Raw genomic sequence first — 72,089 nt, 5'->3', positions numbered from 1 at the left:
AGGGAAAATAAAAAAAATTTAGGGCTTTATGAGTTTTTTGCTTATTATGATTATTATTTTGATCCGATTTGCATTTTGTATATGCATTTTATTTTATTAAATAAGGGAGAGTTATAAGTGTTCGGAACTTATGAGTTGTTTGCTGGTTATGATTGTTATTTTGATCTTATTTGCATTGTGTTTTTCTAAATAAGCGAAAATATTACATGTTTAGGGCTTTGTGAGTTGTATCATTGTTATGTATTATTTTTATCTTAAGTGCATTTCGTCTATGCATTTTATTTTTTTAATAAGGGGAAGTTATAAATGTTGGGGACTTTATGAGTTGTTTGCTTGTTATGATTGTTATTTTAATCTTATTTACATTTTTTTTTTCTAAATAAGGGAAAACAAGAAATGTTAAGGGCTTTATGAGTTGTTTCCTTATTATTATTATTTCGATTTTATTTATTTCGTCTGTGTATTTTATTTTTTTAATAAGGGGAAGTTACAAATACTGGGGACTTCATGAGTTGTTTCTTGTTATTTTTGTTATTTTAATCTTATTTACATTTTATATTTCTAAATAAGGGAAAATAAGAAATGTTAAGAGCTTTATGAGTTGTATCCTTGTTATTATTATTCTTTTGATCTTAATTGTTTTTCGTTTATGCATTTTATTTTTTTAATTAGGGGAAGTTACAAATGTTGGGAACATTATGAGTTGTTTGCTTGTTATTATTGTTATTTGATCTTATTTGCATTTGGTTTTTTCTAAATAAGGAAAAACAAGAAATGTTAAGGGCTTTATAAATTGTTTCCTTGTTATGATTATTATGTTGATCTTATTTGCCTTTCGTCTATGTATTTTATTTTTTTAATAAGGGGAAGTTACAACTGTTGGGGACTTCATGAGTTGTCTGCTGGTTATGATTGTTATTTAATCTTATTTACATTTTATGTTTCTAAATAAGGGAAAATAAGAAATATTATAAGCTTTATGAGTTGTATCCTTGTTATGATTATTATTTTGATCTTAATTGCATTTCGTTTATGCATTTTATTATTTTAATTAGGGGAAGTTACAAATGTTGGGGACTTTATGAGTTATTTGCTTGTTATTATTGTTATTTTGATCATATTTGCATTTGGTTTTTCTAAATAAGGAAAAACAAGAAATGTTAAGGGCTTTATGAATTACTTCCTTGTTATGATTATTATTTTGATCTTTTTTGCATTTCGTCTATGCATTTTATTTTTCTTAATGAGGGGAAATTACATATGTTGAGGACTTTATGAGTTGTCTGCTGGTTATGATTGTTATTTGATCTTATTTGCATTGTGTTTTTCTTAATAAGGGAAAATAAGAAATCTTAAGAGCGTTATGAGTTGTATCCTTGATATGATTATTATTTTGATCTTAATTGCATTTCGTCTATGCATTTTATTTTTATATAAGGGGAAGTTACAAATGTTGGGGATTTTATGAGTTCTTTGTTTGTTGTGATTCTTTTTTTTATCTTATTTGCATTTTGATTTTCTAAATAAGGGAAAATAAGAAATGTTTTGGGCTTTATGGGTTTGTTGCTTGTTATGATTATTATCGTGATCCGGTTAGGATGTTGTCGATGCATTTTCTTTTAATAATGGAAAGTTATATGTGTTGGGGACTTCATGAGTTATTTGCTTGTTTCTATTGTTATTTTGTTCTTATTTGGATTGTGTTTTTCGAAATAAGAGAAAATAAGAAATTTTTAGGGCTTTATGAGTTTTTTGCTTATTATGATTATTATTTTGATCTTTTTTGCATTCCTCTATGCATTTTGTTTTTTTTAATAAGGGGAATTTACAAATGTTGGGGATTTTATGAGTTGTTTGCTTGTTATGATTGTTATTTTTATCTTTTTTGCATAAGAGAAAATAAGAAATGTTAAGGGCTTAATAAGTTGTTTCCTTATTAGGATTATTATTTTGATCTTACTTGCATTTCTTCAATGCATTTTTTTAATAACAGGAAGTTACAAATGTTGGGGACTTTATGAGTTGTTTGCTTGTTAAGACTGGAGATTTTGTTCTTATTTGGATTTCATTTTTCTAAATAAGAGAAAATAAGAAAATTTAAGGGCTTTATGAGTTGTTTCCTCGTTATGATTATTATTTTGATCTTATTTGCATTCCGTCTATGTATTTTGTTTTTTTAATAAGGGGAAGTTAGAAATGTTGTTGACTTTATGAGTCGTTTGCTTTTTGTTGTCAGCAGATGTCCACCTTTCTCTTTTCTTTATGTCCTTAAAGCCATGTATTTCTGTTATTAGATATCTACCCTTATAATTTGGATCCCTCATATCAGGTCCACGAGACCCGATAGGTTATGATGTAAAACCTAATGAATCATTATGGCTGGTTGAATCTCGTTTTTCCTCCTGCGGCTCGGTTTGGACTAGTGGGTACGAAGCTTTTCCATTGCTTCTCTCCAAGATCAGCTGAAAGTTGACATGGTATCAGAGCGTCTTCATGTAAAGGAACACTAGAAGCCCTGTGCAGTCTAATCCTGATCCGGATCACCGTTCTCTTCTCTTCTCCTACCCTGTCTGAGGTGTGACAGAGTAGGGTTTCCAAGGAAGGAACAGGGTGATCTATGGCTGACCATGAAGATCAAGCTAGTTATGGGATGACACAAGGAGTAGGCAAAATCTATAATTGGTTCAAGTGTATGACCGTTCAACCCAGATCATATTTCATGGAGTTTCAGAGCAGCTAAGATATGATGGCCTCAACACATTGCATTGGGGTCAATATATTGAGCTTATTCTAGAAGGTATGGATCTCTCAAAACATCTATTTGTTTCCCTGAATCATACAGATACGTGATACAAAGTTTGGAAACGAGAAGATGCCTTAATCCATGCATGGATCCTGCGAAGTATGGCTGGACAAGAGTACAAGAATTTTCTACATCTGAAGACAGCTAAAGATATATGGGATTATGCACATAAGGGAAGCTCAAAGGGCATAGACTGGAGAATTTATCGCTTGGTGACTAGGGCAGCTAACCTGGTCCAAGGCGAGAGGAATGTGACATTATATGTGAATGAATTGCAAACTATATGGAGAGAGATAGACCATCATCACCCTATAAGGAATCCAAAATCTGAAGAGTGGGCATAGGTATTGAAGGACAGACTATATAAATTTCTTATGGTATGAATGTCGAGTATGAGGCTGTAAGAAGCCAGATTCTGAACCGCGAGAAGGTTCTAGATGTGGAGGAAGCTATTCGACTAGTTCAAGAAGAAAAAGAGAGGTTTGGAGTGGCTTCAGAGCCACTTGCAGGAGATAGTGGCACAAGTCTTATGTCCAAGACAATACTACATAAGCTTTTGTCAACTCAGAATAATCAGAAGAATCAAAAGTTCCCATCAAAGGATGGACTATTCTGCAAGAACTGTAAAAGGAGGAATCACAATATTGATCAATGTTGGAAACTCCATGGACGCCCATCTTGCACAAGTCAAGCAAATACTACTGCTGCCCAACAAGAAATCAAGGATTCTTTTGAAGAACCACACCTTGAAGAAAGAAAGCCTTCTCAAGCTACTCCAGGAGGCGAAATAAGTATTCTGAGAGAAGAAATGGAAAAGTTGAAGAATATGTTCGGCTCTACTTCTATGGTGAAATCAGGTGAACATTTAATTTCAACTGCATTCTACTCGGCTCCCTTGAAGTTGGACTTGGCGGTCAACTCAGGGGAAACATACCATATGATCCCAATTTGACCTATCTTCACCACATATTCTCCATGCCGAACTCCAAGGATGGTGATCACCGCTGGTGAAGAGATACTTCCAATGACTGGAATGGGAACTATCTTCATTAATCACAAGGGGCTGTTTAAAGAGGTATTGCATGTATCGGGCCTGAGAGCACAACTTATTTCTCCACAACGACTAGTGATAGATATTAAGTGTGTTCTGGTCTTAAACTCCGATGAGTGTTTTTTATTTGACAAGGTACTCAACCGAAGCATTGGATCTATTAAAATGAAGAACGGCCTTATTCAAGTGGAGGAGAAACCTGGAGATGCTTTGATGGTGGGGAGCCCCAAGCCTACGCCAAGAGGGGACCAGGGTGTAGAACCAGATAAGTTGAAAGAGCTAAAGATTTTGCATTCCAGAACTGGACACCCATTTTTGATGTTTTGGGAAAAATGTTCTCTTTTTATGTTAAAAACAGTGCTCTATTAAACTTATTTTGTGATGCATGTCAATTTGGAAAACACAATCAAGCCTCATTCTTAGGCAATAGTGAAAGAATATATCTTCCATTTGATATGATTCACATTGATATTTGGGGACCATGCAAAACCCCATCTATTACTGGGAAAAGCTGGTTCATTGTGCTTGTTGATGATTGCACTAGAATGACATGGGTACATTTGTTCAAATATAAATCTGAAGTATCAAAAATCATTCCAGACTTCTGTACGATGATTAAAAATCAGTTCTTTGTCACCATCAAAAAGTTTTGATCTGACAATGTAAAGATTAATTCAACAACTCCTTGACAATTTTCTTTGGTGATCATGGTATTATCCATGAGTCCTCTTGTGTTAATACTCCCCAGATAAATGGAGTTGCAGAAAGAAAAATTGGACATCTGATTGCTACCACCAGGACATTACTCTTCCAAGGCCAGGTTCCCAGCCAATTCTGGGGAGATGCTCTTTAACTGATGTATATTTGATTAACAGGATTCCATCCAAGTAGCTACATTATCATAGTCCACTAGAGTTGATGTCAAGGCACTTTCCAAAGGCAACAATACACTCTCCTATTCCCCTAAGAGTATTTGGTCGTATGGTTTTTGCTCATGCTCACAATCCTGGTAGCAAGCTCATGCCTAAATCAATCAAGTATCTCCACAACGACTAGTGATAATAAAGATATACCGAGAAGTGTAGAAGAAGCTATGAGGATATCAAAATGGAGAGAGGCAATGGAATCAGAAATGGAAGTGTTACTCTCCTACTCAAAAGGGTTACAAATGTTACAGCCCAACCTTGAGGAAGTTTTTTATCTCAGCAGATGTGAGGTTTAATGAAGATGAAATGTATTACAGCTCATCAAGCAACACTAATGCATAGAGGCCTATCCTAGATTCCACTAAGGCAAGAGGTGGGGAAGAACAAGATAATGGTACTACACTTGTATTAATCAAGGAGAGTCACCATCCTTCAGGAGAAGGATCTAGTCCTATTATTCTTGAAGACAATGATGCAAGGCGTCCGTTCACATATGTTCCAGAACTAGAAGCAGAAAACTCTGCCATCGATGAAGAGAGACCAATTGAAGAAGATCTAATTGATGACGACCTGCAATGGCCGATTGCCTTTAGAAAAGGGAAGTGAACATGTACTCAACCTGAAAGGTATCCACTATCACATGTGGTTAATTATGAAAAAATCTCTCCACATTCCGTGCACTCCTTACCAATATTGATAATAAAGATATACCGAGAAGTGTAGAAGAAGCTATGAGGATATCAAAATGGAGAGAGGCAGTGGAATCAGAAATGGAAGTGTTACTTAAAAACAACACATAGGAGGTGGTACTAGTGCAAGGAAATTGGAAAGTAGTCAGCTGCAGGTGGGTACATACAATCAAGTATAAGTCAGACGGTTCAATTGAACATTATAAGGCCAGACTTGTGGCCAAAGGATATACCCAATCCTATGGAATAGATTATAAAGAGACATTTGCTCTGGTGTCAAAGATGAACACTGTGTGAATCCTGATAGCAATAGCTGCGAAGTTGGGATGGCAGATGCATTAGTACGATGTTAAAAATACCTTTCTTCATGGTGACTTGGATGAAGAGGTATATATGGACTTACCCCATGGGTATAATACTGAACATAGGGGGAAAAAGGTGTCAATTTAAGAAAGCCCTTTATGGGTTGAAAAAGTCACCCAGGACATGGTTTGGATGATTTTTCCTATCTATGAAAGAAATATGATATAGACAAAGTAATTGGGATCATACTTTGTTCATCAAACATTCCCCTCATAGAGGGGTTGTAGTTCTCTTGGTATATGTTGATTATATTATAATCTCAGGATACAACTATGAAGAAATTCAACATCTAAGGAATCAATTGGACAAGCTGTTTGATATTAAGTCCCTGGATTTTCTACGGTATTTCCTGGGAATTGAAATTGCTTATTCTGACAAAGGGGTCTTCATTTCTTAGAGGAAGTATACAATTGATCTTCTTCATGAGGTACGGATGACTGATTGTAAACCAGCGTCCACCCCATTGACCCTAATAGCAAGCTTGGTGTATGTGAAGATGATACACATGTCAACAAAGATCAGTACCAACAATTGGTTGGTAAGTTGATATACTTGAGCCACACAGGACCAGATATAGCATTTGTAGTAGGGACTCTAAGTCAATTTATGCACAATCCAAAAGAACCTCATCTGAATGCAACACACAGAGTTTTGTCATATTTGAAAGGTACAGCTGGACAAGGCCTCCTTTATCAAAGAGAGGGAGATACTTTACTAGAGATGTACACATATGCAGATTATGGAGGATCAATTCTCGATAGGAAGTCGACATTGGGTTATTGTTCACTCATTGGAGGAAGCTTGACTACATGGTGAAGTAAGAAGCAAGATGTAGTTTCAGGATCGAGCTCTGAAGCTGAAATCAGATCATTAGCTCAAGGAATCTGTGAAGCACTGTGGAACTTACTCAAGTGTATATCATGAGTCAGGTCGTCTCCATAGGGACTGGCCTTTAAGTGTATATTCAACAAATAAGTTATTATTTATTAAGATATAGTAGTAATACTAAAGATAAGAAGAAGAATTAAGAAATTAGTAAGCAGAGAAAAATACTAGTTTAATAAGATAATTAGAGAAGAGAAAATATCTAAGATTACATATATGTACTAAAGATACTAATAATAATAAAGAATTGAAGAGTTTAGATATTATATTTAAGAATGATTATAAGATAGATAAGAGTTTAATAAGAATGAGTAGTTTAATATGAGTAAAGACTAAGAATAAGTAGAAGAAACTAGATAAATAAAGTAAGAGAGAATGAAAGGGTTAGAGTAGTATTTATATATACTAAGAAGATATGTGAAGAGAGAGTATAAAGTAATTATTTAACTATAATATACTAAGTATAAGTATAGAGACATGTTAAGATGGAATAAAAGGATTACTAGAGGCAATGAGGGAGTATACATGTATATAATCACCTATAGTTGAGCAGAATACCTTATATAGTCATAATATTTACTATATAGATAGTATATCTAACATAATAAGTCTTTAAATTATTCTTATAGTCGAAAATAGGGAGTAAAGGGACAGTTCTGCTGAACGTCCTTAAGGTGTTCGACAGAATGCCCAATAGAATATTGAAATAGGATAGATTTATCTTTTCATATGTTTTATATTTTTTATAGAGTTTATATAGTCGATTTTGATATTCAATGGGTCGATTTAGTCGAACACCAGAGAGTTGTTCGACCCAATGCCCGATAAAAGATCGAGATGTAAGAGATGTATAATATACTTAGTTATATAATATTTTATAGTGTTGTAGAGGAAATCGAAGATGAGGGGGTATTTTGTCGAATGCCCGCGAGGTGTTCGACAAAATGCCCAATAGAAGTCAAACAAGAGGTATGTATTTATATTTTCAAATTTTTTAAAGTTTAGATAGTGGAACGGGTAAATCAAGCAAATAATCGTCGAACACGTGAAGTGTTCGATGAAATTCCACAAAGAGTTCACGGTGAGATTTTTTATCAAAAACTCGAATCTAACTAGATATAACTAAACCTAATACATCCAAAGTGTGAATTCAAACGTAGAGCTTCATCAACGTACCTGAATTGCCCTGATTCAAAAAGAAGGGGTGGCGGCACCGATCGCCACCTTTGAGCTTCAGTTTAGGGGTCCCCTTTCTCTTCTCCTCCGTCCGGGTGCGCATCCAGGTGTGTTGTGACTGCTCCTAGTGCCTCCCAGAGCTTCTCGAACTGGTAGGAGGCTGTCACAATCCTCCTGTCGCTCTCCCCGCCACTGGACGGGTCTCTCGCTGCTATCAGATATCAGTCGAAAGATGGATGAATTGGGGCCTTCGGGGCCCCTTTAACGGCTTGGAAGGGATCCCTTACGTCGTACGATGGAGGGGGATGCCCCTGGGAATCCTCCCGGGCCGTTGGATCACGGCTTGTCCCCCCTCGCCAGCCGAAACATCCTCTGGCCGGCGGCGTCGATGGCTGGGGGTGAAGATGGATGGGATTGCCCCCCCCCCCCATCAATTTTCAACGGTTGAGATTAAAATATTTTAAAATCATTCTAACTGGAGATCTAACCATCAGATTGGGCCCAAATTTTGAGGGCAGGTTAGTCTTTTCACCCTCTTCAATTTATACGGTTGGATCATAAAACAAACATCTAGAAGGAAGGAAACAATCACCAAGGAAGTTCTCCCCAACCTTGTCGGCCAGGAAGGATACAACAGCTTCTTCTGGGGTCAAATTTTCTTGATTCTTGAATTTATATTTTAAGTTTCTTCTTCGCCTTTGAATTCTTTCTTGAATGTTTTCCAAATATAGATGCCCTTGGAGGTTTGTGAATGATGACGAGCATAGAAATTTGATTCTAGTTCAAGATCAAAATACAAAAACATCATCCTATTCTATTTTGCATCTCATATGTTCTCTTAGATTCGTACATCCAAGTCAAATTCCACCTAAAACTCATTTTCCCCTACTTTTCTCTACTTTATCTCTATATTTGGAAATTAATTGTGTTAAAATTCAATTTCATATCTACTCTATCTACCCTTAAAATTTCACAGGAAAATTCATCCATCTTGATCTTGAATTTTAATTTCTATTATTTCTCTCAAAATTTCTCAAACAAATACCATAAAAAATTCATACAATCTTATTGTTGCAGCAGTTTGGTTTTGGTTTTAACCCAGTCGATAGGTTAAGTTTCTAGCACATGGGGTGCCAAGCTATAACTCGTGTTCTAGAAGATATTGAACACTCTTTTAACTCTCTTATGGAACCCTTTCGGTCATCGGTTACCATGGATGTATAATCCTTCATCTGTGTGAGATTCCCATATGACTTAAGGTATGGCTAATCATCGAACCCTAGTCTTTCATTTGGTTATTATTGATGCATAACAATGATTTGGGTGTATCATCTTTCTTGAGTCAATATCCTCTAATACCAAAGGCAGATGATCTTGTCTTGACTACACAATCATCTTTGTAGACTTCTTTGTATATCCGAGGTAAAAACTTGTTTGAATCTCATGATTAGAGACTTTTAAGTCATACTCAAAACCTATTTGTCTATCCATGTGATGTCCTTGTTGTCTCATGTCAACGGATCATTTATACAAATATGACATGAATCATTATGATTAACGTTTAGGTATAATACCATTCAGGGATTCACACGTATCAATTTAGTGAAATCTTTCTCCAAAGAGCACCCACCATCTGTCCTTAGTGTCTCCACACTAATGGCCATTGGATCAACCATATTTAATGTATAAGTATGACCAGATAGTGTTATTCTATCAAGATAATTTGATGCCCATCTCGATAATATGTTGAATAGAAATGTTTAGAATAGATGTTTTAATTCTAGTGATCACTATATTATGATCTCATCATAATCCGCTAAGTCACTGCATGTATTCATGGACTTAATGATAAACTTCACACTCAAATAATAATGAACTAATATTTTATTCAATGAACTTAATTAAGACATGGTGGTATGATTTGGCTTGACGGCCGCATTTTATCCCTCACCCCTTATATGATGAATATGGTCAATTGTGTAGCCATTATTGTAGAGGGACTAAGCACAAATAGTGACTTATCTTTAGGGAACAAGCTCGTAAAGTTGATCTGCATGAATCCCTGAGTGATATTATACCTAACATTGATCACGTTGATTCATGTCACAATTGTGTAACTAGTCACTAGACTTGATATACCACAAACATCTCGTTGATGAATGATTGTGTCTTGACTATGACCTAGGAGTTTCAAGCCATGAAATTACAAATTTTCCAAGAATAAATGTAGCAAAAATTACATAAAGGTGATTGTGTAGTCAAGATGACATCTGCTCCCAATCAATTTTATACATGTATTCTAAATATTCCTATTCACTGGATATTTGGAAATAATAGCACAATTTTATCATAATATATAACAAGTACGACTGATATTGTGCCCATTAGCATAGAGACACTAAGGAAAGAGGGTGGGTGCTCTTTAGAGATCTGAATTGGTCAATATGAAATGAAGATTATCATATAAGTGGCCTATTTACTTAAGACACCATGGACATCTTGTGGATGGACAACTATGTTTTGGCTCAAAATTACAAGTCATAAATCATGGGATTCAAATAAGTATTAGCTTTGATATAGAAAGAAGTATACAAAAGCGATTGAGTGGTTAAGATAGGACAGTTCGTGCTTTATATATAAGGAGATTGACTCAAGTAAGAAGATCAATTAAATCCCAAGCCAAGGTAGTGGTGATATTAGAGAAGACAATCTCCAAGATCCCTATTACCCATTAGTAATAATTGAATGATGGATTAAGATTTGAAGGTTAAACACACCATAAATCATTGGGAGTATCACGCAGATGACGGATCTTAAAAGCGATTGAGTGGTTAAGAAAACAAATATGCTACTCAATGATGTTAAATTTTCATGAGAGAGTTCAATCACTACTTTGTATCAAGGTGTCGCTTGGTACCCCTAGGACTATAAAATAAACCTATTGATTGGTTTACATCAATCTTTGATTAATTAATATATATTTATCTACATAATAAATAAGATTGGCAAATAAATCTTATTGGGCCACTAAATTGGTACATGGACCTAGATGGCCACACACATAAGATCTATGGACATTAGTGGATACACTTAAGTATTAAGGATTTTTTTAAAAAGTTCAAAAATAAGTATAAATAGGGGGGCCACAAATTTTAGGTGCCCATGCCAGCTAAACCAGCCCCCCCTTTATTTTCTTCATTTATTCTCAACCCACTACGTCAACTTGTGAGACTTAATGTTCAGGAGATATATAGTATCTTCAAGGAGAGTTGGAGAACCTAAAGAGGAAACCCAATGTTGTATTGATTATGTAATTTATCTGGAGTTCAGACACATGAACGAATTGAAGAGACTCTTCCTATGAAAAAATGTACCCATGGTGCTTTCTGGTAAAAACCAATACCCATACAAGCCCTATACATGTCATGTGTTAGAAATGGAAATTTATGGCGACCTTGATCCATCTACCAAGGATAAAATGTGGGACACAACACATTTGGAATGTAGGCCATAGGTGTCTCAAGTAACATCCTGATGGGTTCTCTGATAGATATCATGTATAAACTTACTATAGATGTTTTCCCTAAGTGAGAGGTGCCTTTTCTTGTAATGAAGGGCCTAGGATAAATTATTTTTGTCTACTGCTCTATGCTCTCCTAGAATCTTCTAACTGTGTGAGAATGTATACCTACATTCATAGTAATCATCACTCCAGATATTTGCTTCAACTTCATATTTTTTTCTACCTTCATTCTCTCCTTATCTGGTACTTGATCTGTGCTTGCTTGTTCCTTCCTTAGCTCATCTCATTCCCGCAGTCTTCCCTATTGCCTCATCGTGATAGTGTATCAACCCTTCCTTTATGTAGGAAGGTCTTTGAATTATTAAGAGCATCTTTCAGACCTTGTGACTTCTGAGTACCTTGCCATAGATCACCCGAATTCATTCATACTCATCTTTACTCTTGTGTTCTGACCTCTCAGGCGTGGTTTGATTACTTAATAATTCAACTTTTTCCTTAAGATTGATTTTTTCATTTCCTAATCTTGTGTTCTCTACTACTACTTCTTGGTTTTTTCATCATTGAGTATTATTCCACCTTTGGATACTAATCATTTTCTCCATTTCCTCATCCAAGATTTTGGAGCTCAGTTACTTCTCACTATCTTGGGGGCTCTGATTGTTCCATGTCTTCAATTCTTTCTCGGTACTCTTATATTTTGATACCATATCAATTAAAAACTCATTTACCCCTCTTTGATTCAAATATCATCAATATATATCTCACATTTTCTTAATTTTCTATTAGACAAAGATTGACCACTTCATTGATTTTGTCTTCCTCTATTATTTCTTCATTGAAGACTATCTTCATCTTCTTGGTCCTTCTAGATGGTTTTCTTCCTCATTCTCTCTTTTTCCTTTTCATCTTTATTCTTTAGCCTTGGACATCCATCTTTGAATTTACCTGGTTTCATGCGCTTGTAATAAACTTAGGACAAGTTCCAAAAGTTTATTCGGCCCCTTAGAATATTCCCACCTTCTTAGATAACATGGATATTCCATCATCATCTTCAGATGATGATTCGTTAACGCATTGGGTGATGGACTTGTCCTTCTTGACTGTTCCTTTGTTTCTTCTCGCCTCATTCCTCTCGTGTGAGGCAAGATTGCACAATTTATTCTAATTGATTGATAGTTAGGTTCTTAGGCTCAATGGCTATTACCTTGATCTCCCAATCACATGAAAATGAGTTATAGGTTTTCTATTCATTTTTAGGTTTGAATATTTTTCTTCCCAATATAATTCAATGCTTTTATTAATGACATTGATGGTTTGCTGAAAAAATCATGTGACCTTGGTTGGTATACTCTTATATAGTGTGTGAATAACTCAAAGTTGTTCACTAGGATACCCAAAAATTTATCATCCACTGCTAAGTACCCTCTTGGGTAGTCTCTAGAGTGCCTCATAGTTTTTAGGTTGTCATGAAATTGGACAGCTGGTGAAAACTGTTGTCACTAATGGATGCGCATAGAATGCACTTTGAGCTTGCATTGATTTCCATTTCCTCCTCATTGAATTTGTCATAGGCTTTGTCTCCATCTTTGGTCATCACACTCCAAACATTGTATTTATTTCCCACATTGCATGCTTATATCCTTGCCTTCCAGACGACATAGTTAGTGTCATTGAGAGTAGGAGGAAACAGCTAAAATTCACCACAAATCCTAGATCAACTTGGAGATGGGTTAGAATTCATGTTGAAAGTCTAGCTCTTATACCAATTAATGTAATTAAGGGGAGGCTTAATTAGTTTTGCTCTTTTATTATGTTTCCTAAATTACATTTATAATTTTTTAAAATTATTTCTCACCGTTCAATCTCACAGTACACATGTATTTTTATCATATTTCAAGGATCTTAATCTCCCTTAGTACAGACCTCACTATGGCTGTCTCTGCTCCTCTAATCCTCACCAGAGAATCCTGATTTATACACCCTCACTTGGGTTCTAAGATTACATTTATACAACACACAGATAATGTACCCACAACCGCCTCTATCACTCACTGTTGTCCTATATCACTATCAATCTGGTCTTGACCTATGTTGCTAATGAACACCCAAACTCCATTGGGCTGACCTCCTCAATGAAACCTTACAACTTCACTCCACTTGGACCTTCTGGCTCACAAAGAGAAAACACCTGATATAGTATGTATCTAACTTCTAGGTTATACATAGTAGCAATTTCAAAAAAAACTGAAACTTAAGTAAAACATAAATAACTTCTTGCTCGACTAAGGTTTGTGTCCTCACATCCTAGAGTGAATGTTCAGCTTGATTTTGGTTGACTTCAACTTGATTTTGACCTAGGTTGAACCTTAAATGGGTTGGCCTTTGAATGGGCTCAACTTAGGGTTAACATTGACTTTTCTTGAATTTTTTCAAATTAGTACCAATAAAGTAAGTATGGTACCTAACATTGAATAAAACTAATATTTAAGAATGAGGAAGATCTTTTAAACAGCTATCAAGGATGAAAATATTGCTTAGATCAAGATATGTCTACAGATAAACAGATAAGTAGAACATATTGATTGAAATATGAAAAGATGAGAGAAAATAATAGAAACGTGGAAGGACAAATATATGACTGATGTGACAAAGAAAGAAATAAATAAATTGAGAAACTATGTGATCAAGGGATGTTGACTTAATTTCAAAACATTGTGCAAACAATAAAATCATTGTGAAATCAATGATGAAATAAAAATGAATGAATGGAACGACCAGACACCCTTCTTTGAAATTACAGTGAAATCAATAACTAGATAGTAATGAACAAATGAGCAACCAAAAAATCTTATTTAAAATCACTGTCAAATTGATAATGAGCTGGAAATAAACAAATGGACGACCAGATACTCTTCTTTAAAATTACTGTGAAATCAATGATGAAATAGAAATGAAAGAATGAATGGCCAAAAATTATTCTTTAAAATCACTTTGCATTAGATAATGAGATAGAAGTTAATGAATGATCAAATATTTTTCTTAAAAATCATTGTGCACTCAAGAGATATCAAAGAGAAAATAGAGAAAGCGTGTGATCAAGAGACCAATGAGAGAAAACATGAAACCTGTCACTCAATTTTGAGCAATCTAAAGAAATTATAGAAATCAACAAAATTATGGTTTCAGAACATGGATGAAAAAATAGATAGATAAATAAATGGAAGACTTAATGAACCTTTTTCAAACAACGAGTGATCAACACAGGGGGGTAAAATGAACTAAAAAATATCTTTAAAACAATGAGCGTTCAATATATATATATATATATATATATATATATATATATATATATATATATATGAATGAACAAACCACATTCAAGACACCTATAAAAATATGAAAAAACTAAACAAATGAAGGAACATGAAACCAGTTTGAAGATTTTGGAGAGGCCTCTTTGGAGCTCAACGCCTTGGGCAACGGCTAGTGAAACCTTCTGGTGTAAGTTTTGGAAGATTGTCGAGAGCTGAAACACAACAGAGAAGAGTGCAGGCAAAGAGTAATATGTTGTCCTTTCTAAGTATTGATGTTTTATACTTCTCCTTTTTCATTCGTGTATTTATAAATTATTAAAAGTGAATGTAATTGATCCACATATAGAAAACTCTCTAACGAATCAACGTTAATTAACAAATATTGGTTATAAAACATAATCATATATAGAATATATGAATCCATGATATTCTCACATCCACCTCCCTCAGAAGGTCAAGAACATAAAATAGGTACCAATTCATAGTTAGTCATTACATTTTATAAACATTTATCAAGGAAAAAATGAAACTCTTAATTAAACATCAATTCAAACACTATTTCATCAAATAAGACTTGTTTCAACAATAGCATCATGAGATATTCCAAAAGTTCTATTTCATTGTTGTCCAAATTTTTTTTCAGATCTTGAATCCTTATGGAACTAACAAAAACCTTACAACAAATAGGAGCAAAAAAATCCTTAATTGTAGATCACTTTGACACGCAAGGAAGGGAGTGTGACTATGAGATTGTGCAAACTTTTTGGTGAATTCTTGGGATGCAAACTCCACCTACTAAAGGGAAAACTATTTTGGTATTTGAGGACTTCGACCGACTTGATCCAAAATCGATTACACAACATAAAACCACATTAAAAAATGGATCATAAAACTAAAAGCATAAATGATCATGTATTTTAGTACAGAACAACTTCCATGATTTCTTAGTCCCTTGAGTGAGCATAAGAGGGACTAGATAGTGTTATTATTTCTTCATATTTTGATTTCCTTCTTTGGTATCCTTTGAATATGAATATTAAGAACTTGTTTAAAGTCTAGTGGCCTATATAGTATCATCTCTTCATAATTCACCTATTCATTGCATGTATTCATGGACTTGATATATTATGACCATTTCATGTGCATTATAGTGAATATAATGAATCAATGGATATTATCCAAGTTGACGAAAGTGTGATTAGCTTGCAGACCACATATTTTCAACATATACGTTATAATAATATTCAATGAATTTTAATTTGTATTAGTTTATATTAATTTGCACTTTCTTCATATGCCATGCCATTCCTTGAAAGGAGAACTTTATTTTTTTCATACTATGCATTAGAGCCTATTTTATAATATATTATTTTTATCTTGAAGTTTTTAATATTTAAATTTATAACCAATTTTTTCTTCAATTTATATTCCAAAATCCATAACCAAAATAGTAGGTTTGTCTTCAACTTTGACTTCGATTATGATTAGTGTTTCTTATTTGTCTTTGACTTTGGCTTTGCCTATTACAGAAATATAAGAGTTTTAATTGAACCTAACCAACCGTTGACCAAAACAAACCATAGGCATAGGTTTGGTAATGTTATTTGCTGAAAATAGAGACATAGACTAAGATAGTATTTCCTTATACATGAGTGTTGAGGGAATTATTTGAATGGTAAAATTAATTGAGATGATGCTGAATTGTGTCCCCTACTTATTGACAATTGGCCTCATGATTTTGCAAAAAAAAGGTCAAATCTGCTTTTTTGTCTCTGAACCATGTTGTCAAATTCAACATACCTTCATTAAGATGAAGATACTAGATAGCAACTCCATTTTTTAACTTCAATGGGACTTCTTCGATCAATAGATGATGTGCTAATGTAATCACAATATTATTTCTAGGGATGACCTAAGTTGAATTGCATTGAGTAGTATTTGATCTGTCATACAGAAAGAGAATCAAGCATAACATTGAACACTCATCAAAATTATCATTATCTGCTGAAAAGCACTACCAATTATTACCATTAATTTTTTGCTTGCTTCTTCATATTTATATTTATCTGCTTTGATCGAAGAGATTTATTAGTAGTATTTTCTCCTATCTGGTTACTTCGCCACATTCCAGCAAAAAGACTGGCATTACAGTCTAACTCTCAAGACATTTTTGGTAATCACTCAGATAATGATTTAAGCAATCTCTCTAATGATATTTCCATTAAATTCTAGATACAAAAGGTAAAAGCTCTATCCAGCAAAACAATCAGTAATATTTATCCTGATACTTTCTCAAATTTCTAGAGAAAACAAGTAAAAAAGCCGTCTTAAACCAAATAATCTTTCGACAATAATTCTCATGCAAGTTCTCCACTAAATTCCCAAGAAAACAAGAAAGGAAAAGCCCTCAACAATTAATTTCTCCGTTGATTAGGGTCTACTAATTTTATTAGCCAAAAACAAAACAAAACACAAAAAAAGAAAAAAAATCTCCGTTGAAACCTCAGACTCTAAACCTGGCGGGAAATTCAAACAAGTGCTTCTCTGATTGGTCCACGTGGACAGCGGGGCCCACGCAGTCAAACCCGGCCCAAATTCAGTTACCGGGTCCCCTGTGATCACAAGGAAACCCTAATTAGGGCAACAGACGGAGGAAGAAGACGATCGAAATCTAGGGTTTCGAGCTCTGAAGAACACCCCAACCCTGCGGCGATCTCAATCTTGGAACGATCAATCGTTCCAATCGCCATCAAGTATTCGAGGATTCGAGCTCGATCCAATTTCTCCGGTTTGTGAAGATCTTTTTTTCTGGTTTTCTCGGATTTGTAGATGTAGCGGCAACCATGGCGCAATCCCACGGCGTTTGCAATGGAGAAGGATGCGTATCTCGAAATCCATGGCCTATTCATCACGTCAGACACCGCAACAATCTATGCCGTCTCTGCACTTCCTGCGTGCTTCGGATTCATCCCGGATCATTCTGCCCGAAATGCTTCGATCTCATCGAGCCCTCTCATAGCCAGCCCTTGGTGCACTGCGTCAGCTGCACCTCCGTCTGCCACGTGGCATGCCTCTCCGCGGAGGAGAAGAATTCCGGGTTCATCTGCCCTTGCTGCGCCAGTCCCAACTTCTCATACTTCCCTTTGGAGCCGCGGGTGATCGATTTGAAGTCGGCGAAGGTTTTTACTCGCTACCCTTTGATTTTGTCTCCTCGTCAATTTCAATTTGGATTATTGTTTCAGCGGAATTGCTATCTAGATTGAGATGATGTTGATTTAAGAAAACGAGTAGAACGTATATGAACAGACCAATTGCCATGCTGAATCTCTTTGATGGGAATGAAACATAGTTTAAGATAAATTTTTAACGACCTTGTAGATCACATGAAAACAATTTAGAGTTAAAAAAGCATGTATCAATTCTTAATTTACTTGCAGGGTGGACTATTTTCCCTTGGAATTGGTGTCTACATTGCAACAATTAACTAGGATTGGAGAAACACGCTTGCTTTAGTAGTGTTAAATTATAGCCATCTGATCACCCATTGCCCCAATGCTTAATTTGGCAATACATGTACTATATAAAATTAAGCCTCATATCATACTTTTCTTCTTGAAGCTTCATCTAGACATAAGGGTAGAAAGATGATCTGTAGAGATGGTCGGATGATTTGTTTTTTTTTTTTTTGAACTATAACAAGGGATGAACACCTGACGAATCGGTGAACCACAGGTTCTGCTCGCGGCGGCGCGGCTGGCGTCATTGTCAATGCAACGTGCGGTGGCAGCGGCAAGAGCAGAGGCAGAGAGGAAGGCAAAAGAATCCGTGATGGCGAGGAAGAAGGCCCAGGAGATACTCGAGAAGGTGTATATTGGACCGATGAACGGGCCGGCGGAGGTGGTAACGCCATTGGCGATGGTGGAGAGCCGTTGGATGGATGTGAAGGAAGCAGTGCCTCTAGCGCAGAGGTCGCCGGCAGGGCCGATCTCCGTGGTTGAACCAGGGAAGCTCACGCTACCCAATAATGAGAGCAAGGACAACGGCATGATCGTTCCAGCTCCCACTGCCATTGTGCCGGCGAGAAATCAAGGTGATTGATCTTGCCACTCAAACTCTTTTCTTGTTCAGAATTTCTGGATCATACCCGCCATTTCTTTTATCTAGGTAGCTAGTGATCGATCCTTCTGCTTAGCCCTTCACTCTTAATCATTTCTGAATCAAAACCAATATTTCTCTAGGGTTACAATGATCCGATTACTGATTGATGTGATCAGTTTGGATCAACGGGGATTGTTCCCTGATTTGTTCTGGAAAATTGCGAGCATGTGATGATCAGATCACCAATCATCAATGCATGATTAATCTCCCTGAGCATCCAATCCAATCCAATCGTTTGGGTCTGAAGTTGTTCAGATTTGCAATAAATCGTGATGGGTAGTGCCACAGCAGCGCAGGGGTAGTGATTGGTGACTAATGACTTTTTATTAATGACCAACTGATGACGAATTGGCTGACTGATCAGTCATGGCATTATCAATTTAGCTATCAGGCCAGTGATCTGATCAGATCGTCCATCCTCATCCAGTTCGATATTGTAATCGTCAAGGTGATCCATTTGGCTGTGCTTTGGTCAAGATCATGTGAATCTGATCAATCAGGTTTCTCGATTGTGGAATATGCGACCAAAATATGATTCACTAGATCAATCTACAAACCCTACGTTTCTTTAAATTGGTTTGCGTACAATCAATCTTGCTGCAACAAACCCTCTCGATCTTTGCCGTCTCCGAATCAAAACCACCATTTCTTTTAACTGGGCAGCATTTAATCGACTTTGCTTCTAAAAGCTTTCTCGATCTTCATCTTTCTTGATCAAACCATCCATTCCTTTTAACTGGGTACCATGCGCTTGATCTTACTGTTAAAAGCCCCCTCAACCTTTATATTTTCTAAATCAATCTTCTTCTTTAAAAAATATATTTTCTAAATCAAAACCCACCGTCTTTTTTTATATAATTTGGTAGCTTTCCATGGATTTTCCACGTTCAAGCTTTTTCAATCTTCGTCATTTCTGAATCAATCTCACATTTCTTTAAATCGGGTAGTTTGCAATCGGTCTTGTGACTCAGGCACTCTCCACCTTCACCTTTTCTGATAAAACCTATAATTTCTTGATATTGGGTAGCATGCCATGGATCTTCCAGTATGGAGCTTTCTCTATCTGTGTCATTGCTGACTCAATCCGAACACTTGCTTTAAATGATGGCTTGCAATCGGTCTTGTTCATCATGCCCTCTCGATCCTCATGTTTTCTGGATCAAACCCATCATTTCCTTTGATTGGATGGATTGTATGGATATTCCAATTTAAAGCTATCTTGATCTTCATCATACTTTGTCATGATCCCTGTTCGAGCTTAAGGGATAAGATTAAACAGAAATTCTTATTTTATCATTTTGATGATGTGATATAAATGTGCAGATACATAGGAAAAGTCATATGACCATTTAAACCTTAAGATAGGAAGCAGTATGATAGAACGACCTGTTTAGTCCATAACGAGGGCAACTATCTACTGTTGTCTCATGTAATGTGTAGCATGTATTAGTCATGTGTGACATGTCAACATATCTGAACCAAACTTGCCATTTGATTGGGTAGTTTGCAACCAATTTTGCCCCAAAAATCCCTCTCGACCTGCATCATTCCTGAATTAAGCCCATTCTTTCTTTTAATTGGGTAGCTTGCAATCAATCTTCCCCTAGAAGCCCTCTCGTTTCTGAATCAAGCCCAATTATTTCTTTGTTTTTAGTTGTGTAGCTAAAGATTGACCTTGCCTTAGAAGCCCGCTCAATCTTCATCATTTCTGAATCAAAGCCATCATTTATTTTTAGTTGTGTAGGTAGCGATCGATCTTGCCGCTGAAGCCCTCTTGAAACTCCATCTCTGAATCAAAACGTCAGAATTTCTGAATTTCAATTGCGTGGATCTTCGTTTAACTCTTTGTTTGCGAGCAGATTCGCCAATGGGCAGTGCGAATCGAAGAGTGGTGTTCACGGGATTGCCGTAGAACCCGTCAATTGCCGTAGAGTTTGAATTCATTCTGGAGAATCAGGATATGGAGAGTTCATTCTGTACCTAATTTGGCTTTCTCCCCTCTGATGTGATGCAAGGGCTGATCAGGTCTTGTAGGTACGCACATCTCTCTTTCTCCATCTCTCTCTTTGTCCTTTGTTTTTCTCTTCCCATTCTCTCGCAATATTGATGGGACGTTTCAATGCTGCTCTTGCATATGTTCGGCGGTATGAATCGATTTTCATTTACCCATCTAAGTTCTTCAGATTAAGAAAGTGAGATTCTTATATTTGAGTTTCTTTATGCGCTAAAATAAAATGTATTTTTAACATCTTTTTTCTAAGTTTCTTGTGGTGTTCTCTGTTGTTTTTTCCTTTTAGTTGACACAATTAACAAGTTGGTAAATATTCCATGAGAAGGAAACTCCGCTGAATCCTATGATATAATCAGAAAATCTATTGCACTTATGGTGGGTTGTGGTAATTGAATGGAAACTGTATGAAAAAAAGAATTAGATATTTTCTTATTAAAATGTGCTGAGCCCCTGAATAGCTAGGTACCCAGTTATGTAGAATGATCCATTAATATAATAAGTTGAAGACCTAACATTACGTTTGGCGAATGAATGAAACTTGAAGATTATGGGGAAACTTAGGAGAGAAAAACAGAGGACTTGCACATTCAAGTTAATGATTTTCATAGTCGCAGTCTTTCAGAGGTATCATCCATTGGAATAGTCAATGATGTTCTTAAATAAAGCATTAGGAAGATTAATTCAAAGAAATTTTATTCAGTTTTGCTTTGGCCAATTTTATTGATTCGTTTTCTACTCAACCGTTGCAGTCAACTGAATGGGCCTATCAGATCTTTGTTGAATTATGTTTTACTTGACTTGGCCTCAAAACAGTCGATGTAAGTTAATGGTTAAACCTTAAGGAGATGTGAGATAATTTCATTACTGCTAAACATAGGTCAAACCTCTTTCTACATTTTCAGAAAGTTTTCTTAAATACTAGTGACATAATTGATGGTTTTTATTCACTTGGATTCGTTCATATAATCCTGGACTGAAGAGAAATTAACTCACTTGTTTACCTCTTTTATACGCTTGGCGAGATTTTTGAAAGTGTCTGCTGGATAAATTATTTAATCTAATTAGTTGCATATTTCTGTCGTCCAGAATATGATGAATAAAAAAAGGCCAGTTCATTACATTTTAAGCTCGCGCATTATGTTTTGATTTCCACTGACACGGAATTTCAATAGCGTATTACCAAACGAGTCCTAATCACATGTCCTCCCTTTGAGTAAATCGTATATAAAAGAATAGAATATTATCGGCGCAAATGAGATGAAATATTTTCGGAAATATGTAAAAGAGTTGATTATTTTTAGGTAGCACTCGTTTTGATATTAAATTTTTATCAGAACTGATTTACATTGGATCTTCTCAAGTTCATAAAATATGAATTCTCATTGTAAAGGAGAAATTGGTAGTAGACAGATTGTAATTCAGATTCAAGTGGATAAGTGTCCATGGAATCTAAAAGCTCTCTACACACTGTATAGCTACTTAAAAATGTAAACAATGATTGCATGCGGCTCAGAAGAACATAGTGAATTAAGTCAAATTGGATTTTGCCAAAGGGTGATTAACCAAGATAACATGCAAAGAAGATTGAAATAGTAATTATAACAAGTAAACACAGAATGGTTTTTTTTTCATTTCTTATTTCCCTTTATTAATAAATAAAATGCAATGACAAAATGTAAAGAATATTTAAATAGTAATCATCATAAGCAAAAAACTCATAAATTTCTCATCATATCTTAATTTCCCATCTAGAAAAAACAAAATGCAAAGAAGCTCGAAATAATAACCATAACAAGCAAACAACTCCTAAAGCTCTCAACATTTTATAGTTTCATTTCTTAAAAATATAAGCCAAAGACGAAATCCAAAGAAGATCTAAATAATAATCATAGCAAGGAAACAGCTCATAAAGTCCTTGACATTTTTAGTTTCCCTTATTAAAAAAAGAGCAAGACCTGGAGTGATGAAGACGAGAGGTTATGAGCGGCAGCAAGAAAAGAGACTATTATTTATGTTACAAACTCAATTTAGAAGAATAATAAAAACAAATTAATAAGCACAATTGTTCACCATGAAATGCAATAATGCAAGTGATAAAATATTCAAAGATGAATCGCAAATAAGATCAAACTAATAAGCGAACAACTCATAAAGTCCTCAACATAAAAATCCGAGAGCTGAGATTACACTACAAAGTAAATTCAGAAGAAGAAAAAACCTCAACTTAATAAGAACATAGGTTCACCGTAAACTGCAAGAATGAAGTAAAGCACAACAAATGCAAAGACAAAATGCAAAGAGACATCAAAATAAAAATCATAACAAGCAAACAACTCATAAAGTCCCCAACACTTACAACTATCCCTTATCAAAAAATAAAAATGAAAACACAAAATAACAAGAAGAAGAAAGCAAGGAAGAGGGATCATCATGAACCGCTAGAATGCAAGTAAAGCAGAAGAAAATGTAAAAAAAATGCAAATAATATCAAAATAATAATCCTAGCAAGAAAACAACTCATAAAGCCCCCAACATTTAGAACTTCCCCTTATTAACGAAATAAAAATGCAAAGACAAAATAACAACAAGAAGGACAAGAAGAGGAGCAGGGAAGAGGCATCATCCTGAACTACAATAATGCAAGTAAATTCCAAAAAAAATGCAAAGATTATATGCAAAAGAAATAAAAATAACAATCATAACAAGCAAACAACTCATAAAGTCCCCAACATTTGTAACTTCCCCTACTTAAAAAAATAAAATGCATAGAGAAAATGCAAATAAGATCAAATAAATAATCATAAAAAGGAAACAACTCATAAAGACCTTAACTTTTCTAATTTTCCTTTATTTAGGAAAACAAAATGCAAATAAGACCAAAATAACAATCATAACAAGCAAACAACTCATAAAATCCCCAACACTTATCACTTTACCATATTAAAAAATAAAATGCATATATCAAATTCAAATCAAATCAAAAAAATAATCATTATACGCAAACAACTCATAAAGCTCTTAATATATCTTATTTTTCCTGTTTCAGATAAACAAATGCAAATAAGATCAAACTAACAATCATAACAAGCCAACAACTCATAAAATCCCCAACATTTGTCCATTACTCTTATAAAAAAAATGTATAGACAAAATGCAAACCAGATCAAAATAATATAGATAATAAGCAAAAAACTCTTAAACCTTTGACACTTTTTTCTTTTCCCTTATATAGAGAAACAAAATGCAAACAATTCAATATAACAATCTTAACAAGCAAACAACTCATAAAGTTCCCAACACTTATAACTTTCCCTTACTAAACAAAATAAAATGCATAAATGAAATGGGAATCAGATCAAAATAATAATCATAATAAGCAAACAACTCATAAAGCCCTTAACATTTCTTAACACTTCTTTTCCCTTATTTAGAAAAACAAAATGCAAACAAGATCAAAATAACAATCATAACACGCCAACTACTCATAAAGTCCCCAACACTTGTAACTTTCCCTTATTAAACAAAATAAAATGCATAGACAAAATGCAAATCATATTTTAAAAAAACATAATAAGAGAACAGCTGATAAAGCCCTTAACATTTCTTATTTTCGCTTGTTTAGAAAACAAAATGCAAATAAGATCAAGATAACAATCATAACGAGACAATAACTCATAACGTCCCCAATATTTGTAACTTACCCTTATTAAAAAAAATTAAAATGCATAGATGAAATGCAAACCAGATCAACATAATAATCATAATAAGCAAGAAAGTCCTAAATCCATGAACATTTCTTATTTTTCCCTTTTCAGAAAAAAAAATGCAAAATATGATCAAAATATCAATCATACCAAGCAAGCAACTCATAAGTCCCTAATACTTATAACTTTTCCATACTAAAAAATAAATGCATAGAAAAAATTCAAATCAGATCAAAATAATAATCATAATAAGCAAACAACTCATAAGGTCCCCAACACCTATAAATTTCCCTTATTAAACAAAATAAAATGCATAGACAAAATGGGAATCAAATAAAAATTATAATCATAATAAGAAAACAACTCATAAAGCCCTTAACGTTTCTTATTTTCCTTTGTTTAGAAAAACAAAATGCAAATAAGATCAAAATAACAATCATTTCAAGCAAACAACTCATAAAGTCACTAACACTCTTTCCCTTACTAAAAAATAAATGCATAGAAAAAGTTTGAATCAGATCAAAATAAGAATCATACTAAGCAAACAACTCATAAAGCCCTTAATATTTCTTATTTTGAAAAAAGAATGCAAATAAGACCAAAATAACAATCATAACAAGCCAACTACTCATAAAGTCCCCAATATTTGTCCATTACCCTTAAAATAAAAAAAAATGCATGGACGAGATGCAAATCAGACCACAAATGTAACCATGATAAGCAAACAACTCATAAAGCCCTTATAATTTCTTATTTTCCCTTGTTTAGAAAAACAAAATGCAAATAAGATCCAAATATCAATCATACCCAGCAAGCAACTCATCAAGTCCCTAACACTTATAACTTTCCCTTATTAAACAAAATAAAATGCATAGACGAAATAGGAATCAGATCAAAATAATAATCATAATAAGCAAACAACTCATAAAGCCCTTAAAATTCTTCTTTTCTCTCATTTAAAAAAACAAAATGCAAAACAAGATCCAAATAACAATCCACACTAGCAAACAGCTCATAAAGTCCCGAACACTTATATTATAAAATTAAATTGCATAGACTAAATGTCAAAAAGATCAAAATAATCATCATAATAAGCAAAGAACTCATAAAGCCCTTAACATTCATATTTTCCCTTATTTGGAACAATAAAATACAAATAAGATCAAAAATTGCAATAGTAACAAGCAAACAACTCATAAAGTCCCCGACACTTATAACTTTCCCTCATTAAAAAAAATACATAAACGAAATACAAATCAGATCAAAAACTAATCTTAATAAGCAAAAAACTAATAAAGCCCTGAACATTTCCTTTTTCCATATTTAAAAAAACACAATGCAAATAAGACCTAAATACCAATCATAACAAGGAAACAACTCATAAATTTCCCAATTTATAACAAGCAAACAACTTATACCTTTCCCTTATTAAACAAAATCTAATGCATACACGAAATGGTAATCAGATCAAAATAATATTCATGATAAGGAAACAACTCATAAAGCCCTTAACATTTTTTATTTTCCCTTATATAGAGAAACAAAATGCAAACAAGATCAAAATAAAAATCGTAACAAGCAAACAACTCATAAAGTTACCAACAATTATAACTTTCCCTTACTAAACAAAATAAAATACATAAACGAAATGAGAATCAGATCAAAGTAATACTCATAATAACCAAACAACTCATAAAGCCGTCAACATTTCTTAACACTTCTTTTCTCTTATTTAGAAAATGCAAACAAGATGCAAACAACTCATAAAGTCCCCGGCACTTATAACTTTCCCTCATTAAAAAAAATACATAGACAAAATACAAATCAGATCGAAAAATAATCTTAAAAAGCAATCAACTCATAAATCCCTGAACATTTCTTTCTTTCATATTTAAAAAAAAAATGCAAATAAGACCTAAATAACAACCATACCAAGGAAACAACTCATAAAGCTCCCAATTTATAACAAGCAAACAACTTATACCTTTCCCTTATTAAACAAAATCTAATGCATAAACGAAATGGTAATCAGATCAGAATAATATTCATGATAAGCAAACAACTCATAAAGCCCTTAACATTTTTTCTTTTCCCTTATATAGAGAAACAAAATGCAAACAAGATCAAAATAACAATCTTAACAAGCACACAACTCATAAAGTTACCAACAATTATAACTTTCCCTTACTAAACAAAATAAAATGCATAAACGAAATGAGAATCAGATCAAAATAATAATCATAATAAGCAAACAACTCATAAAGCCCTCAACATTTCTTAACACGTATTTTCTGTTATTTAGAAAATGCAAACAAGATGCAAACAACTCATAAAGTCCCCATCACTAATAACTTCCCCTTACCAAAAATAATGCACAGAAAAAAGCAAATAAGATTAAGATAATAATCATAGCAAGGAAAAAACTCATAAAGCCCTTAACAATTCTTATTTTCTCTTATTTAAAACAATAAAATGCAAATAAGTTCAAAAATCACAATAATAACAAGAAAATAACTCATAAAGTCCCCGACACATAACTTTCCCTTATTTTAAAAAAATGCACATAACTTTCCCTTATTTTATTTTTAAAAAAAAGACGAAAGGCAAATCAAATCCAAATAATAATCATAATAATCAAAAAACTCATAAAGCCGTAAACATTTTTATTTTTTTATTATATAGGAACACACAATACAAATAAGATCAAAATAACAACTATAAAAAGAAAACAACTCATAAAGTCCCCAACACTTATAAATTTATTTTTTTAAAAAAAACTAAATGCATAGATGAAATGCAAAGCAGATCAAAATAATCATCAGAATAAGCAAAAAACTCATAAACCCTTAACATTTCGTATTTTCCCTTATTTAGAAAAAAAATACATAGAAGATCAAAATAACAATCATGCCAAGCAAACAACTCATAAAGTCCCTGACACTTATAATTTTCCCTTATTAAAAAAATTAAAATGCATAGACGAACACCAAATCAGATCAGAATTATAAGCAAACAACTCATACAGCCCTTAACATTTCTTATTTTTCCTTATTTAAAAAAATCCAAACAAGATCAAAATAGCAATCATAACTAACAAACAACTCATAAAGTCCACAAGATTTTAAATTTCCCTTATTATAAAAATAAAATGGATGAAATGCAAACCAGATCAAAATAATAATCATAATAAGCAAAAAACGCCTGAACCCTTCACATTTCCTTTTCCCCTTATTTAGAAAAAAAATGCAAACAAGATTAAAATAACAATCATACCAAGCAAACAACTCATAAAGTCCCCAACACTTATAAATTTCCCTTATTAAAAAATTAAAATGCATAGACGAACACCAAATCAGATAAAAAGAATAACCATAATAAGCAAAAAAATCATACAGCCCTTAACATTTCTTATTTTCCCTTCTTTAAAAAAAAATGCACACAAGATCAAAACAACAATCATAACTAGCAAACCACTCATAAAGTCCCCAAGAGTTTTAACTTACCCTTATTAAAAAAAATTAAAATGCATAGACGAAATCCAAACCAGATCAAAGTAATAATCATAATAAGCAAAAAAACTCGTAAACCCTTCACATTTCTTATTTTCCCTCATTTAGGAAAAAATTGCAAACAATATCAAAATAAAAATCATACCATGCAAACAACTTATAAAGTCCCCAACACTTATAACTTTCCCTTATTAAAAAAATAAAATGCATAGACTAAATGCGAATTAGATAATAATAATAATAAGCAAACAACTCATAAAGCCCTTAACATCTCTTATTTTAAAAAACAAATTGCAAAGAAGATCAAAATAACAGTCATAACAAGCAAACAACTCATAAAGGCCCCAACACTTATAACTTTAAGAAAAATGACTTGTGTTTGAATAGAAACTATTATGACAAAAAAATAAGAAAAATTGAACTGATTGGACTTTTGGAGTACCACGTGCAGCATTAAACTAGTTCCACCCATCCCCAGGTCTTTAGACATTGGTCCATGTTGAACTGTGAGTGGTGAATGATTCCGCCTAGATCCAGGTTGTAAGGCAGTGACATCTAAAACCAGGCGTGATTACTGGTTCAACCATAGCCCTAGTTTATCTCTATCATCCCCATGCTATATCATCGTTCCTCCCTTTTCCTTTCTCTTATCCATGGGAGTCACATGCTTCTATGTATCAGCGCTTCTATGCTTCTTTGTGTCAACTAAATTGAGTCACTTTTTTCATATGTAATTCATCTCCGGAGAAGGGATCAGGTTTTAATCTGAAAATTGATCAAATTTTTTGATTGAAAAAATCTCAAATTGATTTGAAAAAATCAAATGTTTTGATCAAACAAGGAATTTGATTGAGCTTAATCTACAGATTCGATTGATTCAATTAGAGTAATCAAAATATATCAAAATTTTATTCTAACTGTTGAAAATGGAACATTTTGGAAAAAAATCAGAACTCTATTTCTCTCTTTCTGGCTCTTTTTCTTTGTTTCTCATGGTCTCTCTCCTCTCAATCTCTCTCTCTCTCATTCATTTTATCTTTTATACATATTTGTTTCCTTAATGTCTGGGGCCCTGCATGGGACGAAAAAATCATACAGTCTGCATCCATGCACTATAAATCCGACCCAGTATGTAGATAGAGTCCAAATGACTTTCCTGCCCAAGAAATCTACCTTTTTATTCGATCCACTGAAAACTAGACACAAGGACAGTTTCAAAATAATAATTATAACAAGAAAACTACTCATAAAATTCTCAACATTTCTTATTTCCCTTATTAAAAATAAAATGCAAAGACAAAATCCAAAGAAGATTGAAATTGTAATTATAACAAGCAAACAACTCATAAAGTTCTCAACATTTCTTATTTCCTTTTATTAATAAATAAAAAGCAAATACAAAATGCAAAGAAGATTGAAATAGTAATCGTAACAAGAAAAAATCTCATAACAAGTTCTCAACATTTCTTAATTTCCCTTGGAAAAAAACAAAATTTAAAGAAGATCGAAAGAATAATCATAACAAGCAATTGACTTCTAAAGTTCTCAACATTTTTTAGTTTCATTTCTTAAACATATAAGTTAAAGACAAAATGCAAAGGAGATCAAAATAATAATCATAGAAAGGAAACAACTCATAAAGTCCTTGACATTTTTAGTTTTCCTCATTGAAAAAAGAGCAAGAGCTGGAGTGACGAAGACGAAAGGTTATGAGCAGCAGCAAGAAATTCATTTTTATTTTACAAAGTCAATTCAAGAAATTCATCTTTGCAATAAGGGAAGAGGGATCATCATGAACCGCAAGAATTCAAGTAAATCAAAAGAAAATACAAAGACAGAATGCAAAAGAAGATCAAAATAACAATCGTAACAAGCAAACAACTCATAAAGTCCCCTACATTTGTAATGTCCCCTTATTATAAAACTTAAAATGCATAGACAAAATGCAAATAAGATGAAATAATAAGCAAACAACTCATAAAGCACTTAGCATTTCTTATTTTCCCTTATTTGAAAACCAAAATGCAAAATAAGATCAACACAAGTAATCATAACAAGCAAACACCTAATAAATTCCCCAATATTTGTAACTTCCCCTTATTAAAAAAATGCATAGACGAAATGCAAATAAGATCAAAATAATGAGCAAACATCTCATAAAGCCATTAACATTTCTTATTTTCCCTTATTTAGAAAAACAAAAAGCAAATAAGATCAAAATAACAATCTAAACAAGCAAACAACTCATAAAGTTCCCAGCATTTTTAACTTTCCCTTAGTACAAAAATAAAATGCATAGACAGAATCCAAATAAGATCAAAATAACAATCTTAACAAGCAAACAACTCATAAAGTCCCCAACACTTTTAACTTCCCCTTATTTAAAAAAATTCATAGACCAAAATACGAGTCAGATCAAAATAATAATCCTAATAAGCAAATATCTCATAAAGCCCTTAACATTTCTTATTTTCCCATATTTAGAAAAATAAGATGCAAAAAAGATCAAAATAATAATCATAACAAGCAAGCAATTCATAAAGTCCCCAACACTTAAAACTTCCCCTTATTAAAATAAAGTAAAATTCATAGACGAAATGCAAATCAGATCAAAACAATAATCATAACTAGCAAACAACTCATAAGGCACTCAACAGTTCTTATTTTCCCTTATTAAAAAACAAAATGCAAAGAAGATAAAAATAACAATCATAACAATCAAAAAACTCATAAATTCCCCAACACTAATAACCTCCCCTCATTAAAAAAATAAAAATGCAAAGACAAAAATAACAAGAAGAAGAAGAAGATGGACAATCAAGAAGAAACAGGAGACCCCCAGCCACCACCGCCAGGAGTAAGGATAAGGACGGCATCCCCGGGGTCCACGTCGACACTATTCTTCCCCCCGAGGTAGATCCGACGGCCGTCCTTCTTCACCAGCAGATTCACCCCTTTCGCCCCATCTCCGCCCCCATTCGCGCCCCTCGGCGCGAACACCCTTCGCTCGCTCAGCACGCTCACCGTCACCCTCCGCCGGAACTCAATCTCCCTCACAATCCCATCTCCGCCCCGAAACCGCCCCGCCCCTCCGCTCCCTTCTCGGATCCCGAACCTTCTCACCCTTACCGGGTACCGCCGCTCCAATATCTCCGGATCCGTTATCCTGGTATTGGTCATATGGCACTGGACCGCGCTCGCCCCGGCCCAGCCCGGCCCGGCCCCGGCCCCACCCCCGACCGTCTCGTAGTAGCCGAACCCCCCGTCACCAAAGGTCAGGTTGTTCATGCACCCCTGCGAGCCGGCGCAGGCCCGGAACGCCGCCAGCACCACGTCGGTCACCCGCTGCGAGGTCAACACGTTCCCCCCCACGACCGCGGCGCGGTCGGACGGCGCGAGCAGCGAGCCGGCCGGCACCGCGATCCGGACCGCGGCCAGGCACCCCTGGTTCAGCGGTATGTCCTCCCCCAGCATCGCCCTCAGCGAGTATATAACGGCCGCCACCGTCACCGCCGGCGGCGCGTTCCAATTCCCGTAGACCTCCTCCGTCGTCCCCGCGAAGTCAAACACCGCTGACCCGTTGACCTCGTCAACGGTCAACGTCAGCCGGATCGCGGCGCCGTCGTCCATGAAGTCCTCCACGGCGGCGCGGCCGGCGTGCCGCCGGAGCATGGCCCGGACCGCGGACTCGGCGTTGGCCTGGACCAGCCCCATGTAGGCGTGGACCGTGGGGAGCGTGTACTGGTCAACGAGCTCGTGGATGAGAGAGATACCGCGCTGGTTGGCCGCGACTTGGGCCTTGAGGTCCGAGAGGTTGTCCGCCAGCCGCCGCGTGCCTCTGAGGACGGCCGCGGCCTCGGACTCCTGGAAGACGCCGTTGCGGACCAGCTTGAAGGATTTGACCGCGGCGCCTTCCTCGGAGAGGAGCTTGGAGAAGGGCGGCATGCTGCCCGGGGTGGCGCCGCCGATGTCCGCGTGGTGCCCACGGCTCGCCACGAAGAAGATGGGGTCCACGGCGGGGGGGGCGAAGACGGGGGTGATGACCGTGATGTCTGGGAGGTGGGTCCCCCCCGCGGCCGGGTGGTTCGAGAGGACAACGTCGCCGGGGGCCAGGTCCCCGGCCCAGTGGGCTATCTGCCACTTGACCGCGGCCGACATCGACCCCAGGTGGACCGGCACGTGCGGGGCGTTGGCCACCAGCGAGCCGTCCGGTCCGAAGAGCGCGCAGGAGAAGTCGAGCCGCTCCTTGATGTTGGTGCTGACCGCGGTCCGCTGTAGGGCCCGCCCCATCTGCTCTGCAATCCCCATGAACCGGTGGTTGAAGATCGACACGTGGACCACGTCAACGGCAGCGTCAGCGGTGCCGCCGCTGTGGTCAACCTCTATCCTGATGTTGCCGTAGGGGGTCACGGCGGCGGTGCACCCCGGCTCCACCACCACGGTGCTGTTCCCATTCATGATCAGCGCCGGCCCGGCCACGGTCTGCCCCAGCCCCATCTCCTCCAGCTTGAACAGCGGCGTGTCTCGCCACCCCCCTGTGAAGTACACCTGGCACGTCGCCGCCGGGCGGGCGGCGGCGCCACCGCCGAACAGCTGGCGGGGCTTTAAGATCGCCGTCTCCCCCACGCCGCGCGCCCTCACGTCGGAGACGACGACATTGCGGTTCTCCAGCCGGAAGCCGTACTCTCTCTGGAATTGCCCCACGAACACCGCCTCCAGGTCCATGGCGGTGGTGTCGGCGCCGCCCGGGAGCTTGACCATGATGGCGGTGTCGGTCCCCTCGTAGCGGAGGTGGAGGAAGGCGTCGACAGAGATCCGGTCCGGGGTGAAGCCCTGGTCAACGAGTTTGAGCTTGACTTTGTCGGTCAATGCGGCGGCGCGGCGGCCGGCCTCGAGGACGGTGGCTTCGTCACCGGAGAGCACAGCGGCGAAGGGCTCCTGGAGATCCTCGACGACGTCGGCCAGGCCCATGCCGTAGGCGCTGAGGATGCCGCAGAAGCGGTGGACGAAGACGAGGGACATGCCCAGTGCGCGCGCTACGGCGCAGGCGTGCTGCGGGCCTGCACCGCCGAAGCAGGCCAGCGCGTGGTTCCTCGTCTCATGGCCCTTCATCTCGGTCAGCTGGCGGATCGGACGGCACATGGCCTCGTTGGCCACTTGGATGAACCCCAGCGCCACGTCCTCCACTGTCATGGGCGGTGCCGCCTGGTCCTGGGCTTGCCTGTAGGCGTTGACTTCCGAGGTCAACGTCTCGAAGGCGGCTCGGGCGGCGGCGAGGTCCAGGGGCTGGTCCTCCCCCGGGCCGAAGATGGCGGGGAAGTGAGCCGGGTCGACCCGGCCCAGGACCAGGTTGGCGTCGGTCAGGGCCAGCTGGCCGCCCTTCCGGTAGCAGACTGGACCGGGGTGGGCGCCGACAGACTCCGGCCCTACCCGAAAGGACCCGAACCGGAACTCTAGCTTGGACCCGCCGCCAGCCGCCACCGTGGTGATGTCCAGCTGCGGCGCCTGGATGGCGGCACCGGCAATCTCTGCCTCCAGGACGTGTTCAAAAACACCGTCGTAGCGGCTGACGTCAGTCGAGGTCCCGCCCATGTCGAACCCGATCAGCGGCTTGCTCGTCTCGAGCCCGTGCAGCGTCTTGGCGTAGCCGACCACGCCTCCAGCCGGACCGGACAGAACCGCCTTGTAGCCAGAGAACCGGCTCTCTGCCGCCAGCCCGCCGTCCGACTGCATGAAGAGGACGTTGACCGTTGACTGGTCAAACTTGGACATGAAGGTGGAGAGGTAGCGGCGGATGATGGGGGTGAGGTAGGCGTCCACCGTGGCAGTCAACCCACGGGGGACGGCGCGGATCATCGGAGTCAACGACGAGGAGAGGGACACGTGGTGGAATCCTGCTGCCTCAGCGAGCTGCTGGACACGGAGCTCGTGGTGGGGGTACGTGTAAGAATGGAGGAGCACCACGGCGAGGGAGGTTATCCCCTGTTGGACGAGGTCGCGCAGGGCCGGTGCGAGCGCCGCCTCGTCGAGGGGGCGGCGGACGTTGACCAACTCGCCAGAGATGCCGAGCTCGACCCTGTCTGAGTCAACCTGGTCATCATCGTGGACGAGGTCAACGCGCTCGTCGGCTTCGACGACGGCTTCAAAGAGAGGGGAAGGCCGGGAGACAGTGAGGTCGAAGATGTTGGGCCGGGCCTGGCTGCCGATGTAGAGCAAATCCCGGAAGCCACGTGTCACGCAGAGAGCCGTCCGTTCGCCCTTGCGTTCCAGCAGGGCATTGGTGGCGACGGTGGTGCCCATGCGGATCCAGTCAATCCTGTCCGTCGGAATCTTGGATGATCGGGGGATCTTCTGCCCAGTGTGCTGCTCCAAGATCCGGCGGATGCCTTCAATGGGGGCATCTTCGTAATTTGCCGGGTCAACGCTGAGCAGCTTCATGACTTGGCCCTCGCGTTGACCAGGGATATCCGCATAGATGTCAGTGAAGGTTCCACCCCGATCAATGCAGAATCTGAACTTGCTCTCTGGGCTTGCCATAATTTCCTGCTTGAATGAACAAAAACAAAATTTTGATTTAAAATCCAAATTTAAGAAGGATTTTATTTGATGATTCTATGTTCTTTTCGAAGAATATTTGATGATTGTATTATGGGAGAGGAAAATTTGGATTTCTGATAATCCTCTGAGAAATGATCTTTGGTAGATCTAGGAGGTTGGAAGAGTAGACATCATCAAGAGGACAAGACGGATGAAGCTGGCAGAGTGGATGTCACAGAGTGGAGAAGACAGAGGAAGCTGGCGGACTGGACATCACCAAGAGGTCAAGAAGAGGATTACAGCGATGGTGTAGTCATCGATTCAGAATACCACTTCTTCTGAGAGCAATGATTACAGGGGCAAAAAGAAAAGAAAAACCTCAACGTCCTTCATCTTTGAACTCGGACTAAAGATAAACAGGAGCAAGGAAAAAAAGAAGAATTATCCATCCTCTAGTTCTTCAGCAGATCCATAGAGGAAGAAAAAATCAAAATTTTATGACATTCTGCAATTATTTTCCCGTGATTTATCAGGAATGATAAAGGAAGAGATCTACTGTCTACTCCCATTTTTAAGTAAAGTATGCATAAAACTGTGGGAAAAAATATAAGAGATCTATAAATCACTCGAACTTGAAGGGCTTATACTCTGGAAGCATCCCTTTTAAGATTAATGTGTTCTTTTTTTGGAATTTTAGAGGAAAGAATTCTTCAATCTTCGCAGAAAATAAACCCATTTACAGATATTTTGAAACGCAAAAGAACAAGTCATGTATTTGACCGTAGACATTACACTTGATCCGGTTGATCAGTACTCATGATCACAAGATTTGGATTACACAGAAAGAAAATCGAGGAGAAGAATAATCTTTTCCGAAAGGGGAAGATAGCAATAAACATAGACAATAAGAGAGCGAGAGAGATTTCGATAAAGAAATGAACTGTCAGGCACATCGAGGGAGAGATAGATAGATAGATTCATTATTAGACAAATACAAAAGACTGGTACGCAAGTCGGAAAGGATAAATTGATTAACCAAATCTATAAATAACAGATAAAATATGTGATACGTACAGTCCTATAACTGGACACGCGGGGAGAATGAGAGAGTGAGAGTTAGATCAGTTGTTTGCTAGAGAGAGAGAGGAAAGAGATGAATCGATCAACAGAAAGATCGAAAGAATTTTAACTGCAGGAGAAGCAGAGATATAAAAATGGAAGTTGAAAAAAAAATTAAGGGACTTATAAGAGGAGAATGAACGGAATGACAAGAAAACCGGGTTAAGAAAAATCTAAATGCGATCAATGAAAATCCGGTAATACGATAAGATCACCGGTCCGCGAAGATCAAATTCTAAACCCCACTAAAATCACGCAATTGCAGAAGCGAGGGGCGCCTCAATTGGGGGAAAAGAAGAGATCGTGTTTATAGAAGATGGGTAGTAGAGAATTGAGCATTACAGAGTAAAAGACGCGTTGTTCTACCTTTCTTCAACGCTCAAGAGCAGATCTCAATCAAAAGACTCAAACTTTATCCGCTTCTCGCGCTGAGAGTTGATCCGCTAGGATCTCCAGCGAGACGATCGGCTGTGAAAAAAACCGTCGATTGTCTTCTCTCTCTTTATATATCTCGTCTTTTTTCTTCTTATCTGCAACCGCATGACACAGTTTTCATTTAATGTTAAAAACAAATATAATTTAATAACATTATATTTCTTTTCACATCATGATGGTTTATTTAATGTCTTCTTTTAATTGCAGTCTTTTTCATTCGACAATGATTTGGATATAATTAGTATATATCTTCAAATGCTACGGCGTACGTTGTTTTGGCTCTTTAAAGTATTTTTACTCTAGAAGCATCTTAAATTGACAAATATATATCACTGCTTAGAAATATCATATTATTTACCACAGTAGTTATTTGAGCTTGATATGTATGTAGATATGACTTAGATATATCCTAATTTTCTAGAGAACTATTCAATATTGAAAAATATAACCCAGTGGACATAGCTGTCTCCAGAATACTCTTTGTCACCCTGAAAAGAAATGCTTGATAAATTTCTCAGCTAAAGTCAATTTTAATATATATCTGAATTTCTCTAGAATATGCTGAATTGTTTTACTTTCGTTTAAAGCATGTTGAAGCATAAATCAGTGTTATGATATTCCTTACTAAACAATTAAAAGTCAATGTATACACTTAAGCTATCTTTGTGAGCAAAATGTGCATTTCATGTTATATGGTTTGGTATATTTAATATTAAGCAAAAAATGACCGTTCTTAATAATTCGATTTAATATCTTTAATATTATCTATCGAATTAATTGTCATTTTATAGAAATCTAATATTCATGGTTTATGTGGGGTCTCCCAAATCCAATATACATTTTATGAGCATTGCTCCAATATTTATTTTATTAATACATATTGGATATTGTTTCGTAGCATCAAATTCATTCATTTTATTACTGATTATGTCTAGAAAATGAATGTGATTAACACATAAGTCATGCCTTATTTCATGGCTTGAGGAGTACTCCAATATTATGTTTTTATTTTTATGTGTTTGATGAAGTATGTGGATATTTAATATTTAATATATGAGCTTAAAGCTGATGAAGTATGTGGATGTAAATGCCGTGGTAGTTTAATGGGTTTCACATTAAGTTTTTTGTGATTATGTCGTTGGCAACTTGATATATTAATTATCTCTTTCATTACTCAATATAATAACTCAATTATTGTAAGAGGATTCTAGGGTTCTATTTTTTGATGAATATGTAAATACATAGTCAATAGTATTTATGTTTTATTTATTGAGCTTTCATGTACTCTTATACATACACACATGCAAACTTCCTATGGTGCAGTCAATTTTCTTGACATATCAACAAAGAATTTCAGTAATTTACATTTTCCCCTCCTAACTTGAAAATAAAAAAAATATCTGTAAAACATATTTTGAATGGTGATGATGTCGAACAGTGATACAATGGTCAGATCCTTATTCAAATTAATCCAGCATATTTATTTAATCATTGAGCATGATAATAAACAAATGGTTTATGCTGTTGAATGAGTTTTGGTACAACCAAATCGATAATATGTTTTTTAAATTATTTTAGAAACATGTTTGTATGATAATAGATGGCCCCATTTTCAGCATGTCAAGTAAATTTATTTTCGACTCAATACAAACTTGTCATTTATAAATTTTCCTTGTTTTTGAAAAACAATTATTTTTATCATCTGTTTTTCTATCATTCATTGTTTGTAAATTGGGCACTAGTAATGTGACTTTAAAAGTACTAAATCTGTTTCATATGCAAAATTATGTTTAAGAGGGTACCAAATCACATATTATGAATACTAGCTTAGGAAAAAATTGAATAAAGTTCATAAAGTTTAGCATGGAAACTTATGCCAGTACTGATTATCATATCATAAAAAATGGAATATTTTTTAATATTTGTGGGCTGCTCACAAATAAGTTAATGATATTTTCATTTTTTGGTATCAAATAAATTAATATTTTTAATATTTGAACAAATTTGTTGAGTGCATTGTATTTGGTACAAGGTTAATGTATTTTTCAAAAAAATTGAGATGTTTTATCATTGATTATGATATCTTCAGAAACCATTCTATAATATTTGTATGTAAATGTTTGACCCAAAAAGGATGTTCTATTTATAACTTATGGTTCTTAAATTGCATCCATAAAGACATGGACAAAGGCTTTCCGGAACGTTTTATTTACAAATATTTGATGTATTTGACATTAATGAATAAGTGAAATCCAGAATAGGATAAAAATACTATATATGAGATAAAATTTTAATACTAAAGAGGGCAGTGCTATAGAGTTACATAAAAACACAATGCAAAAGGAAGATCAAAGGTGTTGGCTTCCAGCAAGATGATCAGACAGGGCTAGGACCTAGTTGCCCAATAATGCATAATATATATATAAAATTAAGATGAAAATCAAATAAATTGATTCATTCCATGGCAAGATGATTTATAGATGAGAAGTTTCTTAAACATGCAAGGCATAGGGATGCAATGGTTGTACATACTACAATAAATTCGAGCAAGCAGAATATCTCATTATCTAGAAATGGTAAGATAATGTTTCTCTCTTGTAGAATAACAATAGAAATATTAGATCCATGAATATCTAAGAATAATAGAGGAACGAAAAGCTAAGAGCTCTTCAAAGAGGGAAAATCGAAGAACACAGACAGTCTAGTTGAATAAGATAATCACTTCCTCTCATGAGTCATCTTGTTCTCCTTTTTTCTCTTCCTTTTCCGTAATAACCAAAATTATGACGTTGATTTCCTACTACAGGAGGATAAATACTTTATATGACATAGGATTGTCCTGGTTTCCGATCTATCATTCTTCTCAAGAAATTTGGATCTTAATAGTGCAAATTGAACCTCCTACATGGTCTGTCTTATCCCTGAGTATAAAAAGTGTATACAAGAAGAACATGCATAATTTAAGGATTTTACAAAGGTTATAATTATGATCATATTTCTCGATGTATCCCATCCGTGATCCATATAACATTAATCTCAGTCTTATCTTCCAATTTCATTAATTGAAATCCATCATTGTTAATCTTAGTCTCAATCATGTATGGCAGGACGTCATGCGGTGCCACACGCGCCTGACTAGCATTCATTACCAACTATGTGAGGGGAATCAAAATGCAGATGCACTTGCCAACTATAAGGTATTCTCTCGCACCCCTTCCCTCTATACTGCATGGCAGAATCTTCCTCGAGAGTCCCATGGCTGCCATCACATCGAGAGACTCGGCCTGCCAACTCTCCACACATGTTGTACACTTGCACCGGACGGCCCTCGCGAGTGGCATTTTGTGTGGAGCACTAGAGGGGGGCGTGCACATGTAAGATGATAACTGATGATGGCATAAAGAATGCACATCCTCCATGCATCACCAACTCCGAGAGACAAAAACGAGCTGTAGGCACATGAGGTCTCCTAGATGACCTGCAGCGTGTACTAGTAGGGTCTGTGTGTAATTGGGATATTTACACTCACTCCACACCTATGAACTCTTATAAACACTCCACCTCCAAAATATAAAAACCCCCCTCGATGGCATCCAGGGCACGGCTGGATCGGTCTACGAGCACAACCTTTGGGTTGGACATACCCTGCACCGTGTTTTTGCCAAAATAAAAAATGATCTTTGACTCAATCATCCCATCATTCTCTCAATATTAATCCTTCTCTCATAGTTCAACTCTATCAATCTTAGTCCACTTGTTTTGCCCCTCTGCTCTCTCTCTCTCACTCTCTCTTGTTACTCTGTTCCTCTACAAATATAAAGTTTTTTTTTCTGCATGAAATCATACAAAGGCTCAAGAGTGTAGGAAATTCTGTATTTTACCTCTACATGCACCATGTTTTTGCCAAAATAAAAAAAATAATCTTAGACTCAATGATCCCATTATTCTCTCATTATTAATCCTTCTCTCATAGTTCAACTCTATCAATCTTAGTCTACTTGTTTTCTCCCCCCTGCTCTCACTCTCTCACTCTCTCTTACTCTGTCTCCCTACATATATGAAGTCTTTTTTCCTGTATGAAAGAAATCATACAAAGGCTCAAAAGTATAGGAAAATTCTCTCTTTTTCCTTTACATCGACTAAAGTTTTTTCTTGGTTGGGATATATATATGCGCATATATTTATCTCTGTATCTCTAAGAAGGGAGGTGGCGTGTTCATAGAAGAAGGGTGATCTCTCTCTGGCGAAGAGAGCGGTGAAGGATGTCGAGGAGAGAAAATCAAGATTTCCAGGACACCAACATCGCCAATGCTACAATCGCCTCTGCAGGCCCGCCGATCTCCAGCGAGAAGCATCTTCTTCCGGCTGCCAAGAGCGTTGACGGCCAAGCCGTCGTGAAAAGGTCAATCTTTCTCGCGACCCATCTTTGATTTCTTCTATTTTTATTCTTTTTTCGTTCGATTGGGCTAACCCGCACAGAACTTGTGGGAATTCGATGGATTTGAAGATTTTTATTTCGCCGATCTCCCATTATTTGTTTTCTGATAGGAATTTTGGACTTCTTACGGATTCCTTTTCTTGAACTTATTGACCTTCGCCCTTGTTCTTTGTAGATTATTCTTAACCAATTAGACCATCATGGAAATGGAATGGAGTAGTCTCTGTGTATAAATAATTCTCTGATTTAAAAATGTTAATCCCATAATTAATCCACTGGGAAGTTGTGGGAATTCGATGGATTTAAAATTTTTAATTTCGCCGATCGCTGATTATTTTTTTCCTGATAGGAATTCTCAATTACGGATTACCTTCCCGACACCACTTCCAGGATATTTTTCATGAATTTCTAGACCTTTGCCTTGTTCTTTGTCGAGGGTTCTTAACCAATTATACCATCATGAAAAGTGAATGGAATTCGTCTCTATGTATAAAAAATTATTCAGTGAATCAATTCTATTTGAATTAAATGGTAGCTTACGAACTTTTCCCTTTTTCTTTGTCGATGACTTGACCAATTTTTTTTGTAAATAAATGATTCTTGACCAAGTATCCCCAAAATGGAAATGAAATGGACTTAGTCTTTTTACGTCAATAAGCCCCTTATGCGTTTAAATTTCTTCATCGCATGGTGAAATTTCGCGAATCACATCTGTTAGAATTAAAGGAAAACTTATGATACACAATGACATATATGCATGTCCCTGTAAGAGATAAGCCTAACATAATATTCTTTTACTTCAAAAACAGGCTCCAATCCGAGCTGATGGCCCTAATGGTACGTCTATTCAACAACTCGGCTAAGAAATTTCTTTGGAGCTGATGATCTGTTCTTCTTTTATCTTGAAGATGTGTGGGGATTCAGGAATCTCTGCATTTCCAGAAGGAGAGAGCATCACTTGCTGGAAGGGAACGATAAGTGGATCGAGTGGCACAGTGTACGAAGGCACCACTTACAAGCTCTCTCTCAATTTTCCCAATGATTATCCATTCAAGCCCCCCAAAGTAAAGTTTGTGACCCCCTGCTTTCACCCCAATATTGATGCCTTTGGGAACATCTGCTTGGACATCCTTCAGGTATATATCTCTGTAGAAATTTCGACATCTGCGAATTTTATGACTTTGGATTTACCCTGATGAGATGGAATCAGTTAGAGGGGAAGGTGTTCGAGCATGGTTCTATGATTTTTTAGTGTAATTAAGGAGAAATTATCATATGTGACTCTCTCTCTATCTTCTTTAGATCCTTTCACTGTTATGATGAGAGATGATGACGAATTGACAGCGTCATATGACATTGAGGACATTGCCATCCTCCTTCAAGCTGCAGATGATAATGATGATGGGTGTTGGATTATGACGGGTATTCACTGGTTTCTCTCTTTAGGATAAATGGTCGTCAGCATACGATGTGAGAACAATTTTGCTGTCCATTCAGAGTCTTCTTGGAGGTTACCATTGCACCTATTTCCTTCCACTTCAATCCTTTTTTTCTTCATTCTTATTTTCCATATGCATCAATGCAGAGCCCAACAATGAGTCCCCTCTCAATACTCAGGCGGCTGCCTTATGGCCCAACCAAGAAGGTATGATCTGTTCTCTCACTCTTTCTCTCTTTAACTGTCTTATGTTTCTCTGCCTGTTGGTACATGTTTTATTTGTGTGTTGTTATTCCATTTTGGTATCTGCAGTTGTCTCTTTAAACGTTGATATATATACTTCTCTCTTTCTTTCTCTTAGCCTTTTTCCGCACCTTTGGCCCAATGCCATCCACAATAACGTGTGGATTCTCTTCAGCATATTCTCTCACATTTTATCTATCTATCTATTCCTTTCTCTGTGTACCCATTTACTCGATCTACCCATCTAGTTATACATGGATCTTCCCTTTTACATGGGCTTAGAAATCTTTACTTATCCATTCGTAGATTTATGCTTCCTTCTCCTCTCTTTTTAGTATTTTTTGTTTGGGGATCGTTTGAAACGAATTTGTCAACTACTCTGTAATGATGTAATCTCTATCCTCTTTTTCTGGGTTTTTCAGAGTTTAGGAAGATGATGGAAAAGATCACCAGGCCGGCTCCATGATTTTTTGGAGAACGGAAGAGGCAAAGACCCTTTTCGTCGATGTATTTGTTGACTCTATGTGCCTTATCTCATTTGGAATCTCATGTGCAATGTATGGGTTCTTCCCCTCTATCTTTCTCTTTCTCTCTCTCTCTCTCTCTCTCTCTCTCTCTCTCTCTCTCTCTGTTTCTCCCATCTTCTCTCCTTGCTTTCTCTTTCTCTCTCTTTATTCTTCTTACTTTTTTTCTTTAACTCATCTTCTCCCTCTCTTTCTCCATTATTTTCAGTATTTCTTCTGCACCCATATTTATCTACAGATCTCATTAGGGTACTTGCGCAATACAGTGTAATACATGGCTTAATAACAAAATAAACATATAAAGAAAAGGAAAGAACACCCACAGACACTCCCCCTCAAACTGGGAGATATATATTCTTCATGCCCAGCTTGCTCATTAATCTTTGAAATGTACTTCCCGGTAGGCCTTTGGTGAGAATGTCTGCTGCTTGGTCAAGTGATCGGACATACTTCTGGATTATGCCTTTATCAATTTTCTCCCGAATAAAGTGTCTGTTGATTTCCATTACGACCATGTTGAACTGGATTATGTGCGATGTCAATGGCGGACTTGTTGTCACAATACAGTAAGACTAGATCATCTTGAGGAACTCTCAAGTCTTCAAGTATTCCTCTCATCCACAATGCTTCATATATCCCCTTAGTCAATGCCCCGAACTCAGCATCAGAGCTAGAGCTTGACACTACATCTTGTTTCTTGATTCTCCATGTAACCATATTACCTCCAATAAAGGAACAATATCATGATGCTGATCTTCGGTCAGTAATTGACCCTCTATAGTCTGCATTTGTGTACACTTCGAGGGAAGTATTTCCCTCTCTTATGAAGGGTAGACCTTGTCCAGCTGTCCATTTCAGATACGCTAGAACTCTGTGGTCTGTGTTCATGTGAGGCTCCTTTGGGTTGTGCATGAACTGACTTAGGGTTCCCACTACGAATGCTCTATCTGGCCTTGTGTGACTTACTTAGGTATATCAGCTTAACAACCAACCGTTGATACTGACCTTTGTTGACTTGGACATCATCTTGGCACACACCTAGTTTACCGTTTGGATCAATTGGTATATTTGATGACTTGCATTCGGTTACCATTTTCTCTTGTAGAAGATATAGTGTATACTTCCTCTGTGAAACGAATATCCCTTCTTCAGAATAGGCAATTTGATTCCCAGGAATTAACGTAGAGGTCTTAGTAAGTTAATGTCAAATAGCTTGCCCAATTGGCTGCTCATGTGCTGGATTTATTTTTAGTCTTAACATAATAGTATCATCAAAATACACTAACAGGATCACAACTTTGCCTCAGATGGAATGTTTGATGAACTGAGTATGATCCAAATGAGTCTACGTGTATCCCATTTCCTTTATTGATTGAGAAAATATCCCAAAGCATACCCTGGGTGATTGCTTTAACCCATACAAAGCCTTTTTGAGTTGACATACTTTGTTTTGCCCTTGTTCTTTGAGTTAACCATCTGAGAGCATGGTTTGGGAGTTGACCCACTTACAGCCAACTGTCTCCATTGCCTCCCTCCATCTTGGTAATTTAATTACCTCTTCCACATTTATAGGTATTGCTTCACTGTCTATGTTGGTGAGAAGTGTACAATAGCAAGGAGAGATTCTTTCATAACTAACAATATGTGATAGGGGGTACCTTCCCTGCTAAGTAAAAGTCATCTTCCCCTTTTTTAGGGAACGTCTCAGGTCTTCATTATGTAATCCTTCTTCAACTGGTTTTTCTTCATCAGTGACAGAGGTTTATGCTTCTGCTCTTGGTCCGGGAAATTCTGTAGTGGGCTTGCTTCATCTTTGGGAGTTTTTGCAGTATTGTGATGGAGGACCATCTCGAGGACGACGCCACGATGACAAAGAACCATCTCGAGGATGACGCGATTGGACTTCGTCAGCTACGCCGAGCAGCTCGCGCCGACGCTCGCCACCCGGGGTTTAAGTACCCCGCGTAAGAACTTTTATCTTTTTACTTATGCTCATTTTCATGTGTGTTTGCATTTTCGGATTCGTGGACTGGGCCAATGTTGTTGGGCCCCGTCCTCGTCGTTTTTACTTTTTATGTTTGTATTTTGAATTTGGAAGGAGAGACCGAACCACGTCTCGCGACGGTTCGTCCTCTCCCACGTTCACTTGGCACCCATCCTCACTATATAAGGGGATGGCATGCCCAAGGAACACCTTGGAGTCATTGTTGAAAAGTTTATTCACAATTCGTCTCCCCCCCTATCGTAGAGAGTAATGTAGGGGGTTTGGCTAGCCCCACCCCACGTCAAGATCACTCCGTGGGTAGAGCCCACGTCTCTCCCGTCGAGATCACTCCGAGGGAGACGTGTTAAAGCGCGCCGTCGAGATCACTCCGGTGCGAGGAAAGAGTTTCAAGAAGCCGCCGCCATCAAGAATCGAAAGAGGCCTTCGTCGAGATTACTCCGGGGGTCTTGGGAGATTCAAGAAGCGTCGCCGACACGTCATCAACCTGGGAAATCTGCTCCGCCGAGGGAGCACACCCCAGATCCATCAAGAACTCCTCTTTCTTGGAGGGTTCTTGGTTGTTACAGTTCAAGAAAGCCATTTCTTGGTACCTTTTTTCCACCCTTCCACCATTCCTGATCCATACCCCCCCTTCTCTTCGTTCTTGATCCACCCCACCACCGTTCTTGAACACCCTCCCACATTTCTTGAATTTCCCCTCTTTCCTCCTTTCCCCATCGTTTCTTGATTCCCAACCGCCTCGTCTTGCCTTTCTTGATCGCCCACCCTCCTTTCCCCATCGTTTCTTGATTCCCAACCACCTCGTCTTGCCTTTCTTGATCGCCCACCCCCCTTTCCCCATCATTTCTTGATTCCCAACCGCCTCGTCTTGCCTTTCTTGATCGCCCACCCTCCTTTCCCCATCGTTTCTTGATTCCCAACCGCCTCCTCTTGCCTTTCTTGATCGCCCACCCCCCTTTCCCCATCGTTTCTTGATTCCCAACCGCCTCGTCTTGCCTTTCTTGATCGCCTACCCTCCTTTCTCCCATCGTTTCTTGATTCCCAACCGCCTCGTCTTGCCTTTCTTGATCGCCCACCCTCCTTTCCCCATCGTTTCTTGATTCCCAACCGCATCCTCTTGTCTTTCTTGATCGCCCACCTTTCTTTCCCCTTGATTTCTTGATTTCTTAATTTCTTGAATTCTTGATTTCATGATTTCTTGATTTCTTGATCTCACCATATCTCCTTGATTCCCCTTCGTTCTCCCCTTCGCCCTCATCTTTCTTGATTCCCACCCTCTACACCATAACCGATTACTTGGTTTTCTGCCCCACCCCCACGACTATTCCCACGATACTTGGTTCGCTGTCTTGCCCGCCCACACGACTACGCCGTGCGCCAGCCAAGCGCGCGCCTTGTGCGCCCTCTGCTCCGACTCTTGTTGCACGCCACCCGTGGACTCAGCTCTCTGCTGGTAGTTACGACCGCACCGTCCGCACCCGGTTTTGTCCTCGTCAACGACACTCGTCCGCACGACCCGACACTAAGCATCCGCTCGATGACTTGGACGCCTTGGACTAAGCGATACAAAGGTCAGTCTCGTCTCCCCTCTATAAACTCCAGTATTATTATCTTCGACAGTCTCGTCTTCCCCTATCGCGTCCGCTACCGTGATATTCTCGAACATCATCAGATAGGACTAGCCACTTTGTCGAGCGTAGGGATTCTTGTGGTAGACGGATTGTCATCCGACTTGGACACCGAACGCTCCAGGGCTGTTAGACGCCCCTCACTTAGTAGACGTCTAGTAGGTCCAGCGGGTCATTGGGAGTTTGACCTTAGGATCACTCCTCTCTCGTTGATCGGTACGGCCGGCGTCGCTATCCGTCAAGTCCTTATCTGCTCATTCGTATTTTCTCATCATTCGGCTTACATCCCTTACATTCGCATCATAACCCTGTGACGTGAAACGTGCCGATCGATCCCGGCCGTCGTCGTTTCACATCATATTGTCTTCTCCCAGGACATGACTGAGTGTCTTTCTAAGGACTTGAACTCCATCCAGCCAATGACTTTCCTGGACCAATTTCTCTGCACTGGAACTATTGTCTTTCTCTCCACTATTCTTCATCATAGTGCACTTTGGAGTGCCTTGATTGGACCTCACTTCTCCTCATTGATGTCATCTAATGAGCTGTAGTTCATTTGATCCTTGTTGAAGTTCACATCTGCTGAGATGAAGAACTTATTCATGGTTGCATTGTAGCATTTATAGCCCTACTGGGTAGTGAGTATCCCAGAAATAGACACTTGATTGATCTTGTAGTTAATTTTACAAGTGGATTGTGAATGTTTACAAAGGTTGTACATCCGAAGACTCTAAATGGAATAGGAGAGTACATATTGATTTCTAGGAAATGAGTTGACATTAAACCCATGGGATTTTGATATTCTAGTTGGTTTGATGGAAGCCAGTTTATTAAATACACAACTGTCAGGAGTGCATCTGCCCAAAATTGAATAGGGACATGACCTTGGAAAAGTAAAATCCTGTTAGTAGCAATCACATGCCCAATTTTCCTCTTTGTTATCCCATTCTGTCGGAGAGTATTTACACAAGTGGACTCGTGAATAATAACATGATCACAGAAGAACTTGATCAAGGTACCATTACAATAATTTTGGCATTGTCAGATACGAATTTATTAATGGTGAAAAAATGCTAATTTTTCATCAAAATACAGAAATCCTGAAAAATCTTGGATACTATGGACTTGTATTTAAAAAATGTACCCATGTTACTCTAATGCAGCCATTGACAAGGATTAGGAACCACCTCTTTCTCGTAATAGTTGGGGTTGTGCAGGGTCCCCAAATATTACTATGTATCAAGACAAATGGAAGATTTTGCCTCTCACTTATGTCATAAAATGAAACTAGTTTGTGTTTTCCAAAATGACACACATCAAAACAGAAATTTGATACACCACTATTCTTAACATAAACTGGGAGCAGTCTCCCAAAAACATCAAGCAATAGATGTCCAGTTATGGAATGCAAAATCTTGATATTGGTCAGCTTCTTAGGTTACCCACCATCAGTGCATCTCCATAATTATCTTCCATTTGAATAAGTAATTTCTTCATTTTAATATATCCAATCCTTCAGTTCAGTACCTTACCAAATAAAAAACACTCATCAGAGTTCATCATAAGAAAACCCTAAATATTTTTCACCAATCTCTGAGGAGAGATAAGTTGAGTTCTCAGTTGTTGTACATGTAGTATTTCCTTGACAAACCCCAAGTAATTAATAAGTCGATTTCACCACTTAAGACAGTGCCAGTCTGAGTTCCCGAAAGTATTTCTACTCCAGCAGTATTCACCTTTCATGGAGTATAACACAAAGAATAAGTGGTGAAAATAAGTCAATATGGGTTCATGCAATCTGTTTCCCCAGAGTCAATTACCTAGTCTAGCTTTAATGGGGATGAGTAGAAACCAATTGAAATTAGATGATCACATGATTTCACCATGGAGGTAGAGCCAAGCATACTCTAAATCCATTCAAATTCTTTCCCCTTGTTACTTAATTCTTCCCCGGTAGTGGCCTGAGGGGAATTATGTTCTTCTTGATGGGCATCTTCATAATGTTCCTCGGTACCTTCCTGGAAAGTATTGTTATACACCTGACTTGAGCAACCAGGTCTTCCATGAAGTTTCCAACATTGATCGGTGTTATGATTGTGCTTCTCACAATATTTCCAGAATAAACCATCCTTTGACTATGTCTTCTGATTATTCTATGTCGGTTGATATTTTGGTGGCATTGCCGTGGACATAAGAATGGTGCCACTATCAATAACAAGTGGCTCTGGAGCTACTATTTTTTTTCAAATAAGTCAAATTGTTTACTCCAGGTCTGGGACTTTTTCTTGGTTTGAAATCTGGCTCCTCATTGCCTCATAATCATTGGCTCCTCAGAATTTGGGTTTCCTATAGGCGAATATTGGTTTATCTCTCTCCACAAAGGATGTAATTTTTATACATAGGATGTCACATTTCTCTCAACTTGGACCAGATTGGTTGCCCTGGTCACCAAGCAATATAGTCTCCTATCCTTGCATTTGGAACTTCCTTTATGTGCATGATCCCATATATCTTTTTATGTCTTCATCAGCATGAAGTTCTTAAACTCCTCTCCAGCCAAACTAAGTTGGAGACATGTACGAATCAGAGCATCCTCTCGTTTCCAAACGTTGTATCCTAGATCTGTAAGATTCTAAGAGACAAATAGGAGTTCAGAGAGATCCATACCTTCTAAGATAAGCTCAATGTATTGTGCCAAATGCAATGTATTGATCCCATCATGTTGTAGTTCTTCTGGTACACTAGAGAAAATAATATGAGTTGACTGCTCATAATCTTGAAAAAGTTTTGGATTTCCTCTGGTTCCCTGTGTTATTCTAGATCTGCTTAGATCTGCACGGTCGACCATATGCTCAAACACGTGTTGGTAGTGCACTCACCTCCTTTGAAGGACTCTACTCTGTTTTGATACAAACAAAGTGGAAAGAGATGGGAATGACTCTACTCTGTTTTGACATCGTATGCTAACATCACTTCGCACAGAGCTCTGGAACGATGTCAACTTCCCAGCTGATCGATGAGGAGAATGACCAACAGAGAGAACTCATATTCTCCATGTTGTCTTCTCCACCTGGCGTAACCCTAGCCGCCAAGAGAGAGAAAGAGGATACAGCAAAAAAAATGACTTAAACTTCATAAAGAGGATTCACCTAGTACTTATATTGGATTACACCGATATGGTCCACGTGGGCCCAATAGGGTGGATCCCAATTATACATATCTCATAAGGGTACTTTTGCAATATAATGAAATACATGGCTTAGTAACAAAATAAACATATAAAGAAAAGGGAAGAGCACCTACTGACCTCTATCTCTTCCTTGCATTGTCGCTTTATCTTCTCATCCATGCCTAGCCTTTCTGACATCTCCCCTACTCTCTCTTTATATGCTTCTCTCTTCATTTGACCATCTTTCTTTGTCTCTACATCACCCGTTTAGTTTGTCTTCCAACTCTTTCCACCCAACAGTCATCCTTTCTTATTATGTTACCCTTCCCCAGGTCAAGACAGATGAATAAAATAATAGGTGATAAATAGGTTGACTAATGACTATAAGGCACCTGTAGGAATGGATGATTTTGGATGACAAACTAAACGGATGACAGATGAAATAATTTTTTATAATATTTTAATGAAATTAAAATTTAACATATTTGAATTGTGATCTAAACCATCTTTCTCCAACTCTTTCTCAATCTATGTATGTCATTGAATCTCTCTCTCTCTTGACCCAGTTCTAACCTTGTATCTCCTTTAATATTTCTCTCTATCTCCAAATATTTATATGTCTTACATGAAAATAGTGTTTCCAGGTAATTTCTGATTTTTCCCTAATTTTCTGTTAATTCTATGAATTTTAAAGGATTTATTGAAGCTCAAAATAATTATTTTTGAATGAAAATGCATATTTAATATTTTATTTCCACATTTATCAGCATGGGAATGAATCAGTGAATTTTCTAGAATTTTTTAGAATTTTTTACGAATTTTTAGGATTTTTCTGAGATTTATTTGAAGAGGAAATGTATTTATTTCAAGGAAAAAAAGTATATTTATAATAGAAAAAAGTATTTTATTATTTTCAAACTTTCAAGGGCCTTTTTGCGAACTTTCGTTGCAAAAAGACCCTGAAAACAGCTCTCGGTCGCCACTACAGGCGTAAAGATCCAATTTAAAATTTTACAGGGTTTTATTGCAATTTTTAATATATATTTTTAATGTTTTTAGGAGAAATAGGAGGAGAGAGAGTGCACCAGGGGGCATATACACAATTCCTTTTGGACGGCGTCCAAAAGCAATTCCAGGCTTTTTAAGGACTTTTCTTCAAAAAGGAGGATTCAAAATGCGCCAGCCAATGAGAGAGCGACACGTCATTGCGTGTTTAAAAACGAAATTAATAAATAAATCAATTTTAAATCCAATGGATTAAATTGGTTTAAAATTGATTTATTAATAACTTTGATCCTGAAGTCCGATTGAGATGATTTTTTATGGATTTGTTCGTCTTGATTCGCTTTTTCTATCTGTACGGTTGGATCATTCAGATCCAGCCTACATTGATAGATAAATATTAAGTACTAAACGGGGGTAAAATAGTGATTTTTACCATATAACCTAAGTATAAAAGCTAAATTTCGAGAGGGGGAGCTTATTCTTGATGGTTCTCTATCACAGCTGCAAGACAGAGAGGAGTCCCACCATGGATCAAGTTATCTGGTACTTTTTCCTTGATTGTATTTGGATTTGTGCATTTTGAATGAGATTAGTTCAATTTCTTGTTTCTTCTTCTTGGTTTTGATCTGAAATTCTAAATAGCTTGGCTTGAGCGGCATGTACAAGCCCTAATTAGGATTGAGAGGAGAATTTGAGGGATTCAATTAAGCATTCAACTAAACAAAGAAAAACTCTAAAAAAATTAGTTTTTATTCTTAGGAGATTAAATTACCCCCATTTCAGTTCTGAATTATCAAAGTTGCAAAAACAAACCAAACTCAAATTAAAAATTCCCTTTTAACCTCTCTAATTGACCTCTTGGATCCTTTTATTAGGATCAAAGAAGCCAATTTAGAGATCCATATTTCTTCTATTCATCTCAACTCTTCTACCCCCCTTTCTAAATTCTCATCTAATTAGGGTGACTTGATCCTCATTGAAGATCAAATTCAGTTTAATCAGAGTGAAACGACCAATACAATCACCAAATCGAATTCCTTACTAGCTTCCCTTGGACGACACTCGTACTTATCACTATACGTCTTAAGTGGAGTTCTTATAAATTTTATTGCATAAGCCAAAATCCACAACGACAAGGGCTAAAAATTGCATAGTTTTTACCCCTATTTTTGGCTTATCAAACACTCTATCCCATCATTCGATGAATCGAATGGCAACACGTGTGAAGACAAGTAAAACCCAAAAAAACATTAACAATTCATATAAAATTAAATATAAAGCCAAAGGTGGAAGTGAGAGATCAATGCCCACATCAACCTTGAGTATTGCAACATTCGAGTCTCCATAATCCAAAACCATTGATATAAGATGACACTGTGGACAAAAGGGTCTAACTAGGGCCGTTAGTACAATATAAACCTGATATATGATAACATGTAATTTATAACATTACTTTCATACATATTGCATTTTTATTTTCATCTGATTGATTATAATTCCATGTTATCATATGAAAAATGAACTAAATTTGTTTTTAGTACATTTTCCTGAATTTTCCGGATTTTTACTGGTTGTTTAGAAATTTTGCAGGCGAAAAGCTCCTATTTTATTGAAGTTTTTGGTATTTTAACTTGTTTTGTAAGAACATAGGGGTTTTTGGAATAGGAGCAGAGGGGCATATATCCAAATATTTATAGGGTGGTGTCCAAATAAAATTTTGCAAAAATGGAGGGGTTTTTCTGCAAATTTCGTGGAGAGAGAAAGCCAAAAAGATCAAACGCCTTAGATTGCTCCATATTCAAGCGTTAATATCTGAAGATCCAACCATCTGATTGAGCCCACATTTTGAGGGCTAGTTATTCATTGTATCCTCTTTTCATCCATATGGATGGATTGACGAGAGGAGACCCAAACTAAAGAAAATTAAGGAATACTTAAGGACAAAAATGGAATTCTCTCACCCCTTTACCCTAGGTATAAAACACTATTTTTCTCTCTTTTTTTCATTCTTGGATGCTCGACCACATTCTGCACTCAGAGGGAAGCTCTCTTTGGATCAGCTATTGTTCTGATATTTTATTTGATTTTTAGTTTCCATCTTCATTGATCTTGATTTGTGCTCTCCTAAATCGCCTTAGCTAGGGCGAAATGTACTAGCCCTTGTCTTGATTCAAGAAGGAAGTTAGCTAATGATCAAATTCTATTATCAGATATAAGAATACTATATAAATTAGATGAATTATTTATTCCTCAGTTAGCTCTAAATCCCCACATTCTTCACCAACCATTACTGTTTAAGAACCCTACATTAAGTATTCTTTTTATCTCATTAGATTCGGATTCTGGATCTTCTTTTAAGGATCAGGGTGAAAGAAGTGAGGACCTATATTCTCTTAAAATTATCTCATTTCTCCCGTCTCCCTCTGCTAAATTGTCTTCCCTTATGATCTCTAGGGATCTATCTTTTATTTAAAATTGAAATAAAAAAATCATCCCCATTTAACATTGGAAATATGATCTTCACTGAAGATGATATCTAACCAAGGTTAAATCTACTAAAGCTACATTATAAATAGCTAGAATTAAATCCTTGAACTCTGCCTCCCTGTGGACGACCCCTCTACTCATCATGTACATCTTAAGATAGAGGGTTTACTATAAATATTATCGTATAAGTTGATTAAAAACAACTATAGTAATTAGCCTAGTTAATTACAGTAAAATTCTACAAATCAATACCTCATTGGCATCCCACAAAGCTTCAATATGATCTTCTGAGACTCATTGTAGAGATTCCCATCATGGGGAAGCACTCAGAACCATCTTATCAATTCATTCCTAGAGGCTTGTTGTGTCCATCCGCATACCGACATGTAAGCCGCCATAGACCCCCTAATAAAAAGAGATCTGATATGTCCAATCTCCCAATTTCTACCTCTCTCAAGTGGGGAATTCCCCCATAGCTTGCTCTAGACCTCTTCATAATTCCTAGTTCATTTCACCAGATCGCTAAGTGGACACTCTTGGAATGACTCTTTGTGTGCATAGGCCTCCCCTCCCACTAAGTCCCTTCTAGTGGAATCTTCGTGTTGCTCCCTTGCGCTTAGACTCTAAGAATCTGCTTCCTTGAAGTAGTGTGGCCTGCCATCAGGCATGAGGACTATCGGTGCCCAAGTCGACTGCAGTTCCTACATGTCAGTGGATCTCTGCAATCTCGGGTGCAGTGACCTTTTGCTAGGTACCAAAAGAAGCATAATTCCCGCACTTTATGTGCCTTCTCGAGTTGCTTGGTAAATCCTTAGTGCTATTCCCCTCAGGCCGACCTAGGAGGGACCAAAAGGAAACTTTTCATATTTCCAAATACTGGAGCTTCTGCCTCAAGCATAGCCTAGATTCAATGACTGCCTCTCAAACTCTCAATTGGTGGGTCTTGCATAGTAATTCATCTTTGTGACTTGTCTTTCTCTACTCCAACCAACTTTGACTTGGGAGGCCCCTCGTCTATCTGCTCATTGTGATGGGATGCACCAGGGAGGGAGTTCCTTGAGGGCTGGGTGATTTTTGTTTGTTTATGGAGCAAGGAGGGAAGTCAGTTATGTATTACATTCATGTTGTGTCTATGCCCTTTCTCTTCTCCTGCCAGTCCCCATGAATTGAGTCTCCTCAATTTGATGAATTTTACAGAGGGGTGATCGCCGATTTGGGGGGTGGGGGAGTGGAGGAGGGGTGATTGCAAGCAGGAAGGATAAAGGTAAATGCTTTCTGGGATGCATCCTATTTGGATTTCATGTGTCAAGAAAATAAAATTGAAGTAAAATATTTCCTAATGAAAGACCACTATTTGGAGAGAATATTTTTTTCAATGAAGTAGAAACATATAACTAAATAGATACTTTGATGAAAGTCTGAGTTTTGCTTACCATCGGTATGGTTAACTATGTTGTTTCAATGGTCACTTTGGGTTATTTCTTATCCTATTATTAGCCCACTAGAGTACACTCCTGTACCCCCATAATTTATTTTAGTCATCTAAAATTGAAGAAGGTTAGCACCACATCCTTGAGGAAGAGAGCATCTTGGTTGTATACTATGGGTTGAATTTTTGGAACCTCTTGAAATGATCTATTGATAAACTCAAATTTAGGGGTGAAATTAGGTTGTTATTGATTTTAATCAATAAAATTTTATAATTTGAGATTTATATAATAACTCTAGATAGTGGAGGAGTAAACATTCTCTCCATATGGAACATATTTTAGGATTTAACAGTCTCTAGATAGTAATCTAGGTAGGATGAGAAAGAATACATGTAAGATAGGAGATAGTGGTGCTATTAAGACAATGAGATGAGGGGGTGTTACTAGTTATTTAATGAAGACATGACAGTCAATAGGAAAATGAGTAGCCATGATGACATAAATAGAATGAATGGAAATGAGGATCTAAGATAGGCAAAGACGTAAGGGGGAGATGAAGGGTGAAGAAGATGAGTAAAAATGAAAGATGAGAGAATTATTTATTTAGGGTTTTGTGTTTTTATGAATGATAAGGCAATGGGAGCCATAGTGATGATGTGGAGGAAGTGGGTTGATGATGATGGACGATGATAGATTAGAATGGAGATGATGATGGATGATGATAGATTAGAATGGAGGTGATGAGATGCTCTAACTAAAGGATGTGATGGAAAATGATAATGTAAGGCATGAAACTAACCTTTGATCCCTATGTTCCACCATGATTAAGAAAATTTTATGATGCATATGAGTCTCCCCACTTCTATGGACCTGCTCCATGCACTCAAGACATCAAGAAAACCTTGATGGATCTTTAAAAGCCTCAATCTCTTTCAATAAACCTCTCTAAGAGGAAGTGACTTCAAAGATGTTTTTTAAAATATCCAGGGCTCAATTTATAGATCCAACTATACGGACAGATAGAGAGAGAGACAAAGAAAATATCAGTTCTATTGGCCTTTCGGATTGTCACATATCAAGTCTTGAAGCTGGATGACTCCTAGTTGTTGATTAAAACAAGTTTTCTCTCTCCTCATCCTTGTCACAGCCTTCACATTATTTTTAGAGTTTTATCTTTAGCTCAGCATTAAATGCAATGATTGGCCGTGAGTCATTCTCTATAAACAGCTCATGCAACACCACATGTCCCACACAATTAGGATAAAAAATAAAACACAAAAGTAAATATTTGAATGTGTGTATGTGGCAACACACATGCGTACAACATCCATGCTCTTTCCATTCTGGTCCAATATTCCTTCGCCATGTATGTGCCATCTGCATATGTGTGCACATGTGGCACTAAGCCTTCCATGATAGTATGTCACAATGTAATTATTGACTTTTCCAAGTGCATAAAAAAAGAATAAGTAAAATATTATTTAAATGCCCATCATCAATCCACACACTGGATTTCATGCAAATTAAGTCGCGCCTTTGTTTTATTGGGCCACATCATCACTTGCATTAAAAAATAAAAACCATTAGTAATCATTGGTCCTTATGACATCAAGATTTGCAATACCATTATTTCCCTTTTGGCAATGATTAATGACTTGACCATTGTGGAAAACAATGATTCATCACCTATTGACTGTTATGATAATGCAATATGGCATTCTCGAAGATTAACCCGCCAAAAATTACTAATTAATTCATATAAAAGTAAACATACAGCCAAAAATATAAATGAATTTATTTTCTAACTTATAAAAACATGTCTTTGTGAATATGGCGTTGAAAAATATAGGAAAACCATATTAGACTCAAAAAATATTTTCATTCAAAATTTAATAGCAGAAAGGTCTCCAACAATAGTTAAAGATTTGAAAAATTCATTACATCATTGTAAAAAATATCTTTAATTATTTTAGAATTAGCAACGCGTACATATAATGAATGTAATGCCAAAAAAATATAAAGTCTCCATCATCGTCGTTACGTCATCTGATTGGCATCAGGAATGGAGTGGATTTGTGGGGGGAAAAATAAGGGGAAGGCCCCTGAATAGTTCAAGGCCTTGCTCTATTTTCACTAAGTGGGTATTTTTCATAAAACCCCCAAACTTAAGCATATCTTCTAACGTCCAAAAGGCTATTTACATGTGAACCTCTAGGCCCGTGTATTAGTATAACCAACGATTCAAATGGCTCAATAACCATTATTAGCCTTCCAAATTAATTAAATATATCATCATGTATATTAATTAATGTCGGATAGATTTAACTGAATCGATAGGTTGAGCCTCCACCCCGTGGGATGCCAAGTTACACCTCATGCTCTAGAAGATGCAAAGGAGTGTGTATCGACTCACTCATAGAACCTGTTCATTATTGGTTATCGTGTATATATAGTCCCTCATCCACTTTAAGCTCCTAGGAAGACTTAGGGTATGGTCCATTGTCAAACCCTAATCGGTCATCTGAGTTAGTATTGATGCGTTCTAAAATCATTGGAGAACTATTCTTTGATATTTCACTTCCTTGGCCAAGGACTTCATCACATAGTCTTCCTTGGGTTGTCTCCTCTTTTATTGAGGGTGGACAATCCCATCTTGACTACTCAATCATCTTCGTGAACTTCTTCATGCACCCAAACTAAGACCTTTTAGAATCCCACGACTAGAGACTTGTAGGTCATAGCTAAAGTATAAATGTTCATGCACAAGATGTCTTTGGTGTCTCAAGTCTAAGGACCACTAAAAAAAAGTGACTTGAATCAACTTGAGCGACAGTTTGGTATAGTACCATTTAGGGATTCGTATGGATCAATTCGGTTTATTCTTTCAACTTAATAGCATCCACTAAATGGCTATGGGATAGGCCATAATCATCATATGATTGAGGCTAGATAGTGGTAGTCTATCTGGATACTTTGATGTCCTTCTCTAGTAAAACGAGGAAATGTGAGGTGAAATAATGCTAATTGATACTATATTTAAGATGGTGACAGTAATTAGTAGATATTAATAATTAAGATTTGAGAAAATCAAGTGAGTGTGAGGATGAAGTGATGATAACGCAACAAATGACGACAATGAGGTAAAGAGTGAAATGTATAAGGTAAATGAAGGAGGTAAAATGTGATTAGAGAGTGTATGGATGCAATGTGATGGGGGAATGTGATAGTGAAATCAACTCAACTAAATGATGATGTCGAGAAAGAACAACACAAGGAAACAATACCTACCATATAGCCTTACATTCTGCTAGGATTGCAACAATTTGCAAGCACATGTAAGCTCCCCCTCTTCTTTATTGTATCTTCCCACACACCCACAACACCAAGAGCTAGTGATGGAGTGTGCCAGATCTTGGGCTCGGTGCCTTGGTTTGGCCATGGAAAATGTGTTCCATGGATGTGGAAGCATGTTGATAGATTCAAAATTGATCTTTAAAACAAACCATTGAAAATACCTTTTAGGGAACTCGTTCGCCCTTGACTTTTCTGCTCTGAGATTGTTCTGAAGCCGTTCACGCGTCTGGCCTCTAAAAGTAAGCATGCGATCACTTGCGCTTGGATCTCCACGTCTTGAAAATCTAGAAGATCTCCTCACCATGAAGACACTTTTCATTGGATGAGTGGAGAAAAGAGTAGAGAAAGGGAGGGGCTTATCAAATGAGGCTTGCATGGGTGCTTAAAATGAGACCCCTTTCCCTCTTTATATTTTACTTAAGGTTTTTCTCAAAAACCCTCTAAAGTAAAATATATCCACCAATGCCCTTATGACCTTGTGTGTGTGACCCTCTAGGCCCATGTATCATTCTAGCTAATAACTTTAATAGCCCAATAAAATTTATTGACCAACCTTATTAATTAACAATATCTACATATAGATTAATTAAATGAGGATCGATTTAACCCAATCGATAGGTTTAAGTTTCCAGCCCGTGGGATGCCAAGGTACACCTTGTGCTCTAGAAGAAACCAAGTAGTCTTGAACTCTCTCATGGAACCTTTACCGTCATCGGTTACCGTACATGTATAATCCATCATCCACGCGAAACTCTCGATCGACTTAGGGTATGGTTTATCATCAAACCCTATCTTGACCACTCAATCATCTTCTCTAATATCCTTGGGTTGCCAAGCTACACCTCGTGCTCTAGAAGATACCGAGTAGTTTCAAACTCTCTCATGGAACTTTTACCATCATCGCTTACCGTATATGTATAATCCATCATCTGCGTGAGACTCTCGAACGACCTAGGGAATGGTTTATCATCAAACCCTATCTTGACCACTTAATACGTCATTCGATTAGTACTGATGCGTAACCGGGATCACTGGAGAACGCCTTCTCTAATATCCTCACTACCCTGGCCAGAGATTTTTCTGCATCGTCTTCCTCGAGTCAATCTCCTCTTATACCAAGATCGGATGATCCCATCTTGACCACTCAATCGTCTCTATAAGCTTCTTACTACATCCAATCTATAACTTATTTGAATCCCATGATTAGAGGCTCGTAAGTCATAGTCAAAACATAGTCGTCCACTCACGAGATGTCCTTAGTGTCTCAGGTCAGTGGATCACTTATACAACCGTGACTTAAATCAACCTGCTTGACGTTTAGGTATAATACCATTGAGGGATTCGTACGGATCATGTCAATGAACTCTTTCTCCAAAGAGCACCCACTATCTGTACTTTGTTTTGCCGCACTAATAGCCACAAGATCAGCTATACTTATCATATAAGTAGGATCAGCTAGTGTTATTCTATCCGGATAATTCAATGTCCATCTCGACTATCCATCGAATAGGAATATTTAGAATACATGTTTAAAGAATAGTGATCACTGTATTATGATCTCATCATAATTCACTAAGGCATTGCACGTAGTCATAGACTTCAATATAAACATCATACATAATAATAATGAGCACAAATAGTTATTCAATGAACTTAAATAAACATGATAGTGTGATTAGCTTGACAGCCACATAATATCCATCACCAGCCCACGCCATGGTAGTGTCTTCGCAGGATTCATCTGTGTCATCGACGGCCCTGTCGGTTCGCGTCCAACCTGACCGCCACGCCAAGGCGAAGGTGAAAACACCCGAGTTCAAATACCCTGGGTGAAAGCATGTCGTGCATTCAAATTTTTTGATTTTTGTCGGCACGTGCTCGTTCTGCTCGTCATTTTACCGTGTTCGTGTGTTCATGTTTGTGGTGTCCATGTTCGACGTGTCGTTACATCATGTTTCATTTGTTTCTTTGTTTTGTTTTCAAAAGGACCCCGTGTTATAAGGGCCCGATAATCAACCCTTTTGTCAGGGCCCATCATGACCTATATATAAGGTCATGATGTGTGCCCTGAACAGGCAGACTCGTTCATTTTTCTTGTGGAAGAAAATTCACGTTGAATGTGGTCTCTTGGAGAAGAAGAAAAGGAGAGAAGGAAGAAGCAGGAGAAGGGATCGATGTCCGCCCGCCTAGCACCTCCTGCCGCATCGCCTAGCACTGCCAATGTCGTTGCCTTGCACACGCGCTTCGCCGCATGCCCCCTGGTCAACCTGTCATCAGGTATGGCACGTACATGCACTACGCGCGTCGCCCTTGTGCAACCCAATTGACGTAGCACATCTGTTGCACCCGCTGATCGCCTCACTCGCACCCTGCGCGATCGTCTACCGCTTGAATAACCGTGCGTGCAACCTGGTCAATGCACCACGAGTGAGTGCCGAATGCCATCCCGCTGCTAGGGTGTCTGATAATTAGGCACCATTGATGTCGTCCCACGCAGGACGACTATCGCCATCGCGAGCATTGCACCGCTTACTACCCGTCGCTTGGAGTCGAGCGTCAGTGCCCTATTAAAGTCCCCTTGCGTGCACACCACGATCGTCGACCGTGAATGCAGCGTCTACTGGCCGATCCACTGCTTGGAAGATCGAGTGCCCGTGTGTTGCTGGCACCACCAGGTGCGCATACCTCAGTCATTGACGTCTGTACACTGCCGTTGCCATTCGCCAGCCCAACCGCACGATGCCCAGGATCATTGGGATCACACTAGCGCTCTGCCCTTGGGTTGTGCCTTCCCATCGGCCTCCGCTTGTGCCAAGCATGACCTAGGCGACCGCACTACCGGTCGCGTCCCTCTGAGCATCTGCCTTACGCCTCCGATACAGCTTCGCCGCCTGCACCATCTGCACCCCCCTGCATCGAGCCACGTTGTCGACCTCGTGTCACACCCCCCATGTCGTGTTGTCGTGAGACTTTGCTCTACTGCTTCCTTCCCCATGTCACGTCTCTTCCTAGGTACAGGTCGAGCTTGTCCGTTACGTGTGAGCGCCAATGAAATTGTTCTATTTGACGTCGTAGTCGCTCTCATCGCTCCGACAAGGGTCAGAAGGTCACCGTCATTGTCATCGAACGCCCACCCAAAGCTCAATGCTCGGTAATTTTCCCCATGAGTCGGGGCCTGCAGGTACATCCGCCTAGGTTTAACTCATCACATAGTTACATTCCGTAGGAGATTTACCCGTCGGACGACATCACCAACGACGTCGGGCATCAACTAGCTCGATAGATCTCAAACACATAATATTTTTAGTCAGCCCAACTAAGTAGGAAGCAAGTTTAAGGATGAATTTGGCAAGGATCTACACCTATGTGTATACCAAAGGTATGAATGGAAAGAGGGGGTGAAGATGAAGCATCCCTCAAAATTTCAGCTCAATCAAACTTCTAGATCATCAGATATCAAGCTTTAAAGTTGGAGTAACCTTAATCATTCATTATTTCCCTCTCCTCATCATCCGTGCTTATGCTTCCTCACTTTTCGTTGGTGGGTGAAATGGCTAATCACCCATCATTAATGATTGGCCTGATCACCTCGTGTTCTAAAATCCCACACTCTAAGAGGGCCACATGTACCTATGCTAAAGAAAAATAGAAAAAGCTTTGATCAACACTCCAGTTTTAGCTCAGTCCATGGAGTGCATGAATTTCCTTGACTGTAGTAGATACAATAAAAAAGGGAATTCATGGATAAGAATAGGAACTAACCTACCATTGGAAAAAGGGGCACCTATGGGAACATCTCCACTGACAAACCATTTCAATAGTATGAGTGATGTTGTGCCACGAGGCAAAACCATGGAAGTAATGAAAAATAAGTTTTGTTGTTGGACCATCTTCTCTATCCCTTCTATTTTTGCTTCAACAGAGAAGTTTATGTTATTTTTAACATATAACGTTATCCATCAGATGGACGTGGTCGTTCGGTTCTTTTTGTGCGAATTTGTGCAAATTGTTCGTTCTGTTTGCTTTTCCGAATATAACAAAAACAAATTCAAACAGAATGTCGCGCAGACCCGTGTGTTGTTCTTTTGTTCGCTTTGTGGGAATTTTGTTCTAATTTTGTTCAAATGTGCAAATTTTGTTCGAATGAGCGAATTTTGTTCGTTTTTGAAAAAAAAAGAACAGAATAAAGAACAAGGCCATATACGGTTCTTTTGTGCGAATTTTTTGTTCGTTTCAAACGAACAGAACATAACAACCATGTCTACCAGCAGATAAATGTTCAGTATGCCTACCATTATTTAATTCTTGTGACATGGTGCATGGCGACACGTCGTCACATCACAAAATTCTTCTTTTTTCATACTTATCTAGTGAATGACTCGCTGGCGCGTGTAATTCACATCAGAAAAAGGGGAATATTCCTCAATGATTGCTTGACGTGGAACAAGTTCCCCCGTGCCACATCAGGCAATGTTTCTTCTTAAATAAACTGTAGTGGTACATGTGCGCCACATGTACCGCCACAATTTTTTACTTTTCTCTCTCCTTTGTATCATTTTTCTTCTCAATATATGTATCACATCTATTGTGATTTAAATCCCTCCTTTTTCTATTGGTCCAGGTCGCCCTAGTGAATAAAATATAATAAGTGTAGGATAATGATTGGCGTTTTATGGCATAATTGCGCCTTTTCGCAATGATAGCACAGCTAATTATTACGGACCCTTTTGATTTGTCAACAATTTATATAATCGAATAGGGACACGTGGCGGAGCGTATTTATATAATAAATTATTATAAATAAATATAAAGTCATAAAATTATAATAAACATATTTTTTACTTAGAAAATTCATATATCCTTGAATATAAGGTCAAAATTTTCATTAAAATATATTGTGAATCAGAAAATTAATTTTTAAATATATGATACTGAAAAATCCTTTAAAATATCACTTAAAATATATTTAATCATTTAAAGCTTGATAACATGCATTTGTGATTATTTTACTGCATAAAAATATGAAAATGTCAAAGAAATAACTCAATTATTTGTGTTTTATCACCTACCACAAAATAATTGTGATACATTGTTCCTTTACGCACAGGAACTCCACATCCGAATTTGTTCATACACCCTCAACCATAAGGTCTTAGGCCGTAAGTGGGTCTTTACAGCCAAAGTGCACAATGATGGTTATTTTGATTGATGCAAGGCTTGCTTGGTTGTGTAAGAGTTTTGCGATTCACCAGGTATTGAATATCATGATACATTTATTCTCATTTTGAAAATGACCACACTGCATATTTTGTTGGCTCTCACCTCGTCGCATCGATGAGAAACTCAGAAAATCAGCACCTCCAATGCATTCCTGCATGGAGATCTTCGTGAAACCATTTACATGCATCAGCCTCCAATTGTTATCTCACCAACAGAACTTTCTCATATACATAGCCTTAAAATTTTATATATGGTCTTATGCTGGCCCCATGTGTCTGGTTTCACAAACTTATATCTTTTTGTCCTCTCTTGGTTTTCTCAGATCTTGTACCAATTCTTCTCTTCTTATATTATTTTTGGAAGTGTTCCCATCCATGTTCTCTTCTACATAGATGGCATCCTTGTTGTCAGTTCAGATCCCTGGGCAGTGCAAGATGTGATTAAGGCTTTTAGATTCATCTTTTTTGTTTGTCATCTTGGCCTGCTCACCAGTTTCTTGGGATTTATCTACAACATCACTCCTGAGGTAGTACTTATCTCAATCTTCATATGCACGAAAAATTACTCTGCATGGCCAATATGGAAAAGTATAAAGCCGTGAGCACTCCGTGCCGTACAGACTCCCATCAAGGAAGTATGGTTGTGGAAAACCACAAAAATGATGGAATGAAGTATCAAAAAAAATTTGGTATCTTGCAAAGCCTTACATATAAAGTGTGCCAGTGTAAACATGATCCTCAGTTAAGTCATTGGGTGGACCTTAAGCATCTTCTACGATACATTAAGGGGACTACGTATTATATTTTACATTTCAATAGAGATGTGTTCTCACAACTACAGGTCTTTAGCGACTCTGACTGGGCAGGAGACACAGTTGACAGTGGATCAACAGCAGCTATATAATCTTCCTCGGATCCAACTTGGTAAGCGGGGTGTCAAAGAAACAATCAACAGTAACCCACTCAAGCACTAAAGTGGAGTATAAAGCAGTGGCAAATACCATCATGGAGTTATTACAAGTACGGTCTCTCCTACGTGAAATTCATCTTTCATGTTGGAAGACTCATGTACTTTAATGTGATAATTTGGATAGCTTGTCAGGGCATATAAAAAACATTAAGGCTGGAAGACCAACCACCACTCACTGAGCCAGTAAAGCAGTAAATCTACTCCTCAATAGAACAATGACTAATGTGGGATTACAGTTTCTCTCTTCTGCATCAAATTCTACAACTTCTACTACTACTAGTGTAATTCCTTCCTCGTCAAGCTTCTACCGGAGTCTTCTTGCAGTTGCATCTCCTCTTCTGCAAGCTGCTGAACAGTTTACTCCATGTATCTATTGTTCTCTCTGTATAGCTCTATCTCTCTCCCTCGCTCTCGATCTCGCTTGCTCTCCCTCTCTGTCTCTCTCTGTCTCTCTCTCTCTCTGTGTCTCTCTCTGTCTCTCTCTCTCTCTCTCTCTCTCTCTCTCTCATTTTCTCTCTCTCACTCTCTCATTCTCGTTTGTTCTCTCTCATTCTCTCACTCACTCTCTCGCTCATTCTCTCTCTTTCTCTCTCACATACTCTCTCTCTCTCTTGCTCTCTCTCTCATATCTCATATATATTATACATTATCCTTTTTTAAATAAATTGAACAATTTGATCAGCTTGAATCCGAACCAGACGGTTTGAATCGAATTGGTTCGGGTTATTCAATCAGACCCAATGAGCTAGACCAAGTTCAAATTGATTTTCTGACCCAAATGATTGAGGTTTGGATCAGATCTATCAATTGCTCAATCAAATCAAACATTTGATTGATCAGATCTAATCCCCGAACCCTAGTGTCAAGTTAAACAGGGAGAGGCCTCCCATTCATAAATCAGAAAGAGAGACCCATTTTATTGATATTGAAGAACAGGCCCAAACTTCTCGAAAGACACAGCCTCAACCATATCATGTAAATAGGCCACTCATAGATCCCACTTGAAAGACCCATTTCATTTATCTTGAAGAACACGCCGAAAGTTCTTACTGGCCACTTCCTAAACTGTCTCCCGTAAAGAGGTCAGAAACATACAAACCTATTTTCCATTCAGTAACTATGCATAATAATGGGATGGTATGAAGGTGTCTACAAGGACATTACCTGAAAGTTTGACAACAGGGGGTTCAACAAGCCATCAGGCTGAGCTCTGTCATCTCGAAGAGTAAGAACACTTAATGTCCTGGATTCCTTCAACCAGGCAGACACCTTCGATCCCTGGCACACAAACCTCCCCAAATTGAGTTTTTCTGCATGGAAAGGTGAACCCACTGAAGCAAGAAGGACCTCCACCGCTTGCCGAACTGAGCTCGTGCCCGCCACCTTACTATGCTTTCCCCATCCAGTCAGTATGCTGCCCACAACCAACATCATTAGTTCATTTCCCTCTTTTTCTAGAAAAATTTTAAGTTGTTTGGAACTGGTTTACCTCAAGAGGGAAGGCAGCTCACGATCCTCAAACGCAATGGAGCGAATGTTGAGAAGCCAGGCATGAACTGTCGCTTGGGCCGCTCCAGATGACATGAGGTGCAAATCCAAGCAGGAGTCTGTCCATGTGTTTTCCCAGACATTCCTTTGCCTCCCTTCCAATACAACGAGCTGGGTTCCTCTCTTCTGTTCTCATACATGAAGCAAATATATTTTAAGAGATAGCGAACTCATTAATCTGATAATAAAGTTAACAATGGGTAGGGAAACGTTTTATCTCAAAATATTAGGATTCCGAACTCGACAGCGTCAGCATCATAGTCAATTTCATCGACTTTTGTTGAGGTTGACAGTGACGTTGACAATGATGCTTGACTAGGTTCAGGTTGGTGGCTGGTTGACATCGATGATGACAAGATATCACAGATGGTTGACACACCCCATCAACATCAGCCATTAACCTAGAAAATTTCTAGTAAAAATTTTGTCAACCCCATCAACATGAATGTCCTCATCAATGTCAAACGGCCTAGTTGACGATGACGATGACATTGACAAAAAGTAAGGAAGGCTGATGGCAACAACAACTTTGACACCCGTTGATGTAGACGCCATCCTCATGAGCAAACCATCAACCCAAGTCACCATAAAAGTTGTCACATATCAACAGTCGGGATGTTCCTAACTCTAAGATATATTCCAAGGGAAATCATGGATAGCTTAAGTAAAAAAGACTTCATAAAAGGATCAAGAACCAGAGTAAACTACCAGAAAAACCTTAATCAATCCAGCTCACCTGGCCAAAATGCCACAGCATGTCAGTCAGCGCATTGTAAAATCCAGCGGCTGTGGATGAATCCATCCTCTTTAACTCATCAAACAGAGATCGTGCCTGGACCCACACATCCCTTGAGCCCATTAAAAGCCCATATGCGACGCCATAGACATGACGATCGAATGCCTGGAGCTGAACGAGTAAAGCTGAGGCATCCTCAAAGGAATCACACCGGCTGCAAGTACCAGAGCCATAAAAAATACAAAAGGGTTAGCCAGAAACACAAATTTGATTTACCCATTTGAAGATGACAGATTGGGTGTGCTGCGGCTCACCTGCAAGCATTCAAGATCGCCGAGAAAGTCACCACATTCGGCTTTATCCCCAGGCAATGCATTCTCCGAAACAGGTCAAAGATGCAGACCAACTCCTGGGAGCTCCTCCTCCCTGTCTCTGCAACAGGAGAGGCAGATGTGCCTCTCACCAGACGTCCAAACACTTGCAAGACTTGCCCACCCTCCGCTCTGGGTTCTCCGCTACTTTGCTTGTCCTCCTCTTGCACCTGCGCTGACCTCCCGAAGGCGTCGATAATGGAGTTGAAGGTCACCACATTGGGCCTCACCCCCTCCACAATCATCCGATTCAGCAGCCACGCTGCAGACTCCACCATCCCCTTCTTGCAGAGCGTGTCAATTAGGGAGCTGTAGAGCACAACATCTGATTTCAACCCCGTCCTTCGGAACTCGGCATACGACTCCATGGCACTCTGGTACATCCCCGCCTTTGAGTACACATCAATCAGAGTGGAGTAAGTGAGCACATTGGGCTGGACCTCCTCCTTCTTCATCTTGTGCAACAGTTCTGCCACGATTGCAAATTTCCCCTGTTTCCCATATCCAGCGATCAGAGCATTGTAGGTGACGACATCTCTGTCGATCCCGAGCTCGTCCATCTCATTTGAGACCCTGCCCACATCCTCAAACCTCCCCATCTTGACGAAGATCGAGAGCAGAGTGTTGAAGCAGACCCGGTCCGGAGTAATTCCCACAGAATTCAGCTCCTGGTAGAGCTTCAGAGCCTCCTCGAACCTGTCAAGCTTCGAGTATCCATCCATAAGAGTGCTGTAGGTGACCACATTGGGGCGGACGCCACCACGCCGCATCTCGGCGACAAGCCATGTCGCCATGTCCATGTTGCCGCACTTGCAGACGGCGTCGATGAAGGTGTTGTATGAGAACACATCTCTGGGAACCCCCTGGAGAATCATCTCGTCGAACATGTGGCGCGCGTCTTCCCAGTGGCCAGCCCGGCTGCAGCCAGCAAGCAGAGAATTGAAGGTGACCTTGTCGGGGCGGACACCGCTGCTGATCATCTCTCTGAAGATCTGGGTCATGGTGTGGAGGTCCTCGCCGGACTTGCCGCAAGCGTCGATGACGGTGTTGTAGGTGACGCTGTTGGGCCGCAGGCCGAGGGACTTCATCGAGTCGAAGAGCTTGAGGGCGTCGGCGGATCGCCCGCTCCTGGCGTAGGCCGAGATGAGGGCCGAGTAGGCGTAGACGGTGTGGCCGTAGCCGCCGGCAAGGCCGGCATCGAAGGCCTCCTTGGCCAAGTCGGCCCGACCCATCTTCCCAAGCACGCTGATCAAGGCAGTGAGGAGCTTCCCCTTCTCCGTCGGGTCTCGCATTCGGGGCATGCCGAATTGGAAGCATTGGAGGACTTTGGGGCAGCTCTGGTGTCTTCCCTCGCCGATTTGGCGGATGAGGTGGGCATAGTCATCGGCGCCGGAGAGGACGAGCTCGTAGCTGAGGAGAATTCTGGTCAGGGATTCCCCATTGGAGTTGCAGAGGTGGTTGAAGCAGTCGACAGCGGCCGAGGACGGGGGCCGGTGGTTGGAGACGCCATTGAAGGCCCTCGGGCGGTTGACGTGCCGCTTGGAGACGACACGGGTCGACCGGGTTCCCCTGAATTCCGGGCCAAGCTCGGCTTTCGAAGGCGGGCTTGGGGAGGAGGAGGGACACGAGGTTGCGGTGGCGGCGGTGGCGGCAGCGGCGGCGACGGAGCAGAGGGAATTGGCCGCGGTTGTCGCGGTGGCGTTGACGGCGGACGACGAAGGGAAGCGCTGGGAGACGCGGCGGCGATGGCGCTGGTTGGGCGGCCGGATGTGCTTCTGTAGCGGATTGTGGAAGTTCTGGTGTTGGATCTGGCTTGCTCCAGCCGGGTTCATGAACTGGGTCGGAGTGGAAGAAGCCATGAAATCTATCTATCTATCTATTTATCTATCTACCTATATATCTATCTATCTACCTATCTACCTGTCTATCTACCAATCTGTGATATATATTACTATGTTGGATTCAGGCAGAAGGGAAAGACAGACGGGAGCTCGCAGGAAACGAGAGAAGAGAACATGGTAACGATCGGCATGAGAGTATAAACGAAGAACAAGAAGAAATAGGAAATGGGTTTTGCTAAAGGGGGGAAATTTTCCACCTTCTCTTCCGGCGATCTTCCGATAAACGAAGAAGAATGAAACTTTTAGACCCTGTAAAGGGGAAAGCCCTTCGAACAAGCTCTGGGGAGGGTCGCCGGGAAGAGGAGAAGAAGATCAGAGTTTGAGTGTGGAGGAAGATTCAGAGAAAGTGGAGATCGTATCTGTAGTCTGATTAATTGGCTTTTCAGGATGATTTTGCAGATAAGCCCCTGCATGCGCTTGTGTGGTGGGAATGATGGTTTGGGTCCCCTTATCAACAATGAGATCAATGAGCTTCTTGGGAAGATTTCCATTTTCCTGGGTATGTTAAGAGCCTCATTTCTAGAAAAAAAAAGCCCACGATCTCTTGTATTTTATACATGTCCCAAATCAATTATGGATATTTTGGGTTTGTATTCTCCCTCTTGGTCAATGTCAATTCTCAATAATGACATATGATTTGCCTTCATGTTGATATCCCCGTAGGTGGGAAATAAGGGTAGTCTACAACCCAACCATTTCATATATTTTGGTTTATCCATGCAGGTTAAATTTTGATCTATTAGTGAATATGGTGTATCCCTTTTCTTCTCAGCTAGTATGTATCCCCAAATTCACTAATAGAGGCTCTGGTTTAGTATTTACGCACTTAGATGAGCTATGAAACAAATGGTTCCCATCACATAACTCTCATTTAAGATAGCCTCAGTTAAGTTCGGTTTTCATTAGTTTGTATAGGTTAGACTCCCTCATTTGACCAAAAATCTCATGAGCTCTTGTTTTATTTTATATCTGGTTAAAAAATAATTCTTAATTATTGAAATGTTAATTTTTATGCATACCTTGTGTATACCTTTGAGTTCTGTTCATATCAAAGTTTACACAATGTATATTGGTTTTCACATCTAGTTCACTCATATGTTTCGTTGTTCACTTATCCCCATAAATTAGAGAAGTTATACTATAGTAGTTTTGAAGTTTTCAAACCATATTTTGTCATGTTGTGTTGTTTTTTTACCCAAAATAAGAGGCATTATATTCTGTTACTTAACATTACATTCTGATTCGATTTAATCTGTCTCTTTCATAGCTCAAGGTTTGCTGACTTTGTAGTTTGTTTATGATATAACTACAAAATATGACATAGAATGAACTTGAGAAAAGAGTGCCTTTCACGAGCTCTGATAACAAAAGGTTTATGATCCCTTAATAAAATACATTTTATGTTCATAGAGGTTCTGATTGTTGGGCTCTAGAGGCCTAGATCTGGATGAACAAATCAAAAACGATGCGCAGCGGAAGTCTATTTGCGAATCGAACGGCATCAACGAAAACATTGAAACAATGTACCTTTGCACGAATCTCATTCGTGATTTCTTAGATCCCGGAGTGAGACGAGTCGAGCTGCTCAAGTGTGCAGCCTCTAGATGTATCCACGCGGCCCTCGGCACGTCAAATCTCCTCCTTCTCGTTGACGAGCCACGTTCTTTCTCTGTCGGCGTCGTTACATTGTCCCGATCACATCAGGGATGGAGAGGGGGCGTGGGGAGAGTGGAGAAGAAGGGGAAAGGCCCCTGAACAATTCTGGCCTGGGTGAATTTCGTTCAGGGCCTTCCTCTATTTATACTAAGTAGTTATTTTTCATAAAAACCCCCAAAACTTAAGTATATCTTCCAACGTCCAAAATACCATTTGCGTGTGACCCTCTAGGCCCATGTATCAGTCTAGTTAATGACTCCAACGGCCCAATAACCTTTATTGGCCTTCCAAATTAATTAACTATATCATCTTATAGATTAATTAACGTCGGATCGATTTAACCCAATCGATAGGTCGAGACTCTGACACGTGAGGTGCCAAGCTACACCTCGTGTCCTAGAAGATACAAAGGAGTATGTATCAACTCACTCATGGAACCTGTTCATCATCGGTTACCGTGTATGTATAATCCCTCATCCACTTGACGCTCCTTGGACGACTTGGGTAGGGTCAACTGTCAAACCCTAATCGGTCATCCGAGTTAGTACTAATGCATTTGGAAATCATCGGAGAACTCTTCTCCGATATTTCACTACCTTGCCCAAGGACTTTGTTGCATTGTCTTCCTTGAGCTGTCACCTCTTATACCGAGGGTGGACGATCCCATCTTGACCACTCAATCGCCTTCGTGTACTTCTTGATGCACCCGAACTAAGACCGTTTAGAATCCCATGATTAGAGACTCTTTGGCCATAGCCAAAGTACAACCGTCCGTCCACAAGACGTCTTTGGTGTCTCAGGTCTAAGGACCACTTACACAATCGTGACGTGAATCAACCTGATTGACAGTTCAGTATAATACCATTCTGGGATTCGTACGGATCAATTCAATGAACTCTTTTCACTAAAGAGCACCCACTATCTATCCTTAGTGTCGCCACACTAATGGCTATGGGACCGGCCATACTCATCATATGAGTGAGGCTACATAGTGTTATTCTATCCGGATACTTCGATGTCCTTCTCGCATATCCTTCGAATAGGAATGTTTAGAACACATGCTTAAAGACTAGTGATCTCCGCATTACGATCTCATCATAATTCACTAAGTCCGATCATGTATTCATGGACTTCATTATACGCATTACACGTGCACTATAATGAATATGTTCTATTAATGAATATGGAACGAGATGTGGAGTGTGTGATTGGCTTAACGGCCACATATATTTCCATCACTCATAATATGAATATCTAAATTGCATTTATGCATTGTAATTTACTCATATCATCAGTTTATGTATTATATGTATGTAACTAGTCAGCATTATCACTTCTGTTATGTCATTCACATAAAAAGATAGGGTTTGTTTTTTATATTATTTTTAAATTATCAACTTTAAAATATTATGGACAAAATGTAATCAGATGTTGTTTTGGAATTGTCCTTGAATCATTAAGATTTTCTGTATTTTTAGTCAGACTCAATGATTGAGTCGAATCAGATCAAATCACATTTTGACTATGACCTATCAATCAATAAAAATATATAAAATTAAATTACTCAATCAATCTCATGATATTAAATTACCTTATACAGTATCTGGTTCATGAAAACTGCCTAAATTACTCACAATTTACAGTAATAAATTCAATTCCAAGGGAAGCTCATAAAAAGTTTTACAAGAATGAATGTTTTCTAATTTTTAAAGGAGTATTATAAAATTTAATGAATAAATAATTTAACAAAAAAGATTACAGATC

At 38.6% G+C, this 72,089-nt stretch overlaps 4 protein-coding genes across 10 annotated transcripts; 2 read left to right on the top strand and 2 right to left on the bottom strand.

Moving 5' to 3' along the window:
- The first annotated feature begins 17,349 nt into the window (after window positions 1-17,349).
- On the top strand, window positions 17,350-21,057 carry LOC144712847 (uncharacterized). Of its 3 annotated transcripts, none has more exons than XM_078587202.1 (3): window positions 17,350-17,909; window positions 18,463-18,820; window positions 20,748-21,057. In XM_078587202.1, the coding sequence occupies exons 1-3, from the start codon at window positions 17,574-17,576 to the stop codon at window positions 20,798-20,800; spliced, it is 747 nt and encodes a 248-aa protein (XP_078443328.1). In that variant the 5' UTR covers window positions 17,350-17,573; the 3' UTR covers window positions 20,801-21,057. The 3 variants fall into 3 exon arrangements, with proteins under 3 accessions (XP_078443328.1, XP_078443337.1, XP_078443345.1); XM_078587211.1 differs by having other exon boundaries at window positions 20,633-21,057; XM_078587219.1 differs by having other exon boundaries at window positions 20,625-21,057.
- A 9,758-nt stretch (window positions 21,058-30,815) lies between these two features.
- OXP1 (oxoprolinase 1) lies at window positions 30,816-36,261 on the bottom strand. 4 transcript variants are annotated; one of them, XM_078587163.1, is made up of 2 exons: window positions 36,135-36,261; window positions 30,816-34,655 (listed from the first exon to the last, which is right to left on the bottom strand). In XM_078587163.1, exon 2 carries the CDS (start codon window positions 34,647-34,649, stop codon window positions 30,930-30,932), a length of 3,720 nt encoding a protein of 1,239 aa, XP_078443289.1. In that variant the 5' UTR covers window positions 34,650-34,655; window positions 36,135-36,261; the 3' UTR covers window positions 30,816-30,929. The 4 variants fall into 4 exon arrangements, with proteins under 4 accessions (XP_078443289.1, XP_078443297.1, XP_078443305.1 ...); XM_078587171.1 differs by having other exon boundaries at window positions 36,111-36,248; XM_078587179.1 differs by having other exon boundaries at window positions 30,816-34,658; window positions 36,111-36,222.
- A 4,127-nt stretch (window positions 36,262-40,388) lies between these two features.
- On the top strand, window positions 40,389-42,897 carry LOC144712817 (ubiquitin-conjugating enzyme E2 20-like). The gene is made up of 6 exons (XM_078587152.1): window positions 40,389-40,605; window positions 41,451-41,478; window positions 41,550-41,777; window positions 42,088-42,151; window positions 42,227-42,286; window positions 42,745-42,897. Exons 1-6 carry the CDS (start codon window positions 40,466-40,468, stop codon window positions 42,786-42,788), a joined length of 564 nt encoding a protein of 187 aa, XP_078443278.1. The 5' UTR covers window positions 40,389-40,465; the 3' UTR covers window positions 42,789-42,897.
- A 22,304-nt stretch (window positions 42,898-65,201) lies between these two features.
- GUN1 (s uncoupled 1) lies at window positions 65,202-69,021 on the bottom strand. Of its 2 annotated transcripts, XM_078587140.1 has the most exons (5): window positions 68,867-69,021; window positions 66,712-68,603; window positions 66,398-66,611; window positions 65,603-65,787; window positions 65,202-65,527 (listed from the first exon to the last, which is right to left on the bottom strand). In XM_078587140.1, the coding sequence occupies exons 2-5, from the start codon at window positions 68,598-68,600 to the stop codon at window positions 65,263-65,265; spliced, it is 2,553 nt and encodes an 850-aa protein (XP_078443266.1). In that variant the 5' UTR covers window positions 68,601-68,603; window positions 68,867-69,021; the 3' UTR covers window positions 65,202-65,262. The 2 variants fall into 2 exon arrangements, with proteins under 2 accessions (XP_078443266.1, XP_078443259.1); XM_078587133.1 differs by having other exon boundaries at window positions 66,712-69,021.
- Between the last annotated feature and the right edge of the window lie 3,068 nt (window positions 69,022-72,089).

Source organism: Wolffia australiana, chromosome 1, assembly GCF_029677425.1.
Source record: "Wolffia australiana isolate 7733 chromosome 1, ASM2967742v1".
Lineage (NCBI taxonomy): Eukaryota > Viridiplantae > Streptophyta > Magnoliopsida > Alismatales > Araceae > Wolffia > Wolffia australiana.
This window is presented reverse-complemented; position numbering and strand designations above follow the sequence as displayed.

What these genes read in the sequence shown, in the direction of transcription:
- LOC144712847 (XM_078587202.1), top strand. Translation starts at nt 17,574, where the DNA reads ATGGCGCAATCCCACGGCGTTTGCAATGGAGAAGGATGCGTATCTCGA. An exon ending in TCGATTTGAAGTCGGCGAAG is followed by an intron (nt 17,910 to 18,462) that starts GTTTTTACTCGC and finishes GGTGAACCACAG; the next exon opens with GTTCTGCTCGCGGCGGCGCG. An exon ending in TGTGCCGGCGAGAAATCAAG is followed by an intron (nt 18,821 to 20,747) that starts GTGATTGATCTT and finishes GTTTGCGAGCAG; the next exon opens with ATTCGCCAATGGGCAGTGCG.
- OXP1 (XM_078587163.1), bottom strand. Translation starts at nt 34,649, where the DNA reads ATGGCAAGCCCAGAGAGCAAGTTCAGATTCTGCATTGATCGGGGTGGA.
- LOC144712817 (XM_078587152.1), top strand. Translation starts at nt 40,466, where the DNA reads ATGTCGAGGAGAGAAAATCAAGATTTCCAGGACACCAACATCGCCAAT. An exon ending in CCGAGCTGATGGCCCTAATG is followed by an intron (nt 41,479 to 41,549) that starts GTACGTCTATTC and finishes TTTATCTTGAAG; the next exon opens with ATGTGTGGGGATTCAGGAAT. An exon ending in CATTCAGAGTCTTCTTGGAG is followed by an intron (nt 42,152 to 42,226) that starts GTTACCATTGCA and finishes GCATCAATGCAG; the next exon opens with AGCCCAACAATGAGTCCCCT.
- GUN1 (XM_078587133.1), bottom strand. Translation starts at nt 68,627, where the DNA reads ATGGCTTCTTCCACTCCGACCCAGTTCATGAACCCGGCTGGAGCAAGC. An exon ending in TGCTGTGGCATTTTGGCCAG is followed by an intron (nt 65,788 to 66,397) that starts GTGAGCTGGATT and finishes GTATGAGAACAG; the next exon opens with AAGAGAGGAACCCAGCTCGT. An exon ending in GAGCTGCCTTCCCTCTTGAG is followed by an intron (nt 65,528 to 65,602) that starts GTAAACCAGTTC and finishes GGTTGTGGGCAG; the next exon opens with CATACTGACTGGATGGGGAA.